Source organism: Catharus ustulatus, chromosome 1 (assembly GCF_009819885.2).
Source record: "Catharus ustulatus isolate bCatUst1 chromosome 1, bCatUst1.pri.v2, whole genome shotgun sequence".
In the NCBI taxonomy this organism is placed as follows: Eukaryota; Metazoa; Chordata; class Aves; order Passeriformes; family Turdidae; genus Catharus; species Catharus ustulatus.
Genome location: NC_046221.1, coordinates 33,701,273 through 33,773,361, shown reverse-complemented (window position 1 = coordinate 33,773,361; position 72,089 = coordinate 33,701,273). Strand labels below are relative to the sequence as shown.

General features: G+C 42.3%; 1 protein-coding gene across 1 annotated transcript; it reads right to left on the bottom strand.

The window, feature by feature from the left end:
• Positions 1-39,770: 39,770 nt before the first annotated feature.
• Positions 39,771-48,975, bottom strand: NPY (neuropeptide Y). The gene is made up of 4 exons (XM_033081506.1): positions 48,865-48,975; positions 48,509-48,696; positions 43,226-43,306; positions 39,771-40,061 (listed from the first exon to the last, which is right to left on the bottom strand). The coding sequence occupies exons 2-4, from the start codon at positions 48,694-48,696 to the stop codon at positions 40,037-40,039; spliced, it is 294 nt and encodes a 97-aa protein (XP_032937397.1). The 5' UTR covers positions 48,865-48,975; the 3' UTR covers positions 39,771-40,036.
• Between the last annotated feature and the right edge of the window lie 23,114 nt (positions 48,976-72,089).

Sequence of the window (72,089 nt, the reverse complement as noted above, 5' to 3'; positions counted from 1 at the left end):
ACTGAAAGCTGCTGGCAGGGCTGGCAGCTTTGTTTGAGCTGTGATACAAGCTAGAACATTCTGACATCCCCCCATTTGAGTTAATTGATTTCTTTTAAAAGTCAGTGCACACATGTAATGCAGTAGGAGCCAATAAAAACACCAATTTCATCAGCAGAATTAAGCACAGAACATAATAGAATTTAGAAGAGATTAATGAAACCAGGAACCATGAGAGATACAATATCTGTGGACACCTGAATTTGCATACAGCTAAACACAATTAAGGGGAAAATGTCTGTGCAAGGTGTACAAGTGGGAGGTGGGCTCCTTCACTGGGAGAAGCTGCTGCAACAAGGGGAAGCTCGAAGATGCAGTGGTCTTTCCATCTAGAGGCTATAAATTTTCCTTCATGGCCACAGCAAAAGTGTACCACAGCCTTGGAACACCAAACTTGTACATATTTCTAATAACATATGAAAATGCATCAAGCCGTGCAAAATTCTGCTTCCATGGTACTAAATCCATGTTAAAACCAAACATATTTGCCTTTGAATAATGAACATGGGACACTGGTGCTATTTCCTCACTTCCAGGATGCTCAGCTTCTGCTTCCCAGGCAGCCATGTCCCCTGGCAGTGCTGCTGTATTTTTCATTATGATATTCTGTACATGCAGTTTTACAAAAAAAATTTATCACTTTGTCCCTGAGGCTTTGGCTCTTCCCATGCTTTTATTTGCTCAATCTTTTTCTAAAACTAGTCTAGGCTTTCTATTCTTCTGTTCAGGTTTTAATTCCTTCCTCCATCTGCTGCCCCTTTTTTTAATAAGAATTGGGTTTTGTTTCTGAGACCCTTTCCACACCATTTGACCCAAGTATCTCACAGTCTTCTGATAAATCTATTCTCACAACATGTAGAGATATTTCCCTTATTTGAATCGTAGAATGGTTTGGTTCAGAAGGGACCTCAAAGCTCACTTAGTTTCCAGTCCCCAGCAAAGGGCAGCAACACTTTCCACAGACCAGGTTGCTCCAAGCCCCATCCAGCCTGGCCTTGGACATTTCCAGGGATGGGGCATCCACAACTTCTCAGGGCAACCTGTTCCAGTGCCTCACCAGCCTCACAGTAGAGATTTTTTCCTAATATTGAATCTCTTAATCTCCTAATCTAATCTCCTAATAGCCACTCTCAGTTTAGGCATTGCCCTTGTCCTTTCACTACAGACCCTTGTAAAAAGTCTCTCTCCAGCTTTCTTGTAGGCCCCCTTTAGCTACTGGAAGGTGCTATAAAGCATCCCCAGGTGTCCCAGAGCTCAACAACCCCATTTGACAGATGAGGGGATGAAGACTTGGGTGTTTAGATGCAGAAAAAGCTGAAATGGGGAGTAAACTGCCTCAAGGTCCTGGGTTGCAGTGGTTTCCTTCACATAGTGGTTCCTATTCCACATAAAATTTTGACTTGAGGAGATGATAGAATTTGTGTGCTCTGTTGTTTGGGTAGACACTGAATACTGTGTTTTATCACCTACTTATGATTTTCTTGTTGTTCTTTCTGTATGTACACAGGAGGGAGTGAAAAAAAATGTATTTTCAATGGGTAGCAGTTGAAAGGAAGAGAAATATTTGATATCTGAGAGAAACAGACAGGAAGGTCCTGATGCTTAACTATAGGTGCCTCCTGCATAGCTTAGATCTTGCCTTTCTTCTTCATACAAAGCCCTCTGTAAGTTTTGTGTATGCAAACAAAAGAAATCTTCAAATGCAGCTGCACTGCATTATATGGATTTTTCAGGATCCCAAGGGGTATTTTCTCAGTAACAAATCATTACCCAGTTCTAGAAAACATTTGTGGGAGTAAGACTCAGCTCCTTAAATCTTAAGCATAAATAGGGTTCTTCCCAGGAGTGGAATGCTGCTGAGGATTTTTTTCTCAGGAAGCCCTGGAGCCTGAGCAATCAAACATTAGCAAGGACGGAAGCACTGAGTGCTCTGAAGGAGAAATGGGGAGAGGGGAAGATCTATTTTAGTGCTTTTGTTCATTGAGCTCTCTTAGCCTGGACATGTGTGTTTGTGGGTGGGCCAAAATGGGATAGGCCACCTTTCATTGCCAAGGCTTTAGTATTTGGTGCCTGTGGTTGGTGGGGGATAAGAGCCACCTACAAATATACAGTATTTTACATTTGAATATCTGTCCCCAAACCACTTTGTAACAAACCAAATCCTTTGCTACAGCTATTAGAACGTCTGTTAAAAGCAGCGCTATTTCACTGCATAGTAAGTCCTAATGGGATGAGTTGCTGAGGTTACTTGTTGCTTTAACAAGTGCCAGATGGGCTGAAGGATGCCTCAGTGGAAGACTTCAGAAGGGACAGAGAAGTTGTTGGCATGTACAGTGATAACATTTTCAGAACTGACCTTGTTTCCACCACTTAAAAGAAATCCTCCCTGTGATAAAGAGACTTTTAGGCAATCTCTGTATCTGATAATGACATTGTAATGGATATAGACACTGTCACATGCTGGGAGTGGCTGATCCCACATGATAATCAAGATTCTTGGGCTGCAAAAATATTCAGGTTGTCCTGAATTACTGCATTTGTACACTCCTCTCAATTTTGTGACTATTTTAGTGTGAGGACAAGGCGATCTGCCTCAGCTTGTGTGAGAGCCACTGTCACAGCAGCAGTGAGGGCTGTGCTGAATGGCAGGAGTGAGGGAGCTGCTTTCTCCCCACTGCACCCTGCAAAGGGCATGGTCTCCACATCAGCCTGAGCCTGACTCACCTCCTGCTAACCAAGGCTGGAGAGAGGGTCATGGTGACACATCTATCCAATTACACTAAAAACACAACACAGAGTTCACTGGGCAACCTTTGTACCTGTGGTCAGGAAAAAACAGCCAGGCAAAGGCACCTTGCAGCTCAACAACCTGCTGTGGCCAGAGATGAATTGGGAACCTGAGCGAGGTGCACAGACAGGCCATGGGGTTAATTTCTGCCACAGCCTCCCACCAGGCTGTGAGTGCATCTTTCACCCTCTCTGCACCTGACCTTCTGGCCATAGAAGAGGACAGTCCTTCTTCCCTACCTCCCAGGCGTGTTGAGAGGATAAACACATTGGAGAGATCATAGCTGTTCAGACACTGCGGTGTTTGTGGGGAGCAGTGGGAATGCAGCAGCACCAGAGATAGAAACCTGTGGGCAGAGATGTCTGTGTGTGTTATCCCGTGGATTAGTTACTCACCCCATGTGTTCAGACTTGATAGACACAAACACACAAATTGAGCACAGGCTGGCTGGTTATCTGCCCCACTGGCTTTTATAGACACAGTTGCATAACCTGCTTAGATAAGGCAGCTTCTCAGCTTCTCCTTTTTTTGAGTATAACATGAAGTGAAGGAATAAAGTTCTCTTTGAATATTTTTGCTTTCCCCCCATTGACATATTTTCTATTAAAAAAAATAAGACTTGTTTATTTTCATAAAATAAATTATGTACTCCCTCTAGTGTCAGAAATTGTATATAGGCTTAAGCCACGCTTCATCAAATGTTGTTCTAAATGCTAAAATAATGCAATTTTGTTTCTACACATTTTAAGGTTAATAATTTATAGTGATATATAGAATTAACAACACTCCTAGTGGTTGCTGCTCTGCCTCTTTAGCACTGCAGCTATAGAAAAGAAATATGTTATTAAATAGTGCAATAAAATAAGTACTTGTCCTATTTATAAAGTCAGGTCTCTGATTAAGGCTTTTTGCCATCCTCTTTAATTCCAGTTCCAAACTACTGCTTTGAAAGGGAACATCAGAAAAGCCAAATTGTGTAATAGAAAGGTGCCAAAAGGCAGGGCTAGAGTCAGGCAAAAATCCAGGGAAAGACTCCTGAAATCCATCAGAGAGAAAAAGGGAGTCTCCTGAGCACCCTGAGGTCTATCATGATTTCATGTGCATTCCCAGATCACCTTTTGCCTTAATCTGTGAGCACAGGTCTTTAGGCTGTCGGAGCACCTGGGGCAGTCCCTTGGGGCAGTGAATGCACCAGGTTGGACACTTCAGCTGCACGAGGTGCTCAGTGCCTCCCTACTTCAGTGCCAAAGGCAGTCATGGCTCAGGGGCTCCATGCTCTCCCACCCACCTTTTTCGAGCCATCATGGCTAGAGCTCTTCCAAAAGGTCTGGGGAAAGGTGTATCTTCTGTTGCACAGAGGAGAGCACTTCTGGCTTCCAAAAGTGGTATGTTGACCAGGGTATTGGATGTCCTCCATGCGTTTCTGCTCTGCTGCTGTTTTTAAATCATGGTTAGAGGTAACACCCTCTGTTTTCCACTAATTGGAAAAAATGAATGTCCCTGGCAGCTGGCCACCTGCAGAGACTCTGGTTTTCCTGCCAAGCAAGGTCACAGAAATGCAGAGCTTGGTAGGGTGAGCAGTGGTAGGTGAAAATGGAAAACACAGGAGGGATTCCAAGTCCAGGGGAGGCTCAGCCCCTGTGTCCAGCCTGGCTGAGTGTTTTCATGCTGAGGTGCCTAAAGGCAAACACACAAATCCTGAGGCCATGAGTCTGAATGCTGGCAGGTGCTGACTGCTCACAAACAAAACTCCTTTCCTTTAGCCACCTAACCACTAATTATACACATATTATTTTATCCACCCAGTTTGAAAGAACTATGATTACTCTGTGCCTAATCTTTCCTCTGAACATCCTGCCAGGCTGGGCTGTGGGCACTGCAGAGGGGGTAGCAGGCTTGCACAGTGTGACAATGAAGCTGCAGAGGGGGCAGGGTGGGTGCTGCATCCACAGGCGTTGACCACGGCTCAGGTAGGTCTGGAGAAGCTGCTCACCTGAGATCTTCATCTACCCAGACATCAGCAGCTTCAAAACCTGGTTTTAGGGAAGTAAGAGAAAACAGCAGACCTCAATGCTTCTGTTTTCCTAACAATATACAAAGCTGTACCCTTAAAGTTGTGCCATGGCATGGCTGGTCAACCTTCTTACCAAAAATACAGCCAAGACTATGCTGTGCACCCCCAAATGTAGGGCTCAGATCGTCCTGCCTCCTCTTCACCTGTTTCTGCAGTCAGGTAGCACATAGGGCCAGGCAACAAGCAGGGATCACCACCAGCTGGGGGTCCACCACCCTCTCTGGCGACCTTCTGGTTCTCCATGGCCCAGCTGTTTTCTGGTTTGGCTCACACCCATCTCCTCCCTCTCAACACAAGATTAATTATTTAAAGCATTGGGTACTGTACTGATGATGGGAATTTGTTGCCCACAAAGTTGTGTGAACATCCTGGGGTCCCTGCTCTTGCCCACCTGCAACCAAGTGATTGCCCTCAGTCAGGACCTCATAGCTCCTTCCTTTGAAAAGAGAAACAAAATGAGTGATCTTCTTTAAAGCTGTTGTGTTTCTTTACAAATTGCCTAAAAATGTTCTTTCCCTGAACAAGTGAACAAAGACTAATTTCCGTACTACAAACCTCAACTAATTTTCAGCCAGGCCTTGGCCCAAAAGTTTTCTCTCTTTCAGTGACTGCAAATATTTTTTCCAGTACCTCAAGATCCCGACACTGTAAAGACCCTGAGAAATTATGGAGAATGCTTGGAGGTGCACAGCTGTGGGCTGAGAGGCAATACAGAGAAAATGCAACAAGGGAAAAATATTTGGATACAAGGAAATTTTTTGTCACCATGAGTATGGTCTGTTGGGAAGAGCTGCTGTTGGAGACATATCCAAACTGAGCTGGAAATTATCACAAACTACCTGATCTTTCTGAACTTTCTTTGAGCAGGAGCTTTGATGAGATGACCTCCAAAGGTCTGTGAATAAAATTATGTTATCGTTCTGTGATTACCTGCAATAAATTTGCATAGCCACCTTTCAGGTATTATTGTGACTTCTGCCTGTTGATGGATAGCAGGAGCAATGACTAAACATTGTCAGGGCAAGAGGACAGAGCCACAAGCTGCACCAGGGGAGACGCAGGTTGGACATCCGGAAGAATTTATTCACAGAAAAAGTTGTTCAGCTTTGGAACTGACTTCCCAGGGAGGTGGTGGAGTCTCCATCCCTGGAGGTGTTCAAGAAATGACTGGATGTGGCAGTGTTTTGTTCTAGTTGACAAGGTGGTGATCAGTCAAAGACTGAACTCGGGTGGTCTTAGAGGTCTTTTCCAATTTAAATGATTCCATGATTCTGCAAACTACAGATTCCGTGTAGTTTGCCTCTCCCACCACTATCCAACCTTTTACTTGTCTATTCTCTGACACGTGGAGCCATTATCTGCTGAAAACAACTGTTCTGTCCCTGCCCCACTAGAGGGTGCTTTAGCAATATAAATCTTAAATGCTTGATTTAATGCTCATTACTGACATCATACTACTGAACCACTCTGCATATTGGAGACTGACAACTCTTTGAGACTCTCTGAAAAGCTTTGCGATAATGGATCCGGAATGCAGCATTGTGCATGTGTGATAACCATGCAAACAACACAAATAAATACACACACACAAAATTTAGGGGTCATTTCTTAAAAGCTGAGAAATTGGAAAAGTCTTTACAGTATTTCTTTCAGTAGCAGCTGTCTTTAATTTTTCTCGGTTTGGTGGTACCTTGTACCTTGGGGCAGCTCTCCACAACTAGACATAGGAGACAGTCAATGTTCAGATAATTTGAGTTGGTGTTAGCAGGATTTGCGGCGTTGCTAACTTTTGTGATTTCACTGTGAGCGTCCTGCTACTAAGACATTTTGGTTTTGTTGCTGTTTTTAAAGGAGAGCCCTTACAACATCCTGTAGAAGGGTTAACATTCCTTGGCACAAAAACTAAGGAAAATATAGCTCCTCTGAAACCATCATCAAAATCCTTGTGAACCTCTGTGGAGCCATCATTGGCAGACAGGCTTAAACTGTGACTCTTAAGTCTTCAAATTTAAGGTAAGTACAAACAGGCCCCATCCTGGTAACTCTCCTGAAGGTCACAGGTACACAAGAATTAGCTCTTGTCATAGGAGTGGTTGTAGATGTCATACATAATCTTTTCATGGTATAAAAAAAAATGATGGGTCACAGGGAGTCAGATTGTTGGTGATGCTGTTACACCCAAGCTCTTTTACTTGCCATTATCTGCTCTCTTGCTGAAACTCAACAGAGACCTGACATTTATCATCAGGTAAATATGGCAAATGGTGGCTGGGGCATTGCTCAGGTTCACTCTACTGTAGCTTTTGAAATGCATGACAGCACAGTAATAAACCTGCAGGCAGTTTTATTGCAAGCAACAAATCTGTCATTGAGACCCACTCTGCTATCAGCACGTGGTTGTCCTGGCTTCAAGAGGAATAAACCAACTAAAAACAGCATTAGTTTTGGAGAAATTTATACACACACACACACACACACACACACACACACATATATATATATATATATATATATAAAACAATGTGAGATATGGTGGAATAAATAAAAGGAGTACTAGCCTTACCTTCACTTTTTATTCATAAGCAATGGCTGAGTTTCAATGCATCCAGATGAGACTTAAGAGAATTCCAGTTGGAGTACATCTGGCCTCATCTGGCTGTCCTGGAAGCTAAACCACTCAGCTAGTGGTGGGCTAAAATAGCGTCTGACTCCATTTCAGACAGACAAAAATGTCTCTCCCTGGCTGTATCTCCCCTTTTTTTTCCTTGAAAACACTTCCTTGTGTGTCCATCAGTAACATACAGGTGTTCAGGCATTGGGTAAAGGCAGAAAGAGGGTGATGAAAGGTAGGAAGATAAAGGGCAATGTGTGTGGTGTGAGGGGGTTTACAGCTCCCCCAAAAAGAAGGAGCCAAACTGATAATATAAAGAGAATGGGTTTCACAGGCATAAACACCTATTGCAGAGAAGTAAAATCCTACTGAAAACCTTAGAGGAAAAGGAGCTTGCAAGGCTTGGCATCTCCTTGCAGAAGCTTCATGAAGGACGGAAGTGCAAACTCCATCCTGGCAGAGGAGGTTGTAAGACAGAGTCACAGACGAGTACGGCCAGCCACAAGCTCTTCTGCCTCCCTAGAGAAAGGAAAAAGCCCTCGGAAACCCTCTGTTTATTAAGGGCAGACTGAGAGGATAACTGTTTGTGGACACAACCATAAAAGCTTAGGAGCAAAACCAGATGCAGCTCCCCTGGGACACAGATAAACAGGGTGTATTAATACTTTCATAATATTGAAATGACTCAAGTAAGAGTCATCTAAACTTGTAACAGAGCAGGAAAATTATCTACTGATTACATGATGAAAAGTATCCCCAGTAGTCACTAAGGGTCACTTGGGAACATGTAGTTAATGCAGTTAACACCAGCAGCTGAAAATAAAAAAATCAGGCTCCAGCAGGGAATGGGTAAATTGCCAGTGTTGATGAAGGTTAGAGTTTCTCAGCCCTGGTGGCTCAGGAAGGTCACACAGGCTACTGGGCTCCAGTCACACATTTAGTTCAGAGGTAATGGCTCCAGCCAGGTGAGTATTCACAGTGACCTGCCAGCCGCTCCCCCAGCTTGGAGCCATCCACTCCTGCTGCTGTGATCCCAGAAAGAGTAGGGAATGAAATGCTGAAATGTTTTTCAGCCTGATCATAGTCCTGGGTCCAGCTCCCTGCTCAGCCATGCCAGCAGAGGGGTGGGGATGAGGCACGACCTGTGGCTGTGGACACAACCTCTGCTAGGAAGTCACTCTGCAGTACAAACTTTCAGGAGCAAGACAGAACAGCCTCAGAGCTGTTAGGGAGCTTCAGAGAGCTTAGTTAAAACAAGAGATTTCATAGCAGAGAAAGGTTTATGCTGTTCCTACCACTGAAAAGAGGAGATATAGGGCCAAAAATATTACTGACTAGTCAGCTTCTCTTGATTTTCTTTCCCAAATCTGGAGGAAATATAAATTATTGACTAGTCAGCTTATCTTGATTTCCTCTCCCAAATCTGGAGGGACTAATCAAGCAACTTGTAACCATAAAAAGGACATAAATGACAGCCAACATGGTTCTGACAATAATAAATCAAGGACAGTGTATTTCCTCCTATGACAAGGAAACAAGCCATGTGAATTGGAGAGTGGCACTCCCTGCTACTGCTTTAGTACCTTCACTGTCACTACCCTCTCTTCACTGCCCTATACAACAAACTCATGAACAAGTGAGTGAAATGTACACTAGCTGGAGGTGTTACCAGGTATATAACTGGCTGGGGAATCCATACTTAGGTAATAGCAACCCATAGTTCACAATCAACACAGAATGATGTATCAAGAAAGATCCCCCAGGGATCTGTCCCCCATCCAGTATTATTCAATATTTTCATTAATGACTTAGATGATGAATTAGCAAGTATACTTTTATTAAATTTTCAAGCAACACCAGTGCTGGAAAGGTTCCAAGCATGAAGGAGGACAGAACAAGAATTTAGAACATTCTTGATAAATTAGGAAAATGGCCTGAAAGTAATAGGCAAAAATTCAATAAGGACACACAAAGTTCTACATTTGTTTCTCTAAATGCAGGATGGAAAATGTCTGGCTAGGCAGCAGTAATGCAGAAAATCACCAAGCTTTACAGTGAATCACAAACTGATCATGAGTCAATAGTACCACCCAGTTGCAAAGCAGGCAAACCTGGTGTACCTGAGTTAGGCTTCTGCCTCTGAGTCAGATGAAAAAATTTCTGTCTGCACTTGGCAGTAATAAGGGTCTGGCTTTTGTTAGCACTAGCTGTGAAAAACACTGGCCAAGTGGGGAGGAACTGAAGGGGAATGGAGAGAATAAAAAGCAGTCTAGAAAGCAGGACCTATGATGTGAGAACAGATTGAAAAAAATGGGACTCTTTAGTCCAGAGGAGGAAAGGTGAAAGGGAAATTATACCAGTTCTCACTTGTATAAAAGACAAAAACAAAGAGTAAGTAAACTTTTTAAATGCCCATCCTGAGAAAGAGAAGCAATAATGAGTTGCAATAAAAGGAATCTAGAATGAGTATGAAGACTTTTCCCTGCCCATCCTGAGGAAAATAAGAAATAATGAGTTGCAATAAAAGGAATCTACACTGGATACTAACAAAAACAGTAAGGCAAGCAAAGTCTTGAATAGATTGCTTAATGAGGACATAGCTGTATTATTTAAAGTTTTGAAGGATGATTTGGACACTCATCCATCAAGAATAAAACCAGATTAGGTCACACTGCCTGGGGCAAGGAAATGCTCTCCTGCTCTTAAGGAAACATCATAAACTCAGCTTTCTAAGACTTTTGACTGGTGGTATGAAAGTTTTCAATGAAAAATGTTTGACACAGATAAAAGCCTGTTTGAAACCTTACTACAAAAAACACTCATCACCATCACCAGTGTAATAGAATATACATTCACAAGTTTAAGGGAAGATACATTGTTCAGTTCACATCACTACAACAAGTATATTTAAAAAAAACCCAACAAACACAAAAGCAATAACAACCACAAACCCACAAAAAAACAAACCAAACCAACCAACCAAAAAAAAAAAAAAAACCAACGAACCAACCAAACAAAAAAAACCCCAACAAACAAAAAAAACCAACCAAAAAATATACCAAAAAAACCCCAAAAACCAAAACCCAGTATCCCAAAATATTGTACCTGGAAGTTGAGAACAGCTAATTTTGATCCTACAGCCTGGGCAATACTGTGATCCTTACATGTCTCCCCATCACCCTGCCACTTGCTGTTCTGCCATATCACAGTATCATAGGAAGGTTTGGGTTGGAAGAGACCTTAAAGTTCATCTTGTTCCAACACCTCTGCCATGGGTAGGGATGCCTTTCACTAGACCAGTTAGCTCAGAGCCCTCTCCCAGATGACCTGGAACACTTCCAGGAATGGGGAAGTAAAAGCATGATATGGCCATGCCTGTTCTCCATACTACATTAAAAACTTGCACTTCATTTGACAAGTTTCATGTTAGGATACAATTGTTTGATTGCCTCTGTTGAGCATCCTGGGACAGTTTAGATAGCATTTTATAAAAAATCTTTTATAGACCTCTTTGGGGACAAAAACACATTAGAGTTTAATGTATGTCTATCCTAGTATTTACATTATTTTTATACTAGTAATTCTGCCATGACTTGGCCTAATATTTTTGACAGATTTTGGTGCAACCTGGGGTTTGTTCTTTTTTCTGTTACACTCAACCGAAGACAGTGACATCTGGAGACTTTCCTTTCAAGGATCTCTTGTCAAGGGATATATTTGGGTGGTCACAATGCTCATCCCTGGCAGCTGTGTAATTCCACTGCTTGTGTTGGTAAGCAATTAGATTTTTGTAAACCTTTCAGCTAAGACTGGATAGTCAAGATTAGAAATGGCAGTCTGGTATTTCTGAGCTGTCCAAGACTCCAGGGAGCTTATAGGAAAAAGCAATAAATAAACTAAAATCAGAAACATGAAATATGTTTGCAGGAAGCAATCTCTTCATACAGGGTTTATCAATGGCCCTTTTACAAGTCCCTGATGACCACAGGGGTAAGCTGCAGGTAGGATATTTTTTTAAATATTCTGCCAACTCAGTGAACTTTCACTGTCAAATAAAAATAGGGAGGTAACTGGAAGGGCAGTTCAAAACCTGCTAGAGAAGCTAGAGAAGCATAACCTGCCTTTTCTCTTGGGAAGCTGCTCATTTTTCACTGTGCAAGTGTCACTTCCCAGGGTAGGTCTGGGGAAAAGAAATGTCAAACAAATCCTTTCATTAAAAGCGTAAGTATCTCTTTCACTTGAACTACTCATCCTGTTTGAACAAAAAACTGAGGCAACCAGATTCTGCAACAAAATCAAAATTTCTCATGTGTAATTATTTATCATGACACCATAGGTCCTGTCTTGCCTCTGAAAACAGAATAGGTTCTACCTGACGTTATTTCAGATTCACAATGTAATCCCATTTCATCAGAACAAAGATCAACTCCCTGATAAAACTGTTCCTATTTTAAACAGTAGTTTCTTTATTAAATTGGTTTGTTTTAAAACGTTCACTTAAGACATTTGCCTCACAGAAACCAAGAAACTGCATTAGCCAAACTCTACCAACGTTGCAAAGTTCAATAAATTCCAAAATCAAGGATGTGCCTATGTTACTTCATTTCAGGATGCTCTTGTGCATGCACATCATTAAACAGCACTTAATTACAAGGTCACATACTCTTTATTCCATGGTAGCGCTGGACTCTTACTGCCCTGGATGGACAGAGATCAATTAGTATGCAATTTCATTTGTCTCAATCACTACGTGGCTTCAGGCACGTGTTGGATCCTGACCTGAATAAAAGTTTAACTTTTCTCATGGATTTTATACACATGCTTCTTCTTAATACTTTGGGTTCAATTCACTATCACATCTAGGTGCCAAAGTAGTCTGAGGAGCTGACTGTGGCTGATGAAATGACCACAGCCCTGAAGACTTGGCTGAGCCACAAGACCACCTAATTTCTCTTGACCTAGATAATTTTTTACGCAAATAGATTTCTGATTCAGGTCAGCTGAAGTACCCATCTTATCTGTGGGAAGTTCTTAACACAAAGCAACTCAATCAAGTATGACAGAATCCCTTTGCTAGGGATCTTCTGATGGAGAGCACAGAATTGAACTCCACAGGGACCTTTCAGGATGGGTTGGGTAGAAGATGATGGGATTCATGGGTGCTTGGGCAGACCTAAAAAAGTCCCTGGTGTGTAGAAAAGCCTCTCCAAGGACAGCTGGGAGGAGGCAGATTAATTATCCCTTTGGGACAGATGCCATGAGGCATATGGGAGTAAGGGAATGGAGTATCTTCTAGCCTCTTTAACCAGGAATTCTTCTGGAATAGAGCCAGACATTTTCCCTCTCTATCAGTGGGGAATCCCTCTTTATCAGTAGCCTTTATCTTTCTGCACCCATTCCCAAACACAACAGACTGTGACCTTATCCTCACTAGAAGGAGTAGGTGTGCTGTAATTAGATTCAGTCATAACTGAATACAGTAAGACCTAAATTAAAATAGAAATATTTGCAGTTCTTAGAGAAATCTCACTAAAAACTTCTTTGTCTTGAATTAGATTTAAATCTATATCTTTCAATCCTAAATGGAGAACTACATAGATATGTGTGGATCACAAGGACCTAGTTAAAACAGTGATTACACCAGAGACCTTGAACATGCTCTCTACAGACAGGATGGGGAGTGAGAATTTTCCCTGATATGCACTGTGAGTGCAGCCTTTCCACAGGTAAAATAGTGGAATTAATGGAACATTTTGTTTGATAAGCAGGGCAACAGCATTGCAACATTTAAGTTGTTGGTTACCATGTTTTATAGGAGTAAAAGTCGTGACCACTACTGATGGGTGAAGACAACAGCATGTGTCATTATTTTACCTTTTATGTAAAAAAAAAGAAGTAAGAAGCAATTGTTCAGCAGAATTGTTGTATTTGGTTGTGGTTTCTATGCTTGTCAGATAACAGTTAGCAGGACTATTAAAGTGCATTAGCTCTCTGCTGGTGTTTAATGACAAACAAACATGGTCCGTTTTCATCAAGCAATTATTTATACCATGACCTTTTATAGAGCTGTGAATTACCCTTAAGACTTTTGCAGTGAGTGATATTTCTAATAAACTGTTAATTTTGCTCCATAAGTTGTTCATATTTTTAAGCTGGGAAACTAAAAAACTGTGAAATTAAACCCACAGTGCAAGCTGTGAAAATGGGATCTATGAGACCAGGACACAGTTTCAGGTCACTCTAATGTAATAAAAGCGCATCATGACAGCAGAAATTAAGGAGAGCTGCAGATATTAATATCTGCACAATAGACTTTTATGAGAATAAATGGAAGTGACCTGCCAAGGTAAAGAATGTACGCAGATTTCTTCAATGGTGCCACTGGGATAGGCTCAGAAATGGCATCTGCATCAAATTTACCCTCAGATCTTCAGCTGCATCAACTCCGTGAGACACCTTCATCCCTCATGGCAGCTCTGTCAGCTCCTTGCCATCAGGATGGGGCTGCCACACTCTCTCAAGCTTCCTTGTGTTAGCAACACAATTTTCTGCAATGCAAAAAGCAGAAGGAAATTTTGGGGGTCAGGCCACACACTTCTCAGTAAGGCCAAATGGTTTCTGATGCCAGAGGAGGTGCTATCTCAGAAAGGAGCACGTGCTCTGGAGGCACCTGGCTCCTGTCACAACATTCATGTCCTACATCAGAAACTTGTTTAGGCTTTGCTCAGTTCTGCCAAGGGGCCTGATTTTACAGGTACTTCACAGACTAATGTTGCAGATGGACATCTGGAGAGCTTATCATGAGTGTTTGAGCTTAATTTCCCACATTAAGATGCCTAAATGGTTTAAGGAGAAAAATGTGGTCCTAAATGACCTTGAGTAGGTTTTCCTCATTTTCAGAACTGATGGAGGCTCTGCAGACTCTGTTCACCAGTCATCTCCTTCCACCTGGCTTTCCCCAGGATCCTTCCCAGAGCACCACCAACATCTTCCCAACTACTGATTGCCATGAAGGGCCACTGATGTCCAAACCCCAGGTGCAGGGTGGATCAAGCCAGGTGCTGCTGAGACTCAAATGGCCTCTGGAGCCACAGAGAGAAGTCGTAGAATCATTGAGGTGGAAAAAATTCTCAAAGATAATCAAGACCAATCTCCAACCAAATACCACCATGCTCACTAAACCATACTGCCAAGTGCCACTATTTGTTTTTTGAACATTTTCAGGGATGGTGATTCCATGATGGGGACTGACAATGACCATTGTATCATGATGGGTGATTCTCCTAAACATATTTCTTCCTAAATACAATCTCCTGCTGGTAGGTGGTTGGGTAGTGTGTAAATACAATTAAAAATTGAGCACTTATTGTTTGGCCAAATGGATCTTCTATGAATCAATTTCTACCTTTTTCTAATAGGAACCAGACCCAGAAGAATAAGACAACATTTCTCCAGGATTACCATCTTTATTGCTACCTTTCAGCACAAAGCAATTTTTCAGGAACAAGGAACAACTTCCAAAAATAGAGTTCAGAATAGAAACACTGATTTTACAGTTTTGAACAAGAACCTTATCATTCGCGTTTCTCATGAATGTTTTATAGCTCGACAATTTTCTGTTCCTTCAGCAATGTATACCACCAGAAATCTTACCTCATTATGTGCTTTCTAAATGGATTTTCCTCTTCTTCTCTGTGCAATATTGCCTCATAGCATGTGACTGATTTAGCAAAATACTTCAAGAATTGATGCCATGTATTAAAATGTAGGTTATATTCACTCAGGAGAAACTAATTTATCTTGTTTTCTGTCACCTTGTGGCCATCCAAATTCCAGAAGAATCTTCAACATTTCGGTGCTGCCTGGGTGTTGGGCTGAAATAACAAATTAATTTTGAAGCCTACAATTCCTTTTGACAATGCCCTCTGACCCCCAAAAGATTCAGCAAAAAGTAGAGATCTTATTTCACCTTCCTTGGTGCCATCTAACACCCTGGGAAGGGATGGAAGATCATGCTTCACCTGTACAGAAAGTGCCATATCAGCCAAAGCCTAAGCACTTTTAATCTATATGCATAAAGAAGCATTCAGGGAGAAAGGCAACTGAAGCAAAGCACCTATTCCAACCTCTCTAGCTCACATAATCATTTCAAATGGCATTTATTGTTGAGAAGATGCTGGCAGAGTTGGCGCTGACTGTTTCATTGCTAGCAATATGCAACTCTGAAAATAATGATTTGGAAATGTGGTGTAGTTTTTTTTTTTTTTCCTGATGTACCCACCAGGAAAAAACTAGAGTAGCACAATAAAAACTGCAAAACTAGGCTGTTATGTTTTCTAGCTGTCCACAGAGAAAAGTAAAAATAATCCCTTTTTTTTTTTAGAAAAGTGCTTTTGTTCAATCTTGCAGTATCTCACAATCTAATTTTGTTTTAAATCCCATCTCCTAAGAAAGTACCAATAAGAACTTAGAGACCACAGAACAGATCATATTTCTGTCATGAAGAAAAATTCTAATATGCTTTCAAGGCTGTGGTGATTCTAGTTTTTGGAAAGAAATGGAACCATTGCAGTACAGGGTGTTCTGGTGGTGGGTAACCAGAAAAGATTGATACTTTTGCCTTACATTTAACACAGTGGTATATACTCCACTGGCTTAAGAACAGAGTAATACTGCTAAATGCAATTGGTTTGTTATCACTTCTTGAAATATGGGATTAAATGACAAAGAGGGGAAAGATTTCTCACTTTGAAACACCTCGGGTGGATGAGGAAGTATCAGCAATATTCAGGTACTGATATTTTTTCTCTGTAATGGAGCCTTCATGGCTTCCTGGTGGCATTTTTCAGACTGTTGACAGTACAGATGTTTGTGGACACAAGTGGGAAGGTCCGTCTCCTTAGACTGATGTGACTTTCCAGGAACACTTCTTAATTTTTTAGGCAATTGCCATGTAATTTTTTTTTAAATAAGTTACTAGGTAAGATGTAGCTGATTTAGCAGAACACTGTTGATCTTCCAGATAATTCAGCAGTTAACAAGACTTAAGGTCGTCTGGAGTGGGTTGCTGCAGAGGTGCTCACTTTGGTTTTTCACAGCCTTAGAAAGGAGTTTTAGTGCTGGCTAAGAGGCCAACATGCAACAAAGACCTGCATACCTGGCTCATGGAAGGGAGGCACCAATGTTCTCTTAGTGACCTCAGGAGTGGGTAAGTCATAAACATGTGATTTCTTTTGAAAGGGGTTTCCACAGGTCATTGGATTAACCCTCCACTTGAAGCAAGAATATCTTAGATGAAACTGCTCAAAACCTTGTCCAGTCATGCTCTGAATATCTCCAGGAGTGGAGATTTCACAGTCCCTTTGGGTAGCTTGTTTCAGAGTTTGGCTATCCTCATAAGAACACGCCTATCCAAAGGAAATATTTCTTGCTGCAACCATGTGTCCCTGACCTTCTTTTCTATCCCTGTGCACTTTGAAGAAGAGCAAGAGCAGAGTTCAAAAGAGACAAAATTGATAGACCACTTTGAAATAAAGATTATTTCTGATAAGATGCCTAGATAGGTAAATGGTAGTAGGCATTTTGAGGGCCAAGAGATAAAAATTTCCCAGAATGGTCAGGAAAACAGAGAGAATGTAAATTCTGAGCTGGGCCAGTAAAAAGATTCATGGTTCTAAGTCCACTAGTCATTTCTACCCTTCGTTCTGTTCTTGCATTAAAAATAACCACTGTCATAAAATTTCACTCTTTTCCTCTGAGGTGCAAGAAGCTGAGTTTTATTGTAGTCAAGGCCCGCACGGAGTTCCCTTTCTGCCAAACCAGGCTCGTCTGAGAGAAATTGCTGAGACTAAATAGACCAGATGATAGATTGATTTCAGAGCAAGAAAGACAGACTAATTCAGCCAGTCTCTGGCAATGGGGACTAAAATCCAGCTCTATGAAATGGTGGAGAATATTTCTGAATGGAAGGGGATGTACTTCTCTCAAGGTGGGTGCATGTAGGAGGAGAGTAAGGTTAAGGTGAAAATTCAGTTTCTGTTTTTTCTCTTTGGCATGCCAGCAAATGAGGATGATTAGATAGAAGTCTTCCTTAGGTCATATCTCTCCTGGGTGCTGCTTTGTTTACCACCATAGATTGAAACCAAGGATATATCTACAGTCTTTCACAGTATTTCACAGAATCACAGAATCAGTCAGGTTTGGAAAGTGGCTGCAAGATCATCAAGTCCAGCCTTTGATCAATCACCATCTTCTCAACTAGACTTGGCACTAAATGTCATATCCAAGTCATTTCTTGAACACTTCCAGGGATGGTAACTCCACCACCTCCTTGGGCAGTCCCTTCCAGTGTTTAACAGCCCTTTCCAGGAAGAAATTCCTCTTGATGTCCAACCTGCCTCTGCCCTGGCACTGGTTGAGGCCATGTCCTCTTATCCTGTCCCTGGTTGCCTGGAGTACAGGCTGATCCCCAGCCAGCTACAGCCTCCTTTCAGGCTGTTGTAGAGAGGCTAAGGTCACTCCTGACCTCCTTTTCTCCAGGTTGAACATCCCCCAACTCCCCGAGCTGCTCTTTTTTTGACTTACCCTCTTCACCACAACACACATACACATGTGATCCTGAATTTCTCTTGGTGCTTGGGAAGAAGGCATCAAGATACCCAGCAATGCCTTCGGACTCAGGTGTTTTGTGCACCAGTAGGATTGAGTAGGATTGCCCCATCAGTGCCAGCCATGAAACCTGACACAGAGGCCCCTGCAGAGCAAGAAAGGTGGTCAAGGTCCTGGGAGCAGAAACACAGTCTCCAGGAAACCTGGTGGAAGGGTAGGGAACCTTGCACATGCTCTGTCACTGCTGGTGTCAGTGGGAAAAAGGCTGATCAGTGTGGCCTTGATTCTGATCAAAATCTAGCACAAATCTGGTGGCGCTGTAAGAAGATAAAAAAATCCATTCCCTAGAGCATCCAAAAATTTGGTGTCATATTAGGATTAATAGCTGCAATTGCCAGGAACAAAGGCCACAGGTGGCTAAAAGTCACTATGGTGTCTTTCATGGAGACTTCATATCTCCCACTGTTACGCATAGCTGTGGGAGGAAAACAGGCTGCACTACAGGATCATGGACAACTCTAGGTTTCTGCCCTGACTTCAAAGTTACTTCTGGCTTTCATTAGAGGATGAGCATTTCCATAGCATGTATTGAAAGACATCCAATAACCTCTGGCTTCTGTAGTCCCATGATGAGCTCTTTGAAGTGTTTTGGCGATTATAAATCATCTTGAAAGAAATTCTGTCCATCAGTGCTTGAAAAGAATTTAAACCTTAAAACTGGCTGAGCTGTGAAGTTACTCTCATAAAGGCCATTGCAGAAGAAATCGTGTCCTTGAAGGCTGAAGAATCCTAAGAATATTTTACTGACAATAGAAGTGTAGCAGAATAGGGAAAAAAACCCTTTTATTTCATGTAAATCTCTAAGAACAGACATTCCCATACCTGTCCACATATTAGACAGTATCAGGCATGCTCTGCTTTATGTACTCCCAAACAGATCATGAAAGGTAGGTATGGAGACAGCTTTATAGTTAATGTGAGAACAACAGAAAAATAACCTGGTCTCTAGTGATGTTGTGGGTTGGCGAGGTTTAGAAATTTTTTCCCATTATTATGTTAAACTAGCCGGGATGGCTCTCCTATTAGCCGTTAAGAGCTGGAGACAAAGGACTAGCTGAAGCAATGATGGCCCATTAGGGAAAGGTGGAGTCCTGCTTTTGTTTTCGGCAAGTAAGAGGACACTGGGGGTAGGAGAACTCTACAGCTCGCCGGCTGAACTCGAGGAGAGAGGTTCTTTTTCTCCTGTTGGGATCAGGCTTCTTGGATTTGGACTGCTAAAGCTTCCTGCTTCCTCTGAACAACTGGGAACTGGGATGCCCACGGTGAGCAGAGTTTCCTTCCTCACCCTTTTCTTCCACCTGGGGCGGTGAGGCCACCTGGCCCCCTCCCCTGCCCCTGCAGCAGCCGCGACTGAGAAGCTGCCTGCCCTGCTCCATCGGAGAGCCATCGGTGACTGAAAAAGGGACTGGGACTGAATTCCATTCTGTTCTGTCACTGTTTTTTTTTCTTTCGTATAGCTGATGCTGTTTTTTTGTTTGTCTTATAAATATTTCAGTAAAGAACTGTTATTCCCAACCTATACCTTTTTTGTGCCTGCGAGTTCCTGAATTCCCTTTTCCTGGTAATACTGTCCCTTTAAACCGGGACAAGTGATTACTACTGAAGGCATATATATCTCACAATAGGAATATAGCTCTGGTTTATCTCTCAAAAATGGAGATGCCTAAGCCAATGCTGGAAATACCTTTCTTCTGAGATATTTTTCTCTGTGGAAATTGTCAGTGAATAGGCTGGTTGCCTCCAAATTTCTTCCTGGTTTAAAGTATTTGAATTAGATATAAAACCGTAGCTGGCAGGATCAATTCTTGTAGCCAGATTCAGCTTCTGGACTGAACTGGGAGATGTCTCCTCATCTAGTGCATAGCTGTGTGTGCAAGACCCAAGGGGTTACAGTAATTTCACGACCATAAGGCGCACCGGACTACAAGGCGCACCCCCCGGGAATCGGCAAAATTCACAACTTTGTAGATTATATAAGGTGCACCGGACTATAAGGCGCAACTATTTTTGCAGCGAGGATCCGCCCACAGCTTCCCCCGCGCGGTTGCTGGCTGAGGCTCCGCCTCAACCTGGCAGCCATTGGCCCCCAGGCCCACCTGTACCTGGCGGGGCCGGGCTATGCCTGTCGCGGTTCAGCCCCGCCTCCCTGGGGCCGGGCTATGCCCGCCACTGCTCTGTGCCACCTCCCTGGGGCCGGGTTATGCCTGCCACTGCTCGGCCCTGCCTCCCCGGGCCGGGCTATGCCCGCCACCACTCCGTGCCCACCACTGCTCGGCCCTGCCTCCCCGGGCTCCTGGGCCCACCTGTACCTGGCAGGAGGGGCGCCATGGGCCCCCAGCCCCACCTCCACCCGGCTGCCATGGCAACACGGTCCTGCGGGCCCACCTCCACCTGGCAGCCATGGGGCCCCAGGCCCGCCTCCACCTGGCTGCCATGGCACTGCGGCCCCGCGGGCCCACTTCTACTCAGCTGCCATGGCACTGTGGCCCCACCTCCACCTGGCTGCCACGGAACCGCGGCCCTGCCTTCACCCGGCTGCTACAGCCCTGCCGGCTCCCCCCACGGCTCGCAGCTCACACTTCCGTGTTGGCAAATTTCCGAACTTTGTACATTATATAAGGTGCACTGGACTATAAGGCGCACTTCCAGGTTTGGGACAAAATTTTAGTCAAAAGGGTGCTCCTTGTAGTCGTGAAATTACTGTACTCTTTTTTGGAGTGACCAAAACCACCTGAATTTTAAGAAGGAGTAAAGAAGGCCAGCCTTTGAGCACTGGCCACTTCTTAGATGGCAGAAATATCCCTGACAGACTGGCACCCAAAGTTTTGCTTGTCCTGAAGGCTTGTTTCCCCAGGACAAGGTGAGACTTTTACAGCAGCCATTTGATCGCCTGTCATTGCTGACTCGGCAGAGCTCCATGTAAGAGATAACAAGTGCTCAGTGTTCACCAGACATCATGAGTTGCACAGCTTGAGAAATGACAGGCTTTGCATAGTATATGAACTTGCAAAAGTTACATGTCCATTTTAAATCCTGTTGAGAAAATTAGCATTTGTGTTGACTTCTTTTCAAGAAGAAAATGTGATGGTCCTACGACCAAGCACCCAGTAAAACATTTCATAAAATCTTAAATGTACTGTGCATTGCTGACTCTGTGCCCATAAAGGAAGAAGAAACAAAACAATCAAAGCAGAATTACAGAATTTATAGATGTACTAATTTTGTATGAGGTGTTGCTATATTAAATATACAGAATTTGAGCAATCTGGTCCAGTGCCTGTCATCCCTGCTCATGGCAGGGGGTGTTGGAATTAGGTGAGATCTTTAAGAACCATCTCAACCCAAACCATTTTAGGATTCTATGATTTCAAAAATCAGCCCTGGGAGTAAAAAAGTAGTGCTACATCTATAAATTGATATATAAATGTCATGGCTTAAGTAGAGAATATAATATAATCAATACAGAATGACCTGAGGCTTTCAGATATGCCTCACAAATGTCAACTCTCACAAAAAGTCTGTGATATAGAGAAAAACACCCTCATCTCCCTTTTCTGGGGAGACAATTGAAGTTTCCAGAGTCAGAGGCCAGGAATCACTTTCCTGATCATCAGATCTTTGATCAACATGTGACCAATGAAGAGAGAGGCAGCTCCAAAATAGGAGTTGGTCCTTAAGTCAAAAGAGCTGTCAGTGATGATGCTCTTTATTGAAACAAGTGATTTAAGTTCTTAATTACATCTTGTGAGTCTCAACCTGAAAAGCTTTTCAAAGTGATAGGAGCGTGGTGGTCTTACAAACAGGAAAACACAGTTTTTCCAACCTCTAATAGTAATTTTTTATTTCCACAAAAAGCAGCTTTTTTTTAGTTTTTCTCCCTTTTTTATTTTTTCATATTTTATCACAGACAATTCAGGCTGGAAAGGACAAGGAAAAGTGATGCTTCTCAAAGGCTTCCCCTTGCACAGCTCTTTGGAAAGGAATCCTATGACAGTGGAAGGGCTTACCCCAGTGTCCCTTTAGATGCAGTATGACCCACTCACCAGTGCAAATACTCAGCAAAGAGCCAAGGAATTGCCTTGTAACAATTTAGCTCCCTTTCTTCTTCTGTTACGGGTAATTGTAGTGGGAATAAGAATAAGGAACCTTGAGTTTTGCCTAAATCACATTCAGAGCATAGGCTTTAAGCCTAATAAAACAAACAAACAAAAACCACTAAAAACTCAAACAAACAAATGAGACAGAAGGAGCATTAAAGTTAATTTGCAGTACAAAAGAGCCTTCCCAGAATTTTCAATAAAACACAAAATGCCTTAGTTGCAGGGATGGTTACAAAGCTAGGAGCGCAACAAGAAGGTAAAATAGAATTGAAGTTGCCTTACTCTCTTCAATAATGAAGTGGCTCAGCCTGGCATAAAATTGCTGCACTGCCCTGTCGCCCCTTTTACAAAACCCAGCTTTGACGCTGTTTGCATGACAGTGGTTTATTTCACTGTTTATTCCTACTTTTTAAAACACATTTTCCCTACAAAGTACCAGGGACTCTGCATTAGAAACTGAAGTTCCCACAAGACAAGGAGATCACAGAGCAATACCTCCACAAATACATCTACTTGCTGTAAAAGGCAAGGGATTTGATATGTTTTGTGGGTTAAGAAACAAACATTCATAATCTGTGTAAATCATACTGCTTTCTAAAGGCTTAATCCAAAATTCACAGGCGTCAATGAAGTCTCTTCACCAGAGTAGCCCAACTTGGAAATCAAAACTGTTATTATTCCTAAAATAATAGGAATAATTTGAAATAACTCAATTTAAAATTTTTATGACTAATTTGGAAATCATTAGAAAAATTAGGCATAATATAAATATATGAATTACTATATTTTCTTAGGAATAGTATAATTATTCCTAATAGAATAGATCTCCTAAATCTTATTATAGATAGATAGGTAGATAGGTAGATAGATAGATAGATAGATAGATAGATAGATAGATAGATAGATAGATAGATAGATAGATTCCCTAAATAAAATGGTGTCTACTATCATTAATTAAAGCCAAATGTAACCAGCTGTAAACCTCTTTATATCCTTCTCAGCCTCAGGAATTCTTCCTCAGTGGTGTAAATTATGGCCTGTTCTGGGGTAATTTTGTGGTTCACCAACTCATTTCATTTAGGCAATTCAACAGCCATCAAAAGCAGCACGTCTGAATGAAGCACATAATCCTCAAGTGAAAAGCAACACATGCCATTTTCAACCTCCTTAGCCATCTGGTCTCTCATCACCAGATTATTTTTAATATTCACAGACCACAGTCATAAAAACTGCTCGGGGAGTAGAGCAAAAGATAATTAATTATCGTGACCTGAGCTACTTTTTTTTTCTACATGGAGGACACTGATTGTTTAATTAACATTTTGCTTGATTGTTCTGAAAGGCTTGAGGGATTATTATCTGGACTTAATTACCAGTATTTCACAAAGCCCTACATGCTCCAATCAGAAATGTTTACAAATTGATGAACTTTGTCTGGTGTAAAAGTTTGTTACTCCTAATTAGATGTCCCCTGAAAAAGAATGCCAAAACAAAGCTTAGGCTGGTAATGACACAGTAGGTACTCACAAGGATCGACATAATTGCCTCCCTAAAGCTGGAATGGTGGAGCAATGTGCCATTTTCTGCTCCTGTGCATCCAGCATGTGCAGGGAGATGCTCCATCAGATGTCCCATGGGGAGCAAAGTGGGATCACATGCCCAGGTGTGTGTGTGTGCACAGCACGTGTGCTGCAGAACATCTGCTCTGCACCACAAGCATCACAGGCTGCAGAAACCACAGCTCGTGGGTGCACTGTGCTCCAAGAGGTCCCTGGGGGAAAAGCCCAAGGCTGTCCTGAGCCAGAAGTGATTGCTGGGCATGAAGCAGTGGTCACAGTGAGGGCAAGGAAGGGAAGGGGAGGATGCAGTAGCTCAGGGAAAAGCCATGGCATGGAGAGCTCTGCTAAGTGCCTCTGGTGTCCTGGTTGGCATGTTGAACTCAATTAAGGTCTCATCTAGAGTGCCTGAGCTGGTGTCAGGACAGGGCCTGTGCACTGTGATCATCCCCCTTTGCCAGAGTTCCCCAGAACTACAAAGCAGCAGGCAGCAGCTCTGCTCACAGGCTTGCTTCTGCTCCAGACTCCTCTGTCTCCTGGAGGACTCCAGTATCGCCTTCAGATCTTTCCCTTGCCAGGACACCTTGTCCTCCCAGGGAGGTGAACTGGCCCTTGCAGAGGGTGCAAGCTGCGCAGACAGCAGCCTCTGTCCTTGGAGCACTCACTGAGTCCTTGCTGGGTGGGTACAGGGCACACCTGGCTCTGTAGGGCTCTCAGAAGGTGATGGGACTGGGTCACAAGTGTGTGACCTTCGGAGAGCAGAGGGGACAAGCCCCAGTGTCAGCCAAGATCAGAGAAGGCACCCAGCCATGGGATGTGCTCCTGCAACCTGTGTTGAGCCGCTTGGAAGGTGTGTGGGTTCAGATCATCATGGGGAGCATGGCTACCACGGACACATGGACCTCCCAGCCAAGAGCAGACTGCCTGCATCCCAGTAAGATCCAAGGAATTTGGTGACAAAGGCTGTACAGTGGAGCTGACTGTCCCTGACAGCCATCACATGCACACCACAGGTCCCTGCTGCTGCCACTGCTCCTGTCCTGTGCTCCTGGAGCTCAGCAGCCCCTCAGTCCCAGCAGACAGTGCACACAGCCCCTCTGTTTGCCCAGGCTCTGCCACACCTCAGGCTCTGCCTTGCTCTCCAGAGAGGGATGGGGAGAAGGCTGTCATCATTGGTAATTTTGGGGTTGAGAGGAGCCTGCAGGAGGCAAATCTCAAGTCAGATGGGTTTCTTAATGAACTCTTCTGTGGCTTTAGTAAGGCACTTCTGGGAAGAACTGATTAGACATAGTAACTCAATTTCAATACTAAGATTAGACAATGATCTAAAGATAACTATAGTTACATGGCTCTGTGGCAGATCAAAGTTAAGTAAGGCAGAAAGGATATTTTTGTTAAAAATCAATATGACAAAGAGGTTAACCATAAAGAGACTGGGAAAAAAACTGTACAGCCCTAGGATGCAGCAAAGGGGTTGGTAATCTGATTCCCTTCAGGGAGAAGGGAACAAAGTGATTAAATGATCTTTGAAAATATTAATATATATGGTCTGATGTTCTAGAATAATGTGATTAATACATTTTCCTATTTATTTTCAATATCTTCTTTGCCTCCCCCTCCTCTCCAAAAAACCCCAGACACTCAATTATATTAAGGGAGTACACCTACGGGAGGGGAAGAAGGAAGGAAGGAAGGAAGGAAGGAAGGAAGGAAGGAAGGAAGGAAGGAAGGAAGGAAGGAAGGAAGGAAGGAAGGAAGGAAGGAAGGAAGGAAGGAAGGAAGGAAGGAAGGAAGGAAGGGAGGGAGGGAGGGAGGGAGGGAGGGAGGGAGGGAGGGAGGGAGGGAGGGAGGGAGGGAGGGAGGGAGGATGGATTTGTGAATTGCAGCACTGTTGCAACTTTATCTAGCTTTTCTCCAGAACTGCTGAATGTTCTTCCCATTGCTTTCTGCTGAATGTTCTTTCCCATTGCTCCTCTCTTGCACCTGGGGAGAGGAATGGCAGCAGTTGGCTGCTTATCCTAAAGCAAGCAAGAGAAGAAACAAGATTGCAAGACTAAACAGAAGCAAAAGTATATGTCCCTGAAATGCCAATAAAATAATATTTACATGAGTGCATGCATGCAAGTGTGTGTGTGCCTGGGGACAGATACAGATGTTTAAGCAGCAAATGCTTGGACACCTGTACACACAGAGCACAGCTAATCAGTATTGGATGCAAAGTTCTCATGCCATAGGGTGCTATACTGTTCTATATTTGGACAAGTTATGTGATGCCCATAAATCTCATTATTTTCCTTACCACACTTCAGGAAATACAGCTTCCTCCAAAATGAGATTTCTGGGTTTGTGAACACTATCTCTGGCAGTATGACTAATGGTTTTATTTGCACAAATAAGCCAGGTTTTCTTTTTATTGTACTCTGATCAATATGTGGTCATCTGTGTTTGCAGCCTTCTGGCTTGGTTTCATCTTGTATTTGTTCACTCTAGTGGAAGGAATATATAGTCATACATGCATATAATCCCTTCTTCACTATGGGCTTTTGATACCTATTTACAGCAATGCTAAGGGTAGTCATCAAGCTTATTTACTTAGAGTCATTCAATTGTTTTCAGACTACTACACCTCTGACAGTCTGGGTTGCTGCAAACCCTTCTGTTGTCTTTTGTTGGGGGTGTTTTGGGGGTTGTGTTTGGGGTGGTTTTTTGGTTGGTTGGTTTTTTGGGGTTTGGGGGTTTTTTTGTTTGTTTTTTTGTTTTTTGGTTGGTTGGTTATGTTGTTTTTTAATTTTTTTGGTTGGTTGGTTGTTTTTCTGTTTGGGTTTGGTTTGTGGGTTTTTTGGTTTATTTTTTTTTTTTTTGAGGTTTTTTGAGTTTTTTTGTTTGCTTGTTTGGGGTTTTGGGGGGAAGGGTGTTTTTTTTTTTTTGTGGAAAATTTGTACAGCTTAATGAGAGCAAATCCTGCCAGAGTGCTTCTGCTCCAGTGAGAAAGGAGCGACTGCTCACAGGCAGCTGAACGATTGCTGTGCCCTAAGCACCTGAGTGGGTGCATGGCAACCACCTCTGTGCACCTTCCCACCCATGCAAGGAGGATGCTGTGTTTTCCATGGGCTGCACAGGCACAAACACCCCGGCAGAGCATTGCTGCAGGGGGTGTGACACGCTGTGAGCCCACACCCTGCTTTACCTCACTGCAGCGTGACCGTCTGTGCCTCCCTTGCCACGAGATTCAGCTCAAATAGCACGAACTGTGGGAAGCAGCTTGCCCCAGTTCTGTCAAGGACACTGGGGAACCTGTTCTGCACAGACACTGAGTTTCTTGGTTGTGCTATCAGCACACACCCAGATTTCAGGAGATATGATTAGTGGATAGGTCTGGTTGAAAACAGGCTGATTTAGGTTCAGGTCAGATATTCATGATGGGAAATAGGAATGCTTTAAATAATAAGGAGACTGTCTATTGGGGAGACTGCAGTAGGTTTCCTAAATCAGACCCAAATCACACATGGGGGCTTGTTTAACTGAGTGAAACTGAGCTGTAAAGCCAACATTAGGCTGTGATTCACACTACTTTTATTTTTTAAAAAATGCCTTTTTGTTTGATACTTCAGTTTTCTTCCTATTTGTTTCTTCCATCTTCCTATTTTCTCCTTCCTTTGCACCATTTTCCCCACATTTTCCCTCCTGACGGGAGAAGTGCTGTGCCAATTATCTAATAAAAATCTGGCAGAAAGTCAATCACACTCAATGTATGACATTTAGAAAAAAAAACCTGAATTATGATTGAAAAGTCAGGAATCTGGTTATTCCAATAAAACAGCAGACTCCCTTTGTTAACACTCTCGTCTTCAGAAGGAAGAGAGAAAGGACATGAGGGTGATCTGGGTAACTGCAATTATCCAAATATATTTATAAAAGACAGATCTTTTTTCCCCACCACCCACCTGTAAGACAGTGTATCTTGAGCTCAGCTTGTCAGTACCCACAGAGTCACTGCTGACAGTGCAGATTACACCTGTGGAGGCCAGAACTGTTTTAAAGAATTCTGCTCAAAGCGCTAAAACCACTGGTGTAACTCACTGCTAGGTGCCTGGCACACACTGAGCCAACCCAGTATTTCCAGGTAGCTTCTGTGCCACTTATCCCAACATACCTGGCAAAACATGGCCCCAGACAAGAAGAAGGCAGTTTTGCAGTTGGTGGAAATACATGTGGTGCTCGTGGATGCTGACGGTCCACCCAGTGCAGTGGAGGGGCTCCCCCTTTGCTTATGGCACAGCTCTAGCACTGGGACTGACAGAAACTTCTCTGCAAAGTGTAGAGCTGTTGAGAAAATGTCAGAAAAAGACAGCTCAGTGACCACATTTTTCAATCTTAACTTGCAAGTCAAAAGAAACATTAATTGACTGTTTATGTCATCTCCTCCCACAGCTGACTGATGCAGAATACAGCTTAAGGTGGCATTAAAATGTAAGGTGGGTGTTATAATTTGCCTGAAGTACTTTGTCAGTTTTTAGGTTTTGTTCCAGAAATTATCTAAAGACTGCCATCCTATCAATGTCCTTGTAAGTCACCTACATCCCCTGCCATTCAGTATGGGAGTGAACAGCCCCATGATTTACAAGCATTTCCAGCGATGACAATGCTTAGTACATGATGTTTGTTGCTTTGCATTAAAAGCATACCAGAGGTGTGTAAGTATCAGTCTGGTACTCCAAACCTCAGGGCCAAGCTCTGCCTTGGGTTCACCAATGCCTTCCACCCCCACCCCCTCTCTTCTCTGTGGGAGCTGTGCATAAACAGTGATGCTCAGGATGCATGGGCTGGTGTTCTCCACACCTTTCTGGAAGTAAATTTCCAAATTCCTTTTTAAAAATACAGAAACTTGCTTGATATTCCTTAAACACTCCAGAGATGACCCTGCCTCTCCTGCAGCACTCAGATACTCCAGCTGAGTACCCCAAAGCTGCCCATGCCACGGTGAGTGAGGAAAAAAGAGCAGCTTGCAGCAAACCGAATGGAAGAGTGATCTTTTCCTGCCCATGAATCACCAGTCCTGCCAGTGCTCGCACAAAGGAAACAGCTGCAGCTACAAATCAGGAAACTTAATAGGTCATTGCACTCTCCAAGTATTTCCCTTCGAGCTTTTCTCTGAACAATACAGAAAAAATGTCTGATCACATTCTCTTCATTAAGGAGCAAGTGGGCAAATCTGCCAAAATATGCCATCCACTCCCTGGTCAGTGAGGTGTGACATCCAGATCCTGTTAACACCACTTACAGTAATATCACCATCAAAACTGTGCAGGTTTGTGAACTGGCTGGTTTATACAGGCAGACAGCAAGTAATGGGGATGTTACAAAAATCCTACCTCATGCAAGCATAGAAACTATTAGATCTATTTATCTCAGTGGCAACAGATATACTAGAGTGTACCCAGAAAGAGGGGGAGTGTTTTGCCCTGAGAATCACCTGGGGTGGCCCAGGGCAGCACTGACTGGTGGTGCTGTGCCAGCTGAACTGGCACTGATGGGCTGCATCTATTGTACCTACCCTGAAGCTGTGTAAAATTTACTTTTGGCTCCCTGCTTGGCTGCCTTTCACCATTTCACTGCTGGGCTGGGAGCCACATTGGCCTTGACAGCTCCCTGGCAAGCAAGCTGCAGGACTGTGGTCTGTCTTCAAGCAATTCCCACTCCAGGAAATGTCACACTCTCTCCTTGTTTAATAGGATCATAGAATGTTTTGGGTTGAAAGGGACTTTAAAGGTCATCTGCTTCCAGCTCCCCCTGCCATGGGCTGGGATACCTTCCATTAGATCAGGTAGCTCCAAGCCCCATCCAGCCTGGCCTTGAATACTCCACAGCTTCTCTGGGCAACCTGTTCCAGTGCCTCACCACCTTCATGGTGAAGAATTTCTTCCTTATATCTAATCCAAATCCAAATTCAGTGTAAAGCCATTCCCCCTTGTCTCATCCCTACGTGCCCTTGTAGAAAGTCCCTTTCTGGCTCTGATGTAAGCCCCCTGTTTGGTTCTGGAAGGTGCTGCTTGGTCTCCCCAGAGCCTTCTCTTCCCCTCTCAGCCTGTCTTCATAGCTCCAGCAGATCATCCTCATGGACTCCTCTGGACTTTCTCCAGCAGATCCATGTCCTTCTTGTGCTGGTGCCCCAGAGTAGTACACAACACTCCGTGTGGGGTTTTGTGAGAATGGAGCAGAGGGGCAGAATCACCTCCCATGCCCAGCTGGTCACCCTGCTTTTGATGTAGCCCAGGACACATCCGGCTCTCTGGGCTGCCCATGCACATGCCCATGCCTCCTGTTGAGCTTCCTGTCCAAGCCATTTTCCCCAGAGCTGATCTTAATCCATTCTCTACCCAGAGAAGTCAGTTTTATGCTTTATATTCTTGTCCTGACCTGTACTTTTTAAACCTGTTGTTATTATAGCAAAGATAGAAAGAAAGCTAGACTTTTTATACACAGAATACATAGTATTAATGAAACTGCTTACCTAGACAGATAGAAATTGCCACAATGACACTTACAAATGGTCAGCTAAATTTAATTCTATGTCTTTAATAGCACTCTATGCTGGATGGATTACGAAAAATGCCTAAGAAAAAGGCCTAAAAATGCCTAAGAAATAGGCATAAAAAGTCTGAGAAGTGTCAATATGTTTTCCTCTTGTCTATTCACTGAAAGATCCTACTAGGGTTTTAGTCTTCATTTTTTTGTTCAAAATTATTTTAGTAAGCAAACAGTAACATAACAAACAAACAAAACCAAAAAGAACCCCACAAAAATCCCATTTTTTTGACATCTTATCATACAGCCCAGCCATATGGGATCCACAGAAGAAGGAAATGCTCTTTTCAGAGGACACCTACTTATTATCTGGGGTGCTGTGGTGCTTTCCAGTACAGCTTTTCTGGTGATGACTTCTGTGCTGTGGGTGAGGATAGTTCAAAAAAATTCAGGGACCCAAGATGTGAGAATAGTTGAAGAAGATGTGAGCAGTTAGTATTACCATTACTCAGATACCACTGGGATTCAGCAGCAGTCCTGGTTTGGATGCTGAATGTCTAGGCTTGGCCAGCTGAGCCATTCAGGTGAGGCAAAAGCTGTGTGCAGTTTTGTCCCATATGCTAGCATGGATTTGAGAAAGAAAAAAGCCTGGGGTCCTTTCTTTACAGCTCAGCAAACCCATACACAGGGAAGGAAGAAAGCAGAATAGAAGCATGTGTCTTCCAATTTGGCACCCAAAAATCATGAATCACCTCCCTTTTCCATATCTCCCTATTCACTACATAGAATTAAAACTCAAGGTATTTTAGCAAGTAGCAGGCCAGGTCTTTTTGCAAGCCTCTCCTGCCTGAGAATCTAGGCACATTTCTGTTCCCTTCACATGGAGCTAGAAATATCCCTGCTGAGAAAGGAAAATGAAACAAGTAATTAACTGGTGATTTTCTTCTGTTTCCATGATTTTCACAAATCCACATGAACACAGGTGCAGGTGTTACCTGGACACTGGTGCCCCAATCAAAGTTCAGGGGAGGATAAAGAAGGAGGGAGGAAAGGGCAGGGAAGGGGGCTGATAGCTGTTGCTGTCCCTGCCAGTGACTTGGTGGCCACTTGAGGATGAAAGCCAAGTTCACATTTAGTCTCCTTTCATCTTTGATGATTGCTGACTCTCTTTCGATGAAATATTCCCCCTTTGAGTTTACACAGCCAAAAAATGTGTGTTCTCCAAAAATCACAGGACATAACTGTTTCCTAGAATATTTTTTTTACCTGCCTCTTCTCTCCAGTGGGGTTCTGCTCACGAGGTTTCCACGGCCAGCACAGCTGTAGAGATGGGCTGTGTGCTGTATTAAATCTCAGAGCACCTCTGCTGCCCCCCAACACAGTCTTCACTCTGAATTTCAAACAGCTGCTAGCAACCTGCATTAATCAAAGTTATCCCTGTACCTTTGCAGTGCCAGGTGCCTGAAATGTGCAATTCCCACAGGGAGACTAAGCCAAAATCCTGCTGAAACAGTAAGGTGCTCACCTTACATTGATCCAGTCCAACAGTGAGCTGATTCTCTGCTAAGTCTGGCAATCATCACAACCCAGCATTCACCTTATGAGTCACTTCTCACCACAGTGAAAAGAGGAAAACACAAGCTCCTAATTGCTGCACCACACAGATCTCCATTCATCCAAAATTTATGTTAAAATCTTCTACAACTACTTTAAAAAAATTCAGTTTGGTTAAATTCAATGTCAACTAATTAATTTCTGATATTTCCAAATGACAATTTTCTATCTGATTTCGCTTTTCCTCACAATATGCAATTAGATTAGCTAATGGGAATTGTCATAACACTGCAACTTTGACAGAGATGTCTGAGCAGAGCTCTCAAAGAAGAGATACAACTTGGAGAGGGGGTTATAATATCAAGGAAAAGCTCACCCTATTGCACTGCATGTGGATTAAGGTATTTCGAGTTTAAAATAACACGGCTTTAGCACAGAAACCTATGTGGCTGGCAGAAGCAACCCTCCCTTACTTCTAAGTAACTTTAAAAGAGGTAAAAATGTGGAAGAGAAATACATATTTTGCCATATGAAAACTTCTTTATTTGTTGGCAGGTGTGTGACAATGAACAGGGAGAGCAGAGTGCTGGATAAATGCAGTACAATGCCTGCGAGCCACAGTTGCTTGGATAATAGCTATCCAGCTGGTGAAGAAATGAGAAACATCAGTCTAAGGTACCTTAACTACATTTTAAACTAGAAATATACCTGTAGACCCTCAGGTGCACTTGAAGAGAAAGAGCTTGTAATTTTGCACATTTGGTTGTTGTGCTCCAGGGTAGCAGACAGTTCTCTGTACAACTTGGCCTGGGGACAGCCAAAGTTCCTTTGAAAGCTTTGAAGTTTGGGGTAGGTTCTCCATGAAATTATATCAAGGACAAAAAGAGTGTTAGCAGTCTAAGGAGAGAGGAGGATGACATGGTGATATCAAGTGAATGCTTGGAGTAAGAGAAGGAAACATGCTTAAGAAAATATGGCAGCACATTGTCTCATCCCATTTCCTAGACAGAACAGTAGGCTGAACCTCTTTTTTGTTGCAGGTGATTTTCAGGAGGGTTGGGCTTGTTGTTTTTTTAAAGAAGATGGTAAATCAGACCTGATGCATGAAATGAGAAATTATTTCTTCCCACTTAAATGGAGCTCATTATTAATACCCAAGTCTGACTCAGGGAACAGGAATATGTTTTAATGCTCTCAGGCTATTGTGACAGTCACAATGAGCACTGAAGCACAGACACTCTGACGTATGCTGAGCTGCAGTGGGCCTGGGTACCACTGTCAGTTTGCCTGTGCAGAAATGTAAAATGCACTGCTGGCTAAGACAGATAAGGCAGCCAATTTAAGATGTGGTTTTAAGCAGCTCCAAATGCATTTCATCTTTTAAAGGCAGATTTAAGATTAAGGCCCTGATGTAGCAACACAAAACTTCACGTCAAAAGTCAATAATTTTCTGATTGCTCATTGGAAACAAATGACTGCTGAAGCAAACAAATGGTGTCAAAGTTTAAATGTTTCAAATGTGAATGCATTAAAAGCAAGTCAACATTTCTGATTGATCTGATCATTTAACTTTAACTCTTCCTCCTTAGAAAAAGCTGACCATAACAAAATGTGTCTGAACCTCTGAACTATCAATATTCAGTTGATAAAATTTATTTCCTGGTTTAGGGGACTTAATTAGAATCCACTTTCAAGGCTTATAATGCAACTGAACAAGGACTGGAGCAATTGTTTCAAAATAGAAATCTTTGCCTCTACTGATGGAGCAGGATTTGGAAAGAGGTGTGTGAAAAGAGTATTTTCAGCTGACTTCAGTGGGGGTGAACCAGAGTAATCATCAGAAACATGGTAGAGTGAATGAATTGGTATAGTTGAGAAAATCATATCTGACAGAATAGTCTGCATCATAAATGCAAAATAACATCAAATTGCAACCCTTCTCTTCCATGTAAAAGGAAGTGAAACACGAACAGAACCTAAAAAGATGCTTTTCAGAGGAAAAGAAGCTTGAAAATGGGAAAAAAATCTTTAATGTGAGAGTGGTGAGGCACTGCAACAGGCTGCCCAGTGAAGTTGTGGATGCCACCATTCCTGTCAGTGTTGAAGGGCAGGCTGGATGGGGCTCTGAGCAGCCTGGTCCAGTGGAAGGTGTCCCTGCCCATGGCAGGGGGGTTGGAACTAGGTGATTTTTAAGGTCCCTTCCAACTCAAACCATTCGATGCTATGAAAACAGAACATAAGAACTCTTGGAAAAACTAGTAGGAAAGATCTATTAAAGAGCCTGTCACCTACTTAGCACACAGTTGGCTAAACCCTCATTCTTAATAGATAAAAACATATTTATTTGACAAAGAGCATTTCACACTCTTGTGCCTCTGGGAGAGGCTGCCAATTTACAGCTTACTGGGGAAGTTGCTGTGGGAAGGCTGTTATAGCTGTGTTCAGTATTAGTCACCATCAACTCTATCTGCAAGGGCACCTCATGGCTCTCCTGCTGCCATCAGTTCTGCTTCTTCAAAGGTGCAATGAATCCAGACATGTTTCCATAGAACTTAGACACCTTGAGACTCACACTTGCAGGGCCTTGGCAGCCCACAGCCCAGAACCTTCTACTGAATGCACAGGAAAATGAGATAAAGAAAGAAGTCTGAAATCTTCTGAGCTGAGTGTTCATTACAGGCAGGTGGGAGCTGCTTGTAGCTAAATATAGCTTGAAAGGTCTCTGGGCCTGGCAAAGACTGGGTCATTAGAGAAAAGCAAATAACTTAGATAAGGGAGGTCTTAGAAAACACACATATTAACTGGAAACAAGATAATGTTGCACTACTTGTTTTATAGCACGTTCTTAATTGCTGTAATCCAAGAGTCTACAAGGGCAAGGTTGTGGGTGCAGTAGGACCACTATAACTTATTAATCATTTTATTTATGAGCCCTAGTTTCCTCCCACTTTCTCTCTTTGCACGTGGATGGAATATCTCTGTAGTCTAGATTTAGTTTTTTTATTATGGTCTTACAGACTGGAGCACAATGAACCCCCTATCTGGAGTCTCCAGGTAATACAGATAAATAAATGACTGATAACAATACAGCCAGATAAATAAAATACACTGACCTGATATGAATTACTGCAGTAGTTAGGCAATTTCCACTCAGTAGCCCTTTCTTACTCAGGGTACCAATCCACAAAACAAAGCAAGAGTATTTTTTTTCATTACTGTATATGACGTTTAGTTTGCATTTAGTTTTCTACCTTCACTGAAATCCACCTGGAAACTTTTAGAGTTTTTTTACTGAACTCAGTTCTTGTCACACCTGGAATACTGTGTTAAATTCTGGTCCCTGCTGTACAAGAAAAGATGGGGACAGGCTGGAGAGGTCCAGAGAAGAGCCACAGAGATGATCAAAGGACTGGGCAGCCTGACATGGGAGGAAAGGCTGAGACAAAAGAGTTGGCTCACCCTTGAAAAAAGGCAGCTTTGGAGGATCTTATCAGCATGCTCCAGTATTTAAAGCATGGCTACTAAGAAGAGGGAGACTCCCTTTTTACCAGCAGTTACAAGAAAGGGAAGGCGAATAATGGGTACAAGTTACTCTTGGGGAGATCCTGATTGGACACAAGAGGAGAAACTTTCACAATAACAATCAGCCACTTGTTTTTTACAAAGCGAAGACTCTTTCCAGGGAAGTGGGGGATTCCCCAAAGTTGGACATTTATGAGGTTCAGCTGGAGAGGCTGCTGGACCATCTTGTCTATACCATGCATTTGCCAAGAAAGGTTTGATCAGGTGTTCCTTGAAGTTCCCTTCCAACCTGGTACTCTATGATTTTGTGATTGATTCTGCTGATTTTTTTTAATGGTTGTTAGCTTTTAGTGGCTAATGGTGATCAGGTGGTAACACAAGGGTGGCAGTGGGAAAAAAGGTTCAGTGTTGGACTTACACAGGCACCCCTGAAGGTCATGTGGCCAGGCAAAACACATAATTCCATGGGAAACACAGAGCAGTGATCAGTTCACATAAAAATACCCCTCCCACATATAACAAGTGCTCCAGGGCACCTCATCCTAAGCACCAAGGTGAGGGGCCAGCAGAGCACCAGAAGGTGACACAAACCTCTGTGGAAAACCCTCAGTGCTGCACCTGACACTTGGTATTTATTTGCCAGCTACCAGGTAAATCCCACCTCATCCCAGCACAGTGCCATGTTTGGGCAGCACTGCCCACACTGGAGTACCATGAGGGCACAGAGAATTTCAGGGCTGAAAGCATTGCAGTGGACTTGTAGAGATGGTGAGAGAAGACGATAGAGAGAATTTCCTGGAAGAGAGGATAGGTGGGATCATCTAGATCTCTTCTTTGGTTAAATCCAAGTTGGGCATAACTGTGATGTATTTTATCGAAATTTCCAAAGGTAAAGGTGGACAGTCTTTTAAATGTTTGACGCCTATTTAAGGACATTTCTCATGATTTCAAACCCACAGTAAATAAAGGAGAAAATATTATTACCTACTTTCACGGTTATTACTTCTTGTTTTTCCTGGCACTTCCTCAGATTCTAACATAAAATTCAGCCCTTGTTTTAGAAACAAGGCACTGTTTCTCATGGTTAGAGAGGAAAAGATGAAAAACTTAACCCTGAAGTCAAAATGCAGAAGTCACACCAAAGAAAACTGGTATTTATCTTCATTTCACAGCTCATTTTTTTAAGTCTATCCTCTGATTTGGAGAGCTGATACAATATTTTCAGTGTTCTGGCCTGTCAAGAGTGGTATATAAGTACACAAGGAAGCTAAGACCTAAGCCCACTGGAATTCTATGACAATGTTGTGTCTGCCCCAGAGAACAGAGGAAGATTTTAGAAAGAAAATAATACCACAGAGTAAATAAATAAATGCTGTGTGCGTGCTTTGCTTTGCCTCTGTCTTCGAGAGCTCATGAGGTAATAGCTTTTCTATACAGATGAGTGTTCTCAAAGTTCAGGAAAATTCAGGTAATTGAGTGGAACAACTCAGCGCAAGTGTTCAGCACACGCTAATTCTTTAACTCTCTTTTTCTCCCCTAAGGTACACTTGTAATGATAGTACAAGCAACATAAGATTAGTTCATCATTTTTATCATCACTGATACTGCAATTTACATGGTCATTAGTGTATCTATAGAGAGATACTAAAAATTAGCAGGAATTAAAGATATTGTGTATCATTTACCTCAACAACTTTCAATTTTCATTTTAATAATTACAGTAATTTCACGATTATAAGCCACACTATTTTGACTAAAATTTTTGATCCCAACCCCGGAAATGCGGCTTACACTCAGGGGCGGCCAATATATGAAAAAAGTTCTGAGATTTCCCAACCTGGAAGTGCAAGCTGAGGTGCTAAGCCAAGCACCTGCCAGTAAAACCTGAGATTGTGCGATTGTTACAAATTGGTTACTCTCTTGCGCAGCGTGCGGAGGCGGACTCTGTGCCGGCAGTGCAGGGGTTGAGGCAGGGGGTTCCCTCCTGCCAGCCCTGCGGCCCCAGGGGGGAGGCAGGGGGCTCCGTCCCTGCCTGCCACTGCGGGTGCGGGAAGGCTCCCGCCAGCACCGCGAGGCAGTGCCGGGCCAGGGCAAGTGAGCCCGGCGGCGGCAGCAGTGGCCGGCCCCGAGCGGCTCCGCTGAGCAGCAGTGCCGAGCTGGGCCCCCTGGACCCGTTGGCAGCCCCGAGTGGGCCAAGCCCGCCCAGCCCTGAGCCGAGCCAGTAAACCCCGCGATCCTGCGATTCAGTTACTAATTCGTTACTTTGTTGCACGTGGGTCCTCATTGCAAATGAGAGTGCGGCTTATAATCAGGTGCGGCTTATGTATGGACAAAGACCTAAACATTGCCGACACCCGGAGGTGCAGCTTATAATCGGGTATGGCTTGTAGTCGCGAAATTACTGTACTCAGAGCAGAGTACTCTCTTTAATCTGCCGCAGCAGGTGCTGGCCTGAGGTTGAAGAACACCTGCTCACTCCAGCAGCTGGGGGCCATCCTCAAGTCCCTCTGGACATTATTGCCTACTGCCCTGGGTGGCAATGGTTTTACCCTGTGTCTTGGGTTACAATGAGAAGGTGTAACCAAGAATGAATTCTGTGGCCATCTTCATAGGCTGTTAGAACAGGTGGAGTAGTGTTCTTTATCCCTTCCATGACTCATCCCTGGTAGCTCCCTCTTAGGGCTATCTCTGCTCATGGGCCATCAAGTCTCACTGCATCGTCCCATTGTGGGATACCCCACGAAGGGGAAGGATCCAAGCATTCCTACCTGGATATAATCTGAGGCTTGGAACACCACAGTAGCACTACCACTGGTTTCGCAGAAGACAAGAGCTTGACACCCACCACTGGACCTCCAGAGAAAAATCAGATCTTTCTACAGGATCACCACTTGGACAAAACCACATCCATCACTCCAATGGGACTGTAGCCACCATTTACTCAGGCTGTTACCAACACAGGGTGTCAGGTCATATTCTGGCTCTGTCAGTTTAGGTCTGTTTCTGTACTATTGCCTTCATCTGAATTTTCCTATTAATTTATACTTCTGACTTGGAATTTCCCACTGGCTTGTTTTCGAACTAGTACACCCCAGGGGCTCCAGTAATTTTTGTGACTCTAGGTTGCTCTCAGTCCTCATAATTCCACATACAGCACTACAGAACCAGCACCAAGTATGTAAGTTATGTTGCTGCTGAAAGCTAAGTCTGCTGATTTCAGTGACACCCAAGTGTTTTAGGAGAAGGAAAACTATGTTGTGCTTTGCTGAAGATGAAGACAGCGTGACCACAAAAGCTGGTCAGTCCTGGTAAAGCTGGCAACACTTTGCAAACACATTTATAGAAACCTGGAACTTGGTTGCACTGATGCATCTCTCCTGGGGCAACAGACATATGGAAGCATTTGAAAAGTGGGAAGGACATCTAAGTAGATTAAACCTTCACGCTGATTCTTTTCCAGTTTGGAACTTCTTTATGTGCTTTATTATGCATTGTTTAGTCACAGTGTCTAAAGAGAAGAAGTGGTGTATCCGGAACCAGAAATCAGCATTTGTGTCATGGACAGTCTGGGTCCTGGCCATACAGCAGGATGCACATCTGTGAAGCAGAACTACTTAAGAACAGGGGTAAGGTGCTGTCATTCTTATACTACTTTTAGTAAAAAGTTCAAGTGTGTCTAAGACCCCCATTAGGCTAGTGAGTAAACTTATAAAATCCAAAAATAAGAAAATGTGAACCTGGAGATAGCTTGCCTTCTCCCTGTTCTGTGGATCTCCTTACAGTACAAACAGAAACTATTAATAACTCCAAATGAGAGAGGCTCAGAGGGCAAGGAGCCCAAGGGTTGGGATTTATCACTCTGCTCCTTTACAAGGCCTTAGGCAATATTAGATGTCTCTTTTCTGGCACAAATTGCAGTCTTGTCTTGGTTTATGAATTACTTCAGATGTTGTTTTCTGCTACTTTGCATATTGCCAAAACAAAGATGTTACATCTGTTTCATTTAGAATTACTAGTTCAGGCTTATAGCCAAGCATCAAACCAGTTTCGAGTAGTTAGCAGAATTAAGCAGTGACTTATTCCTTTGCATTTCAAAAATGCCATTAATTTTATTACATTTGCTAATGTAAGCACTAAATAAGTTTTTAGGATGGCCATTCTGAAAAACTGCCTCTCAGAACACTGTTTTCCTAAGTTATGCAGTCTGTGATAAATTATTTTAAACAATTTAGAGCTGAGTCTGAGGCCATAATAAAAAATGTCTTTATCTTTGCACAGTAATTACTATAATAACTGTGACACCATTGTTGCTCACATTACTTCACACTATAGGGAAGTTATAATTCAGTTTTAATAGTTTAAAACAATGCTTTGTTATACCAATGACATTGTTGTTTGTTTTCATTCAGTATGTTATATTTTGGAATGCACAAATAATTTATTTAAATAAAGGTGTATACAAATATGATGAAGGAGAGAAACTCTACAGAATTTGGTACAATGGCTGCATGCACTGGGGATGATACTGTGATTTGCTTCAGAGGTGTGGAGTATGAACTGAGAACTAGGAAAAGTTTTGAAGGTGTGCTGAAAATCCCATCACCACATCGAAGGGTCTTCAAACCTGCAACACATGTTATGGATAAAAAACCACATTAAACACGTATTAAAGCCCCCTCTGAAAAAATTCAATATTAAAACTGCCCAAAACATTCATTAATAGCAGCAATGAGAAATAGCTATGCATATTTGCAATTGAAGATTGTTCATGTGATTCCAACAAAAACAGATGCATTATGAATGGCCAAAAATCTGTACTTTGGTACAGAACTTGCCTGTACATCCTGCTACCCTGGTGCCACATTTTATGTGGTTGAGACTAGCTACAAAGCTGCCTTACACCATTAAATAGCACTAAGTGAAATTAAGCTAGAAAACTATGATATGTTGAAATACAAATTTCTTGAAGATATATTTTTCACTCTAACTCAGGAGTAAACAACTTCCAAAGAGAACTCACTGAGCCAAACAAAGTCACATCATGCTGTAAGCACCTTTAAAGAAAAACCAAGTTCAAAGCCACCCATCCTAAAACATTATTGTGGTATTCCACTGCTCAATATTAAGTGTTTGAAATGTATTGAAAGGGGTGCTGAAAGCAGGATTTTATCCAGAGAGCCTCTGCTTGCAAACAGATGTTCTGTCTACACAGGAGGAAAGGTAACTAATAGGAGAACATGGAAAAAGACCAGGAGAAATCCATTTGCCATAAATTTTTCCCATCTAAAATTAGCATATCAAGTCTTGATTAAATATCGAATCTGCCTCCACAGTCACCAGAGAGATATGGACACCTTAGAGGGCAATTAAGACCCTGCCCATTTTAGGAACGAAAGCTCATTCTGGAGTTACCCATCCTTCTGATTGACTGCAGAGGCAAACTAGACAATCATACCGTACTAGATATCTAATTTTTAAAGAGGCAGCATCAGGAGATATATATCCTATTACTGAGTATTGAACATTTTTTCATCATTCCACAAAAACATGCCATATCACACATTTCTGTCATAAGAACTTGTACTCAGGTCAAGTTACCTCTTTTTTAAAATCTTTAACTTCATATTTTGTAATTAGTTTCTAAAAGAATCTCTCTAAACTTTTCTTCATATGGTCAGACATATACCCAGACTACAACACCCTTTGGGGTGTATTTTAGTCAGCAAAAGTGAAATGTCAAACCAGGCCTGCCAAGCTGAATACAATTTATCATCAAGTTATTTATCATCATCTCAGAGTTCAGTTACACAGTTCAGCTCCTGAGAACTCATGAGGTATCTCTCTCTGTGCCTGATTCACTGAGTGCAAATTACATCTGCTCCATAAATTGCTTTTTGTGTAACTATTTCTAAAACATTTACTTATTTTGAGGTCAGAATAATAGCAGCCAGCCTTTCATTCATTCATTCAGCTTGGCTTCCTCCAGGGGGAAGGTTTAGGCACCTGTGCTGTGTGTCCAGCTGTCCAACCCTGTGTGCCCCTGCTCACTTCCCCCCCAGCTTTCACGTCCTTTGGACAATTTCAACCAAGTCAGGAAGAGGGACACGGATTTGAGAGATATTTAGCTCCCAATGTGCCATGAAACACAGGACTGGATAGAAAGAAAATTTAATTGTGTCCTCACATGGAAGAAAAAGTTGGAGTGGGCTTCAGAATCCATACAGAGTTTTATCCTAGAAAACAGATCCATAGGAAACTAGACATCATTGTTCCCAGTACTCCCATAACTGTCAGCAATGAGTGAAAAATACCACACTCAGTTTAAAGTGCTGTTACAGGGGGTATGAAGTAAAAATCTGCTTCTCATCAATTCTTGATCTAGTTGGTTATTTTGCTCATGAATTTTTGCTCCCTGGTGTGTTATAAATAGCATTATTGAAACAATAATAATAATCATAAAGTTGTGTGATGAAGGGGTGAAAATTACAGAGAGTATTACACTATTAGGGAGATATATTAGAGAGTATGAGTACTAACTACCCTGTGTGTTGCCTCAAATTCAAGACAGTGGAAATTTCTCATTATGTGAGGGCTCTCCCTTGTCATTACCAAACACAAAATAGTCTAATACATTTCACTGCACTCCATGCAGTTTTTCAGCTAAGCATCTGCAGAGAAAATTGTATCCCCACAGCTGTGGTTAGTCATCAAACCATCAGACAATGCTTTCCCTATGCCAGAACTGCAGGTCTCATGGGCAACCTCTCTGGATGACAGCAGGAATTTTGGGTCACCTTTCAGTGTCATGATCATGCCCTAAATTCAATGCTACAGGCTATTATGTTTAAGTATTCAACTAGTCTAGTTGAGCCTTTTCAGGGCACTTGCTTGTGGACTCCTGAGATGATGACTGCATAAAACATTTATTTCTGCAGTAGAAGTATTGTCAGCAAACTTCAGACAATCAGTGAAGGCTTAAACTGAACTCATCCATACTGCATTGTGAGTAAAACTAGTATTTTCCATCATGAGCCAAAACTCCCTCTGCATCTTACCTTTTCAACCTACTTAATTTTCAGCTGTGTAAATTGCAGCCACTACTACAGTATCTTACATTATGGCTAGAGTGCCATTACCTAACTAGATAAATACATTATGTACATTTGAAACGCCAGTGCTGTCTGAAACACCACTGTTACTTTAGCCAAGTGCAAATGGAAATACAAAGGCCTTTTTTCCCTTTGTAAAATATTAGATACAAACCAATGTGAAATACTGTATTTTAAAGACAAGTCACTGCTGTGCATTTGTTATCAGTTAATGTAGGCACATATTTGCCACTCATTCATTTCTAGAGGAAAGATTTAAATCTGTGTGAGCAGCAAATGAGTACCAATATGCCATCTTTAGAGCTCTAATATCTCAGGAATCATCATCAGACATCAGCATACAGTTCTATGTAAAAATGCCCAGAATGGGGCAAGTGTCATCAGAGTGCTTCCCTTCCTCTGAATACAATTGGTATACACAATATCAAAGGTATGGCCTGCTCCCAAAATCAGGAAATGAAGAGTTTGGACTATATCATACCTGGTAAGGCACCTCTTGCATTCATAGGTGGTGCTATCTCTTAAAAAAAATTTAAGATTTTTTTATTTTTCGTTTTAAGGACATGATTAACCAGCTGATGGCAGCTGATTAACATGCTGATGGCATGTTTTCTCCCTGTGAAATACATTTATTGATAACAAAGAGACTGTTAAATTCAAATGAGCTCTTCATACATACCTGGATCTAGGAATGTTTTCTGTGCTTTCCCTCAATAAGAGGTCTGAGATCAGTGTATCTGGGCTTGATCTCTTTCCATACCTGAGGAAAAAATTTTAGAAGTTATGTTTTTGTATATGTCACTTTTTACAAATGAAGACTGAGCACAGAACCGTTAGTGATTTTTTGTCAGAAAAAAGAATTGAGCAGACATAAATAACCTTTCCAGCAAGAATTTTAATTTGGCTTAGCCATGTGAGCAAATGTTAATTCTTATTTCCATATTTTTCTACATTTTTTCCATAATTATTTTGCATTAGAATACTGAGAAACTCTGCCTATTTCTCAATTTGATGGCTGCTCCTGGATATTCTAGGACCTTGCACCTCACTGATGAGAGCATGCAGGAAGAGGGAAGAAGTGTGCATGATGTGACTTCCAAGCATGTCGTTCTTGCCTGCAGACCCAGCTCTATCATCCCATGAGCTTTCTCATTGGTTTAGATTATACTTATCCTTCATTAGGAATGTTACAAGATTTTTAAAATAGCCAGTACATTTGGGGCTGCCCAACACATAGCACATTAGTTTGCAAACACTGAGCTATCCCAAGGCAATCATCTTGAACTATGTGGCTATGAGAATGAAAACTTGCTCTTTCAGAGTTCTTCAGCTGGATGGGATATCAGGGGCTACCTTTGTACTATATTTATGCAGCAGCTGGTGTTCTATTTTTTTTTAATTTTTTTAATCCTGAATACTGTACATCACTCAACCGTTAAAAGTACTGCAATTTCCATTACTTGGGAAGGAATTCAATCTCTTTTCCTGGGAAAACAGAAGCAGCAATGAGCAGCCTGCTTGGCAGGCATTTCATCACAACAAGGATTCATTAGCCTAAAGGTGATAAGTATGAGCAAATGCTCCCTTAGTTGGAAAGAATTAAGATCATGGTTTAACTTGTGTATACAATTGCATTCTGAATCGTAAAGTACATTAGCAGCTTTTGTGAATGCTGCTTGAGTGAAATTCTGATTCCAGAAAAATCAAAGGTGTAGTTAAGGACTTACATTCTATCCATTACTATCATGATGTTTCTCTAGTGACCCTAGCCATTCCAGTGGTTTAGCTTAGCAAAACAAAAAAAAAAAAGAAAACCCAAACCTTCCCAAACTACATTTTAAAAATGAATAGTTTTAACTGCTGATTGCATAACTTCCTTAAAAGTGTATCTCACTTTTCAATCCTTTTCTTCAATACAATCTTCTTGTATTTTACATTGCTTTAATCACTTTAGTGCATCACCTGTGCTCCAGAAAGACAAAGCATCAGTTTCAGAAAGTTAAATTTCTTAATGTTAGCTGACTGAAAGCAGGTACTCGAAAGGAACCAGCTAGACACAGTAAAACGCTATTACAATGGTGCAATCAGGTGTGATGCTGAATCAAACACCTTGCACTCCATCACCACAAAGGGATTTCTTTCTTTCTAGTTCCCTGCTCAGATTAATATGGATGTGACCCGGACTTCAACTGAGGAGAAAGCCAATTTTCTGTTAATTTTCTGTTAGGTTAAAGAAACTAATTTAACTAATCAAAACTTGCTCTAGCACCTCACACTTGGACAAAACTCCCACTAATCTCTCAGGAAGTTTTGCCTGAAAAAGAAATAGCTAGCAAGCGCCCAGAGTGCAGAGATTCAGTCAAATAACGAGGACCACTATGTTGGGAGATGTATTTTATATGAGTTCCTTCAGCACCTTAGCTAGTCCATGCCACTACCTGTGCTGGACAGACCCCCACGTCCTCACACAGCAAAGCTGCACACAAAGTGTTCACTGACTCCAACCAGCTGGGCTGTCCAAAGAACATCCATTCTTCCTTTGTCAGTCTCCTTCTACCCTGTCATTTTGCCCCTAGGAAACATCCATGCTACTGACTTACTAAACAGAGGTCACAGACACAGTCAATCTCTTTTTCCCGATGTAAATGCCTTGAGCCTTCTTTGCTCCAGCTGCTTCATGCCTTGCTCCTTGCTCTGAGATACACATTTATCAAAAATCATGGCTGTTTTAAAAGACAGAAATCTCATGATTCCAAGGCAGGTGAAAACAACTGGTCAGTTTTTATACTCCACTGGAGACATCGAGGCCTACTTTGGGGCAAGCTGATAAGCCACAGCTCCAGCTGAAGTCAGAGATTTAAGGAGTAAACATACTTATTCTGAATAAGGACCCAATGTGTCAGGCTCAGCAAAATCTCAACGCTTCCTGTGGAAACTTGGGTGTTAGGACTTAAATCCCATGGATGTCCAAAGCTGGCAACACCTGCTGAGTCACCTCAGAAGCATCCGTGGGTCAGATTCAGAGAATTGTCAAGAAACCAAAGCAAAGGGAGATCTGCTCCCTTGCCCATTAAAGAGTGTTGACATGAAGCAGGAGCAGCAGCACTGCCCAAGTCATACACACTTTATTAAACTCTCTGCCCTAAGGTTCAAGCCATTTCCAGTAGGAATGGCCTGACTGCTTTGCTACAGCACAGAACAGATTCACAGAGAATCTGCAGGAGACAAGGAAAGAAGAGTTTGTTAGCAAGAGGGAGTACAGGCAGCAGAAAATAGCAGGAGGAGGAGTGATTCAAGTAAAGATGGACTCTGAAAAAGCCTCCTGAACAAAGTGGTAGAGAGGTTTAAGGCAAGAACCACAGGACAGCTCAGGAAATGAAGGTGGAAATAAACCAAAGACACACAGACATCTGTAGAGCAGGAGTCTGCATCTGTGCTGGGCTCTCTTTTAGGTTATAAAGACCTGGCAACAAGGTACCTCATCAGAAACAAGGAGCCTGAAACAGGTCTCATGACCTGCACCGTACAAGCACCTGTTTACCTCAGGTAACCTCCAAGGGGTACTAAAGCTGACAGACACTGGTGTCTGAAGCTGAGATGGATCTGAAGAAGAATTTCAAAGGAGAGAAAGAGCAAATAGCCAGATGGACAAGGTCTAAATACAAGAAGAGAAGGAAGGAAGAAGCTTATTGAGCTCAGTGGGTCACAGTAGCTCAGAGGGGAATGGCACTCAAATGCTTGCGTCAGGCCAGAAGCTGAAGGCAGAAAGATGAGCCGGGGGTGAGGGGACAGTATTCATGATTACAAAAACATCAAACAAGCCAGGGCAGATGAACCTGAAGAAAAAAAATTAATTAATCTCCTCATCTCCTCTTTTGCCAACATGTTCTTACTGCTTCACCTCACCAGCTACAGGCATCAGGTCAGGTGAGATGCTGAGCACAGCTTGCTCATCCACCCATAGAAGGAGCAGGGTGAGCCCCTGAACCTCACCTTCACCCTGTCATAGGGCTCCCAGGCAGCACCAGGCACAAAAAGCAGAGAGAAAAAATCTGTAAGAATAGAGAAAACTCTGAGGACATTTGCTGAAAGAGACCAATCATCCTTAGACTGGTTCAAAATGTTTCAAAAGTTATTGATTCCTTTTGCAAGTGGCTGCGTCACTTGCAAAGTGACTGCCAAAACAGGAGCTCAGTTAAGCTTTCCAAATGGAAATGGCAATTGCTTTATTTCTGGACTGTTAACTCACCACAGTGGTAAAACAGCACAACTTTTTTTGTTTTTTAGTTAACCTGTGCAGTCAACTTTTTAATGTGTATCACAAAGTTGTCACTGTAGTGCTTTTTTTCTGCCAACTTTCTTGTACTTCCAGGTCAACTCTGTTCCTTTAAATGCAAGGGTGGGTAGGAAATATGAGGATATTCTAAAGAACAAAATTTAAATTTTACCCATTAGCAACAATAACTATTTCAGTTCATTTCAGACCCCAAATCCACAAAAAAGAATGAAACTAGTTTCCGTCTCTGAGTTGTGTACTTACACCTCATAAAATTGGGATAAAAGCTATACAGTCAATATCAAAGCAAGCACACACAGCATACACCAGAAGTGGAGGCTGAACAGAGAAAGGGGGAATTGTTTGGGATTTTTTTTTTTATTTTTTTTTTTTTTTTTTTTTTTTTTTTTTTTGTTTTAAAATATGACCTGGCTTTGGACAGGAGCCACCTTTGAAACAGGAGATGAAAGAAAGAAAGGAAAGAATGGATGAGACATCAGCCTGGAGATCCCACTGCACGCAAGACAAAATGGCAGCTGAGGCAGAATTTGAGGATTGGATTATTTTAGCAGTAATCTAGACAAAAGGTTATTTGACTGCCACAGAGAAGCGTGCCTCACATGTGAACCAGTTGTGAATATTGCTTTAAATGTTCTGAACAGAAGAATTGTATTTCTATCAGCCCCTTCATCCATCTTATGCTCTTAGGGCAGTGGCAGACAATGTCAGGGGTTTGCTGGGAAAGCTCTCAGTTGCATGATAGCCACTCTTCTAATTTAATTCTTCAGACTTCTAGAGGAACAAATGAAAGCCTAATTTTAGACCTCCCGTCTGGTCTTGATATTAAACAAATAGATAAATATGTCAAAGCTCTTCTGGGTCACACACAGTTGTGCGACCTCAGGGCAAATATCTATCAATCATACAGATTAACTGGACAGATGACTTTTATCCAAGAAGATGATTTTTAGAATAACTTGACCTTTTTTTTTTTTTTTAAATGAGCCTTTACCCATACTTTAACAAGCACAGTCAACCCAGAAAGCCAGTTCAGAGCCAGCTAGGCTTGGGTTCACACTCTTCTCTTTCAGATTGGGCTTGAGTTCTCAAATTTCAGAGAGGATTTTGTTAGGACTGGTGGGATTTCTGGCACTCACAGGTGCACGAAGTAGCCTACAAACCACAAAGCATCTGGACTACTACATCTCCACAATGGGCACTTTTTCTTACTAAAATCTTCACTGGATTCAGTGATAGCAACAGAAGTGGGAAACTGCTCCTAGTGCCCTGTCTAGCTCTCTTCAGCTCCCAGGTTAGTTTTCTTTTCCTTTTGGGGGCTCTGCCTGTGCACCTTGTCCTGTTCCTGCTCCTGCCTGCCAGCCTGTCTATGCCAGAAGAGGTTGAGAGAGCGGAGGCAGCATTGACACCCCTGCCCCTTCTGCCAACTTGCGTGGTGGAAATTCTGCTCCGGACCCGTCGCCAGTTCAGGGTTTCACGGGCATTGCTCTCTAAAAGGAATGTGCACCACGTCTTTCTCCGTGTCCTTGGGGAGAGCAACGAGAGACACCCAACGCGGAGAGACACCCAGCGTGGAGAGACACCCCACCTTCCTCCCCCGAGCCTCGCCAAGGAAAAAACCAGCCCTGGGAGCGGGAAGGGAGATGTGTGCCGTCCCGCTCAGCCTACCTCTGCCTGGTGATGAGGTTGATGTAGTGCCTCAGCGCCGAGTAGTATCTGGCCATGTCCTCTGCGGGGGCGTCCTCGCCGGGGCTGTCCGGTTTGGAGGGGTACGCCTCTGCCAGCGTCCCCAGGCAGACCAGCAGCGACAGGGCGAAAGTCAGCACCGACACCCACAGCCTCACGGTGCCCGGCATCTGCACGGCGGGGCGGGATGGACGAGAGCTGCCGTCAGCACTGCCCCGACGGCGGCAGCAGCGCGCCCGCCCCAGCGCAGCCCCGAGTCCCCATCCCCATCCCTGTCCCTATCTCCATCCCCGTCCCCGGCCCCATCCCCATCCCGGCCCGCCCGTCGCGGCACTCACGGCGCTAGCAGCGGAGCGGCTCTGGGCTGGGCGAGGCGCGTCTGCCCGAGCGTCGGGGCTCCGAGTGCGGGGCTCCCGCTCGCCGGGCTGCTTTAAGGCTTCCCCGGCAGGCAGGAGGGGCCTCGGGCGATCACGCCTCGCCGGCTCCGGTCCCCCCCGCCCCGCTCCGCCTGCCCCTGTCCCCGGAGGGGCACGGCGGCCGCGGCCGGGCGGGGCCGGGCGGCTCCGAGGGGGCGGGCGCTGCCGAGCCCCGCCGCAGCCCCGCACCGCCCCCGCCGCCCCGGGAACCGCACCCGCGGGCTGCCCCCGGCATGTGATGTACCCCGGGATGTGCCCCCGGGATGTGCATCCTCCCCCGGGATGTGCATCCTCCCCCGGGTGTCCCGGGCCGGCCGTGGGAGCCGGGATGTCTGTACCTGCGGAGCTCGAGCTCCCCGGGAAAAGCGAGCTCTGGGGAACGAGTTGGCCCCGCACCTGTGGCACTGGAGCGGCCCAAAGCTTGAGCTTTGGAGCAGTGGTGCTGCCGGACATGAAACCAAGAAAGCAGGAGGGTTTGGGACAACCAAAAGTACCAAATCGGTGCCACAGGCTCAGATATCATACCTCAGTAAATGGATACATTAGGGACTCGTACAATTGTTTGTGTTAGAAGAGACCTTAAAGGCCAGATAGTTCCAAACCCTTGGGCTATGGACAGCGACACCTTGCACTAAACCAAATTGCTCAGAGACCAATCCAATGTGGTTTTGAGCACTTCGAAGGCATCCACAACAAATCTTGAGGCTTAGCTTCCTAGCAGAGCTGCAACTCTACCTCCCTCCACAGCTACTCTGCCCCCCTGTCCTGGGCTACCTTCTGAGCGTCTGTTCTAAAGTGGCTTTAATTCTGTTTCTTTTCTGTGCCTGAACCACAGGGCACAGAAAACTAATCACCAATGCCACGGGATCACAACAGCCTTTCCAATAGCTGTCCTGACCCAAGGGAGCCACTGCTGAATCTGGGACATGAAACTTGTCCTAACAACATGGGACTACTGATTCTGCTAGAGTGTCAGACTTGCATGTTTCCTGATTCTTGTCCAGGTCTGAGTCGGTGGGGAGAGATGGGCACCCTGGCAGTGATCTGAGCCCTCCTACAAAGAAGGTCTGAGATAAGCAGAGATCTTCTGGTAACACACCCTTCTCCACTGCTGACAGGAACAACCTGGGTGACTGGGCTAGGCTAGACACCTGACTGCCAGAGTGCCTGAAGTCAGGTAAGATGAATCCACTTCAAACAAAGCTTCAAAGTTCGTCAAGGCATTTAGTAGACCTGGAAAGTATCCTTACATATCAGTAAAATAAGGTTAATTCTTTAGAAACAGATAATTTGATTAGTGTCTTGATGACCAATGACAAATCATAACTCTCATCATACCTTACTTTTACTTTAATTTGAAGGCAAAATAGCAAACACTCAAGTAAGAGCATTTGATATACTGACAAAAAGCTTCAGGGCATATTCTAAAACTATATTATTTATGTACTACTATTATTAATTATTGTATGCAGTTATTGGTTTAATAATAATCCAGCATATTCAGAAAAACTACATTCAGTTTGCAAAAGCAAAGCCAGGAATTGTTTTCATCACTCCAGAAACAGAATCTCAACATTATCTAAGGAAAAAAAAACCAACCAAACAAATAAATGGCTTTTGTGCTGTGCAGCTAAGCTCATGAGACTATGTCCGTTGCAATCCATGAAAGCAAAGAAAATTCCAGAAAGCTTAATGTCAAGAGGTATTTTGAAATCTTCATGACTCCACTGTGCACTGGCCACAGACCTAACAGCAAGACTACAGGCTGCCTTACATCACACACTGAGTGAAGAATTTTAATGTGTGAGAATAATAATGCCACAGCCAGCAGCTCTAGCTCCTAATTTCTGCAGATCTCTGCACAGGGTAACATCAGATCTTACAAAGTGGCCTCACTGCATCCCCACGCTCTCTGTCCTCCCACCAGCACACTCCTGCACATTGTGTTCACGTTGTCCTTACGTCAGCTCAACAGATGCAGCTGATGTGACAGCCAGATGCCTGTGATACTGCAAATGCTCTGAAGAGCAGCTGTGCTCTGGCTCCATCACTCTTCCTTTGCTATGCTGAATCCAGTAAGATGCCTAAACCAAAGCTTGTATTGATCCATTTTATCTGCTTTTATGGGGTGTGGGGCTAAGTGGTGACAGCGCTGGAGACTGAAGTATCTGGGAAGGTGTGCCACAATCACAGCTCTCACCAGCTTCTGCATGATCCTGGCACAACCATCTCCCATCAGTTCACAGAACTGGAGGTGACTCTCTCACCATTAAACTCTTCCACCACTTATAATTGAGGTTGCTTCTCTCCCACTAGCACCACTCTTTACACACTATTGGTGTTCAAGGCAGTCCAAAGAGGAAATAGCCAACAGACCAGCAGCAGAGCAAGATAAACATGAAGTCTGGCATCTACACACTTACTTGGGCTATAAGGAGGCAACGACATTCCCCCATCCCCACATTCCTCGGTATGTGTGTCTGTGTTCCTTGGTGCAGCATGTTATGTCACACTGCTGCATCTTGGCACAGCCCACCACCCAGGCAGCTGGCTGTTGAAATTTCCAGAAACCCTGGAAAATTCCCTTCTCTTTTCCTAGTGATGAGGTGCAAGGAGTAAGCTTCTCCCTCACAGGAAATTATTAAGGAATCACACTTGCTAAGTCCTACAAATTTCTGGGTCTGGAGCAGCAGCTACCTACAAAAAATAAGGTGCAGGCCACACTAAGGGTCAGTTTGCTTCACAGCATGAGTGAAGAAAGTTCTCTCTCTAATGCAAGAGAAGGAATCAGTTTTGACTCCATACAAGACAGCAGCTCCTGCAACTGCAGTCTGCTCAGCAAAATCTGGGGGAAAATTTTCTTTCCCTGGAGCACCGTGACCCCATCAACTCATTTGTTGTGTTTTCCCTTTGGATGAAGTAGCACCTATCAGCTTGTGCTGAATTTGGATCCTGAGCAGCCTAAAGGTTTATGAGATGTCAAACTTTACCTGTCCCACTGCACTTCCAGGAGAACACTTCTTTCCATGCAGTTTCAGCATTTAATATGGGAAGTCCAAAACACTGAACCCACAATTTTGAACGCCCTTCTTCCCACAGCACCTATTTGAGTAGCACTGCTCAGCTCCAGATACGTGCCTATGCCCCATTTCATCATTTAGGAAAAGCACACACCTCATATCTTTCTTGAATTTGGAAACTTTTATGTTTGGAGCCATTCTACAACATCCTATTTAAAAAAATTCCTCTCTTCTCTTTTGAAATGCTGCAAATCCATATGAGGTCATTCAGTTTCTACTCTAATACATATATTAACCTTAAATAATTGATAAAACCTACTTTGGATAACATAATCATCAGAATAATCTCAATGCAAAAAACACTGGCATTTTTATATTAATGAAATAAACCCTAAACCTAAAGTTACAGACATATATGGGCTCTGGTGTACCAGGAGGAACAAGTGTCCTTGGGTCTCAATAATCTTAATGGGTGTTTTACAATTGGTTTCCCAGTTCAAAGTCTCCTGCACCTTTGATTTCACCTGCTAATGATTCCCCTGTCTGGATACTTGCCCAGTGTTGCTGTCCTTGCACGAAGCAGGCAGGCATTTGTGTTCTGGTAAATGGCAGAGCTGCACTTTCCACAGACAGCTTTGAGACGGGTCATAAGGGTGAACAAGAAGGTGGCAAGGGTATTTGGAAAGAAATTAGTAAGACTCAGAGAAGCTGGTGGAGGAAGACAGCAAGAACCAAATGGAATTAAAGAAGGTAGCTTGGGAGAGAGAGCAGAAAGACTCAGGCATAACTCAGCTGTAGCAGCACTTAGATATCCACATTTTCTCTTTGCTAGATATTATGGGTTTGCAGATGTGCAGCTCCTAGTTAACACCCTAGCTAATGAATCAAGGGCTACTTAACTACATACAGAGGGAAATGGGTGCTGCAAAGCTCTGAGCAGGTGTCAATGCCAGGCACAGAACTGATGGGAAAAAAAAGTGAAAAGGAACATGACAGTTAAATTTTGCCTACATTTTAATGTCATGACACTTACAGATTCAATAGTCAGCAATTTATTGTACAAATTTCAGACTGTACTAAGAATGGAAAGACTTCTAAGATAGCAACATATTAAAAGAATATTGTTCTGAAAGCGGCATAAATGTGAAAGGAAATTCAAGTCATTTATTAACGGTAATATGTTCAATTGCACTAAACAGGGGCGTGATATTTTTCTCAATTAAAACAAAATTTTGTGTGGTTGGCTTTGGATAGAGCGTTATTTATCACATGCATTCTGAGCAGACATGGAACTAAAGCTGCTCTTCATTATTACAAATATGCATAATGTCATTTTCTCACTGTAATGAAGTAAAGCTGTGTGCATCAGTGATCCTAAAAAAACATTCCATAATATCTCATTAATAGTCCCTGTTTCATATGTGGGAACAAGATCAGTCTCCTAGTAGGGAGAAAGTGTTAAAAACTGGAGCCCCAGGAAGAAAATATTTATGTGGTACTAGAGACATGGAATGTCAGATTTTATCAGCTGATGTTGCCTGTGCTCTTGCAGTTAAAATGTCTCTCTAAAGGTTTCCATAGCTGAACAGACCTTCCAGAAATGCTGAATCTTTAGGACTGGAAGTTCAGTCAGATAAGCAGTGCATAATTATTCAGTAGTCACATGAATTTATCTGAACCTATTTGGACAGGAAATGGGGCTGTTAATCTCACAAAATTAGGCTCTCAGAAACCTTACAGTATTGCTGATTTCAATCTTCTTAGCAATACTTGCAGAAAAGCTTTTCATTGTGCTTTTTATACATCACACCAGTAACCACACTTTCAAATTCTATGTGCCCCTTTCAGGAGTTTTATTCACCTCTGCCTGTGCCTACCAGTCAGAGTTGAACAGAACACCCTCTAATACTAAAGCAAACTCCCTTCCTGTCTGCTCAGCAGAAGTACTTCTTTCAAGAGGCATCCTTGCAAGTCCAGCAAGCATTAAGCTGATTTGTAATACTCCACCAAAAAGTAGGGCCTGGCTAAGTAAAACAACATGAAAATATAAGAGAAATTAAGAAGTTATTGGATCAAACCAACAGCATATCTATCCTTCCCTCAATGAAATATAAAAGCTGATTTTTAGAAGTATCAGAACAGGAAAAGCATTTAATGTTATTTCCCCAGTAAACTTTTCCCAGTTTCTATAAAACTGGTTTAGGAACATCCTAACCAGCAGTTGAGGTTTTGTATCTTAGAGCAAACTATGAGGATCAGCGGCATCCTGCAGCAGTCCCACAGCAGGAATGCTGAGAGCCCAACACTGATTCGGGGGAGATGGGTGACAGGACAAGGGCTTAATGGTTTTTAAGTGCAAGAGGGCAGGTTGATATTAGATATTGAGAAGAAATCCTTCACTCTGAGGTGGTGAGGCACTGGCATAGATTATCCAGAGAAGTTGCAGATCCCCCATCCCTGGAAGTGTTCAAGGCCCACTTGGATTGAGCCCTGAGCAACCTGAACTGGTACAAGGTGCCCCTGCCCATGGCAGAGGGGTGGAACTAGATGATCTTTGAGCCCCCTTCCAAAATGAACCACTCTGTGCCTGTGATTCTCACGCTGAGGCAGGGAGTGCCTTCAGGTGCCGTGGTGATGTGACACCACAAGCACCTAGCTACCACACTGAGCCGCTGAGCTGTCTGCATGACATCTCCTGCCTCCAGCAGGGAAGGCAAGGGGGGGGAAAAGCAGCTCTCCTTGGCTTGAACTTCTTCTGGTGATGCAAAAGTGGCTCCTGTACAACTACCTGACTGTGAGCTGCAGACCCAAGACGTAAAACAAATAAATTCTTTGCTATTTAAAGTAATGTTTTTCATAGCTTCACAGCAAAAGCCCTGCAAGCATTTGACTCACAATCATAGCAACATATGACTGAAAATCAGAAAAATAAAACCTGGTGGAATCTCATAATGAAAGTTGTTGTTTTTCTTTTCCAGAAAACAGAGCCAAAGAGACTTATGAAATACTGCAACGGGGTCAGAGGGGCAGAGCAATTGTCCTGAGGACATATGGTGCAGTGCACAGTTTTGACAGTAACACAATGATACTCAAATAAGCAACAAAACCAAACCAAACCAAATATTTGCAACTGTAATGACATTTGTTTCCCTATACCTTCTTCCCTTTCCCATTCCCTCAGGACTACAAACAAGCCCTGACAGATTAGTAGGATGGAGATCTGAATGCTACCTCTGGCAACACATCTACTGCTGAGACCAAAGTCAGCATGGAACAGCTTACAAGAAGGTAGTCATTTAAGGCAAATGAATTAAGCATCTCAAGTGAAATAAATAAATTCTCCATGCTGAAAGAAAGTGATTTTTCATGTGCACAAGATGAGGAACTTGGCCAAGTTGTCATGACTTAAAGACAGCCAGAATTACTAGAATTAATCATTCTCTGCTTCAATATATGTCTTGACTTCAATCCTATTAAAGATGGAAATAGGAGGAACAGTCAGAGAAATCCAGACAGGCTGTACTGCAAGATTGTGCTGAGTGACTCTGCCTGAAACTAAAGCAACAAAGACTTTCCTGAAACATAAAAGATACCAGGGGTTGATGAGATTGTGCCAAGGACTGAAGAATCCAATCACACACACACAGAGAGAACTGTCACACTTCTTACCTGCAGGGAGTAAATCAGAGAGGCAGATATAAGAAAGACATCTTTCAGAAGCAAAGGCTTCTGAAAAAGCCTGCTATGTGTGTTCATTTGCAGAATATTACCACATACTGATATGTGTACAGAAGTGAATTCATCTACATCCAAGGCACTGGAGCTGAAAAACATCCATCTGCTTAAAATGTGGATATTATACTCACCCCCCCCCCCCCCATCTTCTCACCCAGCAAATTCACAGTCCATGCACAGTCAGAATTACTTTTGCTTCCTGTCCTGCAACATTGACACAGCTGAGAGTTAACTTTCTCCTGTATGGTCTCATGATTTTGTGTGTGTTGTGTGTGACAAGCTTTATTGCTTGTCAGGGTGTGCTGCACTGGAAACCCTAAGTACCAAAGTTGCAGCATTTTTTGAAAGCAGATCTAAGCCTGGAGAACGGGTGATAGATTGTTTCATTTCAGGGTAATACAGGATGGGATTTCCCTCTGCTAGCTTTGGTTATCCAGAGGCAAAGTAGACTCTTGGTTTAAGGACTGGTTCAGACACTCCTTATCATCAAATCAAAAAGACAGGAGGCTGCAGAGCAATTCACCTTAGGTCCATTATAACTGGGAATCCTCCAGGAGATCCTACTCTCTCAATGCCATCTTAAGATATAGAGGTCATACATGATTTTATTAAAATCAGCAGCAATATTTTTTATGCAGATAGAAGACATTGAGGTGTAGTATGGTGCTGCTGGGCTTGCTGTGGTCTCACCTGTGAATTGTTGCCTGCAGAGAGATTGTGTAAGAAAATACGGAGCTACCCACAATCATCATGATTATATTTGAGTTTAAGATCTTGAGGAAATGTCTTCCTCTCTACATTCTCCCATGAGAGAAGGAACAGACTGAAATACTTTTGGCTCCCTTTAGCAATATGCTAACCTCCGCCCAAAGCAGGAAAAGACAAAGCAGAGCTGTAATGCTCGAATGAGAACCAAATTTTGGGAAGCATCAGAGTGGGTCGGGTGAAGGGACCAGCTGTAGGCTGGAAGCCAAAGGTGGCATGATGCCAGCCCTGCTACACGCCCAGCACCAGAGCTCTTCAGATAGCTGGGGGGATGGTCTGCAGAGAAGACAGCACATCAGGTGCTCACCCTGCTCGGATTTTCCAAAGTTCCAAGCAAAGCTTCACAGGAGAATGTATTGGTACAGCTTTTAGCCTTTGCTCTGCAAAATGCATCTGGCAAAGCACAGACTTGCTATGCATGGTTCTTGTCCTTTGAATCTTGGAAGGTTTGGATGTGAGATTGCACTGTTGTTGTTTATACAGGTTTGATCCTTTCCTTCCCATTTGTTGCCCATGTATGTTTGAAGCAGTTGATGTGATTAAGCTGCCAGCACTCTACACAAGCTTCCCCAAAAATTTTATGGGCCTCCCAGTAATGGAAGACTGTCACCTCAGTGCTAAAGAGTCAGCAGTCATTCACAACCAACATATTGGCACAAAATTCATAATTTGTACTCACAGATCAAAGTATCAAATAAATATAATCAGAAATCAGTGTAGAAAAATGTTCCCCTTTTTTGGGGAGGGGGAAAGACATCCACTATACCCACAAATGTGATTTTCCTATGGTATCCATATCCACAGTATTTTTCTGCAACCATATATTTTAAATCACTAATCACTTCTTTCTGGGTGTGTAAGAACTTGCCAAACCTGTGATAATTTGCAAACTTAATTGTGTTCAAGTGGAACCAACAAAGCATTTTTCTCAAGAAAAACATCTCAACTGCGTAGTCCAATTCATTTATTTCTTTCATAGAAGACTTGATCGAGATTACAAATCATCAGCTGAAACAGTCAGCTGAAATTTCTCCAGTTATATTTGTGACACGGCCACAAAATTCATTGCAAAGATTTTCTGGCATTTGGTTGGATACCTGTTCAGTATTTCTTTATGGTCTTAATTGTTCAGAGAAGTGCCACATTTTCCAGAAGTTTCCAGGCAATTATTTCCCTAATTGAGCAGTAGAAAAATCACATTTTAAAATGATCCAATTTTAAAGGTCAAACCAATGATCAAACCAGTCCCTATTGTAGCTTTTTTACACTCAGTGCTGTTCAGCTGTGGTAGTTTCCCGGTTGTAAAGAAATGACACATTTGCTTTTGATGTAATGACCTGGCAATGCCAAATTAATATGACATTTGCATTGCCATGATGATATTATCATTGAGTTTATATTCCCAGGTTTTAGATTTTTAAATTTTTTTTTTTTAAGTACACATAGCAGCAATACGTGGTCCAGAGTCAAACAAAGTCTCCCTAAACCCAACCAGATAGTTGGTAGCACACAGGAAATCTGTGTTTGCAACTGCAATGATCCAGGGCAGTTCTCTGGCCATGAAGGCAAGGTACCAGCACAGCTTTTGTCAACACAGCTAAACTGCTTTCTCATCCCTGAGACAGGGCACTCTTGTCTGAACAGCCACTGATGAACAGCCTCTCACAGGTGACACCTCTTGGAAGCTTATACTCTTGCTTTTATTTCACTTTCTTCACTTTCATTTCACTTTATTCCCCTTATTTCATTTCTTCATTGGGATTACTTTTAAAGGAAGTTGCTAGCCCTCATGAGCCCATATGACTGGGGATAAAAGTGTGAATGGTGACTGACCACACCAGCTACAAAACAATCCTTGTTTGTTATAAAAGTAAAGGTCACATTTTGAAAAAAAAAATCCAAAATAAAAAAAAGTTGCTGATTATGTAGACTTGAATCAAGATTACAAGCTAGGACTTTTAAAACAAGAAAGCTAGTACATGAAGTAAAGAATGCAAATTTGTGGTAAATAGAGTTAACAGTAGTCAGAAAAATATTTTTAACATAAAGGGAGCAAAAGGAATACTAACAGTGGGACTGAAAATTATAAAAAATTACCAAGAATAATCCAGAAAAGGCAGAAGCGTTCAATAAATAACTGGTGTATCTTTGGCCAGGGATCAGATGATGTCATCATTTCATAAGAAAATCGTGAAGCAATTTTCACTCCAGCAGTGCATCAGAAGACGTCAAATAAGAGCTACTGATTTTAGACATATTTATAGCACTAAGTCTCAAAATGAATATATGAGAGTCTTAAAGGACTGTGTAAGCCCCTCCAGACCACTAGTGTCGATCTTTTCCATAAATCTTGTTATACCAGGGAAGTTCAAGAAGATGAGAAAAAGTAAGGTAACAGCGGTACTAAAAACAGATATTAAGAGAGAATAAATGATACGACTCAGGTAATTCCAGATTTCCAGACTGGCTACCATCAATCCCAGGTGAAATGAAGGAGTGGCTGATGCAGGAACCAATTAGTAAGGCATAAGAGGGAGGCAGTATAATTACTGCCATTCAGTGGGGTTTTTTGGCAAATAGATCCATCAAACTAAACTGATCTCTTTCTCTGATGAGATTACAAATTGCCTGATAGAGCTAATGGTGTCACTATATTTGGGCTTCTACAAGACATCTTACACAGTCAGTACCATATATTGCAAAAAACTTTGATTAAGGATGCCCTGAATCAACAGCACACACATTAAAGGGATTAAAGCTGGCAAGTGCTCACGTTCTGGAATGTCACTGCAGGGATGTGTGCTTTCAGTGGGAATCCAGTCCTACACCAGTTACATTTTTTGCTTGGGACATGGAAGGAAGCATAAAGCTGTCATTGATGAGAACTGTAGATAACACAAAGGCTGGGTGAGGAATATATAATTAAGATGATGGATGGCTGATGCACAGGGATTTAGAGCCCTTTATGATGCATCAGAAGTGATGTATGATATTACTGAACATCCAAAGTTGCCCACTTTCTTTCCCATATATACATAGGTCAACAGAAAGATACATAAAAGGGGAAATATAAAAGCAAACATCCAATGCTTAGCTAAATTTTACCACCTGGCAAGGTGGACATAAATAAAAACCACTTTAATCAGACCAGCTGGTGGTCATATGTCTTTAAAACAAAGGAAGTAAGGCATCTCTAGGGATTCAATTTGGAGAAACAATGTTCCGTATGAATATGAGATCTCATCTAAGCAGGGACATAACTGCTAAGAAAGAACATGTGTTCTCAGTTCAGTTCTGTGGCCAAAAAAGGAGCCCCAGATCTCTTAAAAAGATGTGGAGCTGGTCCTGGTTTTGCACTGAACATTGATGTAATCACAACTGGAATATTGTGTTCTGGAAAGGACATTGGTAAATGAAAGGGAGCAAGGCAGCACAGAGAAAGATTAAAGAGTAAGAGAAAGCAACTGTTAGTAACACTGCAGGGGCCTAATCTATTTAGTTAATGAAAGAAAAGGTTAAAAGGAAATTTGAAGAGTTTGTAAGTACTTACAAGGGAATACAACTTTGTTAATGGGTTATTCAATTCAGCAGACAAAGTAAAGCAAGTAAATGAAAGTTAAGGCTGGAGTGACAATGGAAATAAGATGCAAAAACTGGTTGTGGTGAAAACACATCTTATGACAAGATCAGTTTTTAAACAAAGATTGAATGTAATTCAAAAGCCAGTACTCTACAAGAAACACAAATCAGCTCAGGAGAGTCCTACATCCTACCATACACAACAGGTCAGACTGTAGGAACTACTGCCCTTACTACATATTTATGGGGCAAAACTGAATATAACTGGAAGGATAAATACTACTAAGTTTGTGACAATAACATGCAGCAGATAAACAAAGAAAAAAATATTGCACTGAAAAGTATAGAGTGATATTTGTAAAAAGAGTTCAAGCACAGAAATCATGTGAAGATATTGAAAAAAAAAGCAGTAAGAGGAATTCCTCATAGAAGCAGTTTGTAATGAAAGGAGAAGTCATATCTAAGACAGTGTTGCATGGTATATAATTCAAGATTTATTCTAAATGTACCAATTTCCTTCACAAAACAATAGGTGGTATTCTAAACTGTCAAATTAAACGGAGGGAAAATACTATCTGCCACCCACTGCTTCCTGCATTTTGATAGTTAAAAACCTTCACTTTACTTGCAGAGTGCTTTAATTTGAGCCTTATGTTTTCAATTTCTCTCAGATCAAGCTCCTCATCTCCCCAAATTCTCCATAGATTTGAGACTGGCGTGTGAATAACAGAGGCACTCACTTGCTGTTAACAATGGCAAGTACAAAATAAGCAGGAAAGAGATATATGCCTTGCCAGTCCTCGTAATTACAAATTTGGCTTGGTTCATGCAAGTTCAACTCAATCCAGATTCTTCTGTAAATGTTGAGCATTCAAATCCAACCGAGAAATGTTGCTGGAATTGCACAAAAGATGAATTTAACTCAGACAGTTTAATGCCTGTGTTTCTCATGTGCATGTCTCTGTTTGGTTTCATCATGCAGGAAGCAAATGCACAGATTGTAAACCATTGACAAAAGAATTTTATGAGGAGCAGCTGAAATGTTTGCAAGTTCCAAATACATTGGAGGTGTGGGTCTTTTCAGTCAACTCACAGATCTTTTTTTTCTTATTTCATTTTTCGTGCTAAATGATTCAGTGCCTGGATACAATCCAATTATAGATTTTACTTCTTTCACTTGGCTGTCCTTGGTGGGTTATTTTTTTTGCAGCCCCACCGGAGTGAAAGTCTCCCTTACCCTCGTCCCAGCAATCCTCAGTGGAGTAGCTGATGTGAGAAAATAGATCTCTGAACTGGTGTTCGGTGGGAAGAATTTGATTCCAAAGCAGATACCCCCAAAAAAGGACATTCCAGAGCACCAGACTCCAAAAACATACAAAGGATGAGGTGAGCCAGAGCTGTCCTCCACACCAGAAGTGTATGGCACCCAGGCACATGACAATTTTCAGCTGCAATCCAGGATTTGGTGCTGCAAATGAAGGGTGCAAGCAGAAGTACAACCAAGATACAAATGGACAAAGTGCATAAGGGTAAAATCAATGAGTTTTCATCAATCACATAAAGGCAAAACCTGCTTCTGTCACATTATATAGGCCTGCACCTTTCCTCGAGTTGCATATTGTATGAGTGTGGGCTTATGCATGCACTTTTTAGCACAAACTGTGTAAAATTTCTGCTGGATGCACTAAAATACTGTGATTCCTTCCTGTGCACAAGCAATGTCTTTTAAAGTTTTCAGTTCCTTTTTGACATCTTCACTCTTTTTTTTTTTGACTAAGAAAAAACAATTTTCCCCCCTTTTCTTTGTAGTACTAAAGCATTTGTTGGAAAGGAGCTACTCTTTTCTTCCCCTAGCCCAACCCAGCATATAAATTACCTACTGGATGAGCATTTTACAAAATCAATTAACAAATAATTATTTTTTTACTAATGTGCTTTAAGTGCTTAAGGCAGGACTTAAAAGGCTATGATATTTAAGGATTACTAGTATTAACTGGTAATTCAAAGGTGTGTTTCAGCTTTTTTGTATTCTGGAGAGGTTCATTAATGCTCTGAGAGTCTTCATGTCTCAATACTAGAGACTTTTCTTAGAACCTAAGTGGTCCTCCATCACAATTCTATTACATTTAAACTCTGGAGAATTTCTTTATCAGTTCTTTTTAATGCTAAATATGTCTATAATCATCTCCGTGGTCGGTTAAATCTTAGAAGTTATGAACGTGAAACAAGGAGGGAATTTCCTTTATTTGTCTGTTTTTGCAGCATACAAATCTCCTTATTCTAGCTCAGTGTGAGTTGGTTAGACTGTCTCCCAGAATTTTTGGGACAAGATTTATTTTGAGTGAGTCACAGTCTTTTGGTGTCTTGCTAAACTTGAGGCTGGGGAGCTGCAGATCTCCCTGTAGAGCGATAGGAGAAGTATCCCTGCTTCTCTAGGAGATCTACAGAGCTTCCCTGTAGTGGAGCCACCCTGGGACCCCATTATCCACCTTTGGCTGAAAGTGGCCCTGCACAGAGGCAGATGATAAGTTAACATTGTAGGTTTCAGAGGCCAGAGTCTCAAAAAACAGGGTAGTGAGTGCATGGACAGCTCCATCAATAGTCATTACAAAGAGGGCACCTAACTGATTCTGGGAAATCATATTCAAATATTTAAACAAGACTCTTAACATCCATAATGATCATAAAAACCCCTACAATGAAGCACTACCCACTTGTAATTGCTGATTATATGCTGGGGTTTTCAACTGAGGCTTTTTCCTTATTTGCCCTATTATCACAAAATTGGGCAGAGAGAGTTAATATAATGCACGCAAAAAAAATTAGACCTTGCACAGAGCAATCCGTACTTTCGTTCCTCATTTTCAGTTTTATTAGAGACAACACTAATTTTATGTTAAGGCAGAGTGAGGCAAAATGGAATACATTTTTCTCTCATTGTTTTGTATAGCAAAAATACAAAGAACATGTTTTCCTTGAACAAAAACAAGGATCAATTCATTAATACCTTAAAGCTATTACCAAGAACAGAAGCAGATATGAACCTGCCCAGATTCTCTCTTTGTTTTGTGGAATTTTTTTTTGTTGTTAGAGGATTTTTTGTTTTGGTTTGGTTTTGGTTTGTTGTGGGGGTTTTTGTAATTATTTTGTGCTTTTTTTTTCTCCTCATAGTTTGTACATCCACTTACGAAAAAGCTTAAAAACCAGCTATGCTTGCAAAACATCTCTTCCAGGACAGAGTTGTTTACATTATGGCAATGTTTACCCAAGCAAAGTACTGTGACACTTCATTAAGGCACACAGCAGGAGCAGTGGGATCCTGGCATCTACCTGCAAGATGCATCAGGAGCAGGATCTGGTCCTGGTGCTGCAAGAACCCCTTTTCACTCTTACCATTTGGGTGCTCCCCTCACTGTATCCCCAGTGGCTGAGCTTCAAAGGCAGCCTGCAAGAACAGGGCAGAGACAGGTTTAAATTTGTTGTAGGTTTAAATTTGTTATAGGTTTAAATTTGTTATAGCTGCTTGGTCCAGTTCTGGCCTAAAGGGTCTTCGTGCTCTTTCTGAGAGACCTGTAGAGTGGGAAGCCATGGTAGAAACCACAGGCTCCCCATGTGCTTTCATTCCTGTGCTGAATGGAACCCTTTTAATCAACTTCTTAGTGACAACTCTTGCGTTCCAGGGCTGCAACTGGCAGCCTGCTAACTCTGTTGTGCAACAGTATCTGCTGGACAGATGTGTTTGGATAGAACAGTACCAGAATATGTTCTTAGTGAGTGTTCATGAGCTGTTTTCTGGATGGTAGCCCAGCATGCCTTCAGGTTCAGCTCAAATAAAAAAGAGAAATGGAGTGCTTCAGCAATGTCAACAGAAACATCCATGAATGGCCAAATCCTCAGCATGAGAAAAGAGAAGAAAACATAGGCATTTGGTTTTAATCAGTGTGTTTCCATTGGGAGCTCTCTGCACCATTGTCTGCTGTTCCCTGTCTACTCTGACCTTCAAACAAGTGGCTGGGGAGGAAAAAACTTCACCCAAAAGAAGTCACTGTGAAGACTGGTCCAAGCCTGACAGCAACAGAGCCTCTGATCTCTGGGTGGCCCTTTCTGAGAGCCAGGGAGAGGTGCAGGCAGCAAACAGGGAAGTGCAGGTGCTCTTTCCCTCCAGTCACCAGTCATGGACTCATGAGTAGAAGAGGGAAGTTAAGTTCACTCTCACAAGGGCTGCAGTAATTTGTTTTTCCTTCCTGCCAGCTTGAGAAAGGAAGACTTGTGCCTGAGGAGAAAAGACAAAATGGGCAGTGTTTGTATGTGGATGAATGGCAAATGGATACCTTCCCTCTTTAGGATGGACAGTTGTTTTGCTGGCTTGTGTTGAGTGTCTTCACTGAAGAAAATTACTATTTAATGCCATAACCACATGTGCACTATGTATTCATCTTCCTGAACTATCTCAGCTGGTTTTCAACCTCTCTTCTACCTATTCTTGATCTCTCTCACCTTTAGCTGCATAAACAAATGTATTTTCCAAACACAAAATGTGATTTCCCATCAGGGAAATATTTCTCCTTTGTTTGCTATTGGTTCTGTGGAGGAAGAGACTCTATTATTTAGTATCCATTCACTGAAAGAGCACCTGAATTCTTTTTGCAAGTATAATTTTTGTCAAACAAGTCATCTGAAGGCTGGTAAACCTCTGTTGTTTAAATTATTTAAGGGCTAGTGTATTACCATACTAGTATGTCTGTGTTAAAAACATACAGGCAGAAAAATAGCACATTTGACAGTAAAATGTTCTAGTAAGCTGCTAATAAAAAATAAATTAGCATGATGTAGCAATTGTAATTTAATAATCCTCAGCCTGCTATGATATGCAGCAGAGTAAGCAAGCCTCATTTGTTTCTTACACATACACATTTTATGTGTATAAATATATTTGACATCAGCTTATATGCACAGCTATGTTCTTTCCTAAGGATTCATATATCAAATGATATTAAAATTATATCTGGCTCCAAAAAAGCCCTGCTGGGATATCCAGCAACTAAATGAATTCATTCAGAAGTATTAGTGATCATTTTCAAACAGGAGTTACAGAAATAAGGGACTACACATATTTTGTGTGATTAGCCAGGGCATTTTATCTGCCAGAACTTCTTAGAATAGCTAATTGGTTTTCCAGTATCTGTGCATGGTAGTTCCTGGTTAGCTGTGCATTAACAAAGGCCAAGTCACTGGCCCTGCACTGTCAGACATCATTATTTTCAATCAGACCAGCCAGTTCCTAGGGTAAATTACAAATCCATTGAATATTTGTTTGTTGTCCCAGACATGGAGCTCATACATTTGACCCAAATGGAACCTTCCTTGCTTTCTGGCATTAAGAGATAAAAACTGGATTGAATTTCTTGTTTGCTTGATGGTGTCTTTTAAAAAAAAATTGCTGTCTGCCTTTTTGTTTGGAAAAAGTATCTTTTTTTCCCCTTTTCTTCCTTTATTTTTCCCTTTTTTCCATCTTAAAGTGAGAAGAAGATATACCTCTGATAACAACAGTGAGTATCTCCCTACCTTTTAAAAAAACACCACTAGAAAGGACAAACAGCCTTGACTAGCTGACATATATGAAATAAAGTATTTCTCTAATTATCTGTTTAAAACTTTGTATTGAGTGAAGTAGGTCAGGAACAGATTCTGGCTTGGAGCAGGCATGTGTCACCTCCAGAAGTCACCACTCCTGCCACCAGGTACAATTATCCTGGTATTTTGGCTCAAGTGAATAAAAGTAAGTGGATTGCTTATGTCTGAGCTCTTCCTGGGAGCAAAGAAGCAGAGGAAATGAAAACATCCTTTAAAACTGTTCAAGTCATAGAATCATAGAATGGTCTGGGTTGGAAAGGACCTTTAAAGGCCATCTTAACTAACCTGCCTTGCAATGAGCAGAGTGATCTTCAACTATATCAGGTTGCTCACAGCCCTGCCCAACCTGACCTTGAATATTTCCGGCGACGGGGCATTTGTCATCTCTCTGAGCAGTCTTTGAGCAGTGTTTTTGCCTTCCTCGTAAAAAATTTCTTCCTTGTATCTCATCTAAATCAACCCTCCTTCAGCTTAAAACCATTACTCCTTGTTCTATTGCAACAGGCCCTGATAAAACGTTTGTCAAGTCAACTGCAAACCTACTCTTTCCCTCCCACTTCTCACTTTTTTTTCATTCCTTATTTCAAAGAATAACCAGGAAAGAAATTATGATGAAGGCAGTTGTTTGTTAGGCAAGAAATGGCCAAAAAATTCTATTATATATTGCTAACATTGAAATAAAAGTATGGCAATCGTCTTAAGAGTCAGCTATTTTTCCTCAAGTTTTCCTGGTATTATTTTTTTCACTGTTTGTTTTCAAGTATTTGCAGATTTTCCTTAAGCATATTAAGTAACTCTTGGAAATAAAATATGTGGCTGTGGTATGTGGAAAATCATGTTGGTTGGCAATCAGAAGCCTGAGAGCACCCAGGTGAAGGTTTTGCTCCCTCAGCTCAGGTACACACAGGTACCCTCACCTCCTCCCATGTCACTGTCAGAGTAGTGCAGGCATTTGTGGCAGGGCGCACTGTGTGTTCCCAGGAGTCAGGACACCAACATACTCACTATTTATGGACCCTTGGGGACAGGAGAATTGGAAACACAGATTTTGAAGTCTCAGTCAAAAAGAGACACCAAAGTACTTTGACTGTGGATGCATCAGCCATGAACTTACAGCATAGGCTGCTGTCATCTCTTCTGTTTGCATCCCAGAAAGGGCTACATTACACACCAGGGAGAGGAAAGATGTAACTCTAACACTGTAACTTATGCAGGAAGGAACCTAACTCAGGCACCTGCAGGAGTCTTGTATCAGCCATGCAGTGATCAAAAAGGACTCACAGAAAAAGGGAGACTCGCCTCTGCAGGTGGTCAGGGCCATCCAAGTTAGAAGTTCGTCTCTCTCTCCTCTGACTTTATAGAAAGCTAGACTTGAGGTTGCTATCTTCCAGCTCCAGGCAGAACTTAAGGAAACTGGACCACCCAGTTTATTGTTCTAATAAACCAATACTTCTGCCTCCTCCACCCTCCTCACTGAGGTACATTGAGGATTAGCTGCCCATGAGCTGCACACAAGGCTTCATCTGCCAGGGCAGCCTCTTCCAGGGCTTTTAAAACATCTCACTTTCTTCAGAGCCTGTCCTTTCAGTGTAGCTCAGGAGAAGCTGCTGTGTTAGAGATGGATATTTTTGGCTGCAATATGAATGAATTAGAGCTAAAGACCAGATCCAGCAGTTTCCCAGGGAGACAATATGGCCCTGCTACCTGGACATCAGCTTGGGGATTATAACAGCCTGCCTTCCCTCTCTATTTCACTACAAACCTCCTCTGTGAGCATAAACAATCTGCTTGATCCAAATCAAAGGAGTTCAGCTTCCCTGTTTTCAAATTCCCATCATTAAAATTAGAGTCATGGCTCTTCTCCACTTCAGAAGGATGTTGGAAGGATATTACACTAAAAATTGTGAAGCACTACAAACATGAGCATTTAGGAGAACATCAGAAGGTATAATTCCCTCCGTGCTTCCAGACCTGCCTGCCTCTTCATCTTTTCATTGCTGATGAGCTGAAGTAGAAACTGTACCTGACAGATATATTTCCCTTAACAAGGTGTTAAGCCATTTCTTTTAGAATGATGATTCCTTCACAAATTCCATTTCCAAGCTCTCAGCTTAAGATCCATGGAAGTCCTATTTTTCTGATTCAGTTTCTTTTGGGTTTACAACATTCAAAGGACCACAGCTTTGCAAAATCTTTTACTGGAAAGATTTCCTTCCTACCAGGAAAGGAAGACTTATTTTAATGGCAACATTAATTTCCTGTAGTACCAGCAGTTAAAATAATGTGAGATTAACACAATAACACAAAACTTACAATGTGACATTGTTTTTCAAGCAAAAAGTTAGACTGATATGACTTTTTAAAATTAATTTAACTATAACCTAAGTCACTGTTAATAAAACATTAATCCATTTCACAAACAAAGAATTTTTAAGTTTTTCTTCCTATTTTATTAACACTTAAAGTTATTTTTACAGCTCAATCAATTTTGTTTAGTCTAAACCCTTTCCCCCCACCAAACAACTATAGGACGTAGCTCTTCTATAGGGTCTTATTAATCTTTGCTAGCACTGTGCTTCCCTCCCTCCAGTGATGGAGAACATGGCCCACTCTTTCCTAATGTTGTTGATATGAATTAAGTGAAATTATACTGCTTTTATGACCTATTTTTAAAACATTCAAAATTATTTACTGTTGTGTTTATAAAATTGTGAGTAACAGGGTACATATTTCGAAAGGAGATGAGGAGTAAAATCAGGAGATGAGGCTTGTTAGTGTATAATTATTGTACATGAGTTTCTGGTTAGTTATTTCTGTTTCACAAGCAAATAGATGCACTTGAAAGCTTCAGCATCTATTTATCTCCAGTACTGGCACAACAGATGAATACCTTCAAGGAGGGGCAGAAATGTCAAGTCCAGTAATGAATTTACACTAAAATATGGTGAAAGAGAAAAACAGCTTTTATAGATTGCTTTCTCCAACATGGTACTGTTTATCCTGCAGAATAACACTTTAAAAGCAGATTGACAAAATGTTTCTCTTCTCACTAAAGAACCTGTATTTTTATATTGGACGCTTATTATATTTGTGTATTTAGGTTGATTTTGCAAAACTACACAGTAAATTGCAGTGAGAAAGGGGCTGAAGTGAGGGCACACTGCAGAAAACAGAGTTTCACCCTCTAGAAATGGTTTGTCCAAACTAAGGTTACCAGCTTGAGTCTTCTCTGAGCTGTCTGATCACTCAGCTCTGTGCAGTTTCCCACACCAGCTGCCACTCTCTGGAGCAAAGGCTGTCATCTCTGGCCTGGCAGGACATGAAGCAGGTGCAGACCAAGCCTTGGGTAGCTGCTGTGTCATGGTGCTGCACGCTGTTTGGGCACAGTGCTGCACCCCAGAGTCTGGCTCCTGCAGCCCCCAGCGCAGGTGGGGCACAGGCAGTGCTCAAAGAGCCCAGAACCTGAGCCCAGGAATGTGCCCTGCCATCCTCTGGCTGCAGGGATCCTGCTCTTGATCCATGATCCTACACCAATGGTACACTACTGAAGCAGCAGCAAGTACAAAAACCAGAGGGTGGATGTACTTAGAAGAGATGAGCGTAAGTCAGCCCCTTGTCAGGAATGACAGAAGGCATCAGACAAGTGTCTCCATGCTCTACAAGGTAAAACTCCTGCATCTACCAGCTCAGGAAATGAGCCATCATCTCTGAGGGCACCAGCAGAGACATGAGATTCACGCCCCATAAAGACACTCGGAATCCAGAGCCCTTGTAGGGAGCAAAAACTCATTGCTCTTGCAATGCACACTATGATATCCTGCCTAAATTTGAGATTTGGATAAAAGTTTGGCAAATCAGCCATCTAGGTTTTGATCATGAAAGTGTGCTGAAGAGACAGAGCAAAGAAATTTAATCTTTTGAAGTCCTCATCACATTGGATTAATTTAGCAGGCCATGCTTCAGTTCTCTTTGCATTATCACAAAGTGTTTGATTGACTTTGACATTAGAGTGAAATAGATGGATATTAATGAAAGGATACAGATAAGGAGCTAGCGAGACAGATACTGGGATCAGATTGTTAATGCTTTTACACTCACATTTGTCTATATATAAAAAATTGCTTTTGCAAACATCAGAATGTTCATTACACTATTCAGAAACAGAGTTTTACTGTGACAATCTGCTGAAAACTGCCTCTGTGATGATAGCAGGAAATCAGTCACTTATTTTGCTGGATTGTTCATAAAACTGACAGGCAGGCTCTGACTGAATCCGAGAAGCCTGCACCTGGTCAGAAGACTGTGAGATCTGACAACAGTCTCTCTGTTGCTAATAATTATGCACCAGTTTAATCACCAACCTCATGCTTAGCAAATTGAAAGCATACAACTGAGTGAATGATGAAGCTATAGGTATTTAAATCATACAGCAGTTTTTGTTCCATTGGCATGGTGATGAGTTGCTCTTTTTTTCTAAATTCTAGATGATGCTGACAGTGTTTAAAACTGAGGTTAGAAATTACAGCAGAAGAATCTGACTTGTGACACATCTTCTAAAATGTGTCATTGTGCCTTGAACCAAATATAGATTGTTGATCACTTAAATTCACAGCTCAAAACACCTGCAATGCACATACATCTCTCTTTGTTCTTTCCTATGCACTACTTTGATTTCTATTTTGCCTTCAAATTAGTTCAGCTGAGAAACACGGAGTACGAATGCAAGTTTGATTAAATCACTAGTAAGTTTTCCTGGATCAATTTTAATCTATTACTCTTCAGAAAGAATTAAGAGAAATCTCTGTGGGAGGTTAAAAGGTATTTTCAGGCACAAATCTCATCTATTGTCAGATGTGTGTGCGTGTGTGTGTGTGTTCTGGTTTGGTCTTATTTTTGCTTTCAGCTACAGGGGCAATGCACTATTACTTTTTTTAAAACTTTATGTTCTTTTAATCATGTTACTCCGTCCCAGCAAACTGTCTTCACTATTGCCATATTCATTTGACTGGAAAATTGTCACAGGGAAAACTTAGATAAGTACACTGAAAATTTAAGGGATCTAACTTCAATCTTAGTGTTGACCTAACGCTAGCAAGTGTCCCAGCTCCACTTCCCAGTGGCTTACAGAGACACCAGAGTGCTCCAGCATTGCACAATGCACTGGGAACTGCTGGTGCAATTCCCATTACTGTAAAATGCTGCTAAGAGAGGCTGCTGTGCTCTCGATCTGCCCCTTCCTTTGAATGTCATCTACCTGGTACTTCCTGAGTTCTGTTGGCTTAAGGGGAATTTAGCAGCTTCCAGGAAGGAAGGAGGAAAGGAAGGGGAGACATGAGACCTCCAGTGATATTCACTGCTCCTGGAAATGATGGGGGATAGCTGAGCCAGGCTCTTCCTGCACCAGACAAGGGAGAAACAAGGAATACCGTGCAACATCTGCTGTCTGAACAGGCTAAATCCAGTCATAGTCTCAAGTCTCCCACCCCACCAAACACACACAACTTCTAACAGCAGCAGCAAGACAGGCTCTACTCCAGGCTGTGACAAGCTGGACATCTTCAGCTGTCCTAGCAGCATTTTAAAATAATCTATCCAGTTCTTTAGTTCTACTTCCTCTAAGACAGTTTCATGTATGGAACTGGGGCTATATAACACATCCACAGAACTGGGGCTGTTTGACACTTGACAAATAGACAGATTGAAGTTTAAATAAGCTAAAATATGCATACCAGATAAGACTTGCTTTATTCATCTTAGGTCTTCACAATATGCAAAATAAAATCCTAAAATAAATGAAATTAGAATACAGCTGTATCATATGATAAATGTCCAAGATTGCCTAAGGCATCCTGTGAATTGCCTTCCAGCTGACTGCCCAACTCTGAAGAGTTACTGGGCACAGAGAGCAGCAGAAATCCATTACTTACATAAAATTATTCTCATTCTTCTGGAGTAATGTGCTTCCCTGGGAAAAGGAGTAGAAAATGTCTGGAGATTTCCAGAGGTTCATGTCAGAGAGTCAGAGACCTGTAAGAGTACAAGTAAGAGCCCAGACTGAGCTAGAAGAACTGTAAGCATAATTCCTTTGCATCACAGAGATACATTTAATGGCATCCTTTCTGTACTTTTATGTCTTTATCAGCGAGGTTAAACCACCAGCACAGAGACTCCCCAGCCTGGAAAATTCCCCAGGTATGTGCCTGGAGCCATGTCTGTGAGCACTGTAGGATTCTGGGGCAGGATGAAATGAGAAATCTCTTTTGAGGAACAAGTCAGTGGTGGGTGATTCTCTCCTGGTCTTAGGGTGCCTGATAAACAGTCAGAGGTTGAGAGCAAATCCTGCAGTTTTAGTGACAGAAATAGAAATTAGAGTAAGAAGGCTTCTCTGTCCTGGAAACACGTGAAACCTAGAAA

Coding starts and splice junctions, on each gene's coding strand:
- NPY (XM_033081506.1), bottom strand. CDS start 48,696: ATGCCGGGCACCGTGAGGCTGTGGGTGTCGGTGCTGACTTTCGCCCTG. Junction 43,307..48,508: donor AACCTCATCACCAGGCAGAG/GTAGGCTGAGCG, acceptor TTTTTTCCTCAG/GTATGGAAAGAGATCAAGCC. Junction 40,062..43,225: donor GAAAACATTCCTAGATCCAG/GTATGTATGAAG, acceptor CATGTGTTGCAG/GTTTGAAGACCCTTCGATGT.